At 30.2% G+C, this 58,691-nt stretch overlaps 5 protein-coding genes, 1 non-coding gene and 1 pseudogene across 6 annotated transcripts; 6 read left to right on the plus strand and 1 right to left on the minus strand.

The window, feature by feature from the left end:
• The first annotated feature begins 11,179 nt into the window (after nucleotides 1–11,179).
• On the plus strand, nucleotides 11,180–14,705 carry LOC150024836 (seed linoleate 9S-lipoxygenase-like). The gene is made up of 9 exons (XM_090296243.1): nucleotides 11,180–11,427; nucleotides 11,503–11,804; nucleotides 11,888–12,137; nucleotides 12,238–12,507; nucleotides 12,597–12,682; nucleotides 12,764–12,874; nucleotides 13,015–13,319; nucleotides 13,408–13,671; nucleotides 13,796–14,705. The coding sequence occupies exons 1-9, from the start codon at nucleotides 11,247–11,249 to the stop codon at nucleotides 14,544–14,546; spliced, it is 2,520 nt and encodes an 839-aa protein (XP_090152369.1). The 5' UTR covers nucleotides 11,180–11,246; the 3' UTR covers nucleotides 14,547–14,705.
• Nucleotides 14,706–18,436: 3,731 nt separating this feature from the next.
• LOC137818079 (seed linoleate 9S-lipoxygenase-like) lies at nucleotides 18,437–24,123 on the plus strand. The gene is made up of 9 exons (XM_090296241.1): nucleotides 18,437–18,795; nucleotides 20,241–20,524; nucleotides 20,605–20,839; nucleotides 21,264–21,584; nucleotides 21,681–21,766; nucleotides 21,848–21,955; nucleotides 22,139–22,446; nucleotides 22,547–22,810; nucleotides 23,130–24,123. Exons 1-9 carry the CDS (start codon nucleotides 18,561–18,563, stop codon nucleotides 23,881–23,883), a joined length of 2,595 nt encoding a protein of 864 aa, XP_090152367.1. The 5' UTR covers nucleotides 18,437–18,560; the 3' UTR covers nucleotides 23,884–24,123.
• A 2,231-nt stretch (nucleotides 24,124–26,354) lies between these two features.
• LOC137819040 (seed linoleate 9S-lipoxygenase) lies at nucleotides 26,355–31,956 on the plus strand. Its single transcript, XM_068622754.2, has 9 exons — nucleotides 26,355–26,684; nucleotides 27,838–28,124; nucleotides 28,211–28,445; nucleotides 28,781–29,101; nucleotides 29,196–29,281; nucleotides 29,639–29,746; nucleotides 29,903–30,210; nucleotides 30,304–30,567; nucleotides 31,054–31,956. Exons 1-9 carry the CDS (start codon nucleotides 26,450–26,452, stop codon nucleotides 31,805–31,807), a joined length of 2,598 nt encoding a protein of 865 aa, XP_068478855.2. The 5' UTR covers nucleotides 26,355–26,449; the 3' UTR covers nucleotides 31,808–31,956.
• An 8,550-nt stretch (nucleotides 31,957–40,506) lies between these two features.
• Nucleotides 40,507–44,082, plus strand: LOC137819039 (linoleate 9S-lipoxygenase). The gene is made up of 9 exons (XM_068622753.2): nucleotides 40,507–40,798; nucleotides 41,172–41,458; nucleotides 41,564–41,801; nucleotides 41,933–42,253; nucleotides 42,335–42,420; nucleotides 42,523–42,630; nucleotides 42,784–43,088; nucleotides 43,176–43,439; nucleotides 43,953–44,082. Exons 1-8 carry the CDS (start codon nucleotides 40,561–40,563, stop codon nucleotides 43,351–43,353), a joined length of 1,761 nt encoding a protein of 586 aa, XP_068478854.2. The 5' UTR covers nucleotides 40,507–40,560; the 3' UTR covers nucleotides 43,354–43,439; nucleotides 43,953–44,082.
• Nucleotides 44,073–44,842, plus strand: LOC150024837 (linoleate 9S-lipoxygenase-4 pseudogene; annotated as a pseudogene).
• Nucleotides 44,843–47,905: 3,063 nt separating this feature from the next.
• TRNAQ-UUG (transfer RNA glutamine (anticodon UUG)) lies at nucleotides 47,906–47,977 on the minus strand. Its single transcript has one exon. It is a non-coding gene; the product is annotated as a tRNA-Gln (tRNA).
• Nucleotides 47,978–52,538: 4,561 nt separating this feature from the next.
• LOC137819017 (telomere repeat-binding factor 5) lies at nucleotides 52,539–55,826 on the plus strand. Its single transcript, XM_068622714.2, has 6 exons — nucleotides 52,539–52,899; nucleotides 52,989–53,209; nucleotides 53,432–53,516; nucleotides 54,092–54,175; nucleotides 55,173–55,476; nucleotides 55,577–55,826. The coding sequence occupies exons 1-6, from the start codon at nucleotides 52,750–52,752 to the stop codon at nucleotides 55,606–55,608; spliced, it is 876 nt and encodes a 291-aa protein (XP_068478815.2). The 5' UTR covers nucleotides 52,539–52,749; the 3' UTR covers nucleotides 55,609–55,826.
• The last annotated feature ends 2,865 nt before the right edge of the window (nucleotides 55,827–58,691 follow it).

The following is a 58,691-nucleotide window of genomic DNA, read 5'->3' on the forward strand; positions in this document are numbered from 1 at the left end:
CACCATTTACTTTCATTGAGAAACAAAAAAAAAAATGAGTTTTATTATTAATACAAAGATACTTATTATCATATCATATCATGATTATAAATATCACATAGTTTGACTCTATAAATACTTGAGATTACAGTTTTATTTATTATAAAAAATAAAATAAAAACATTTCAAAATACTACAAGAAAACAATCAAATAGAAACCAATTTTTAGAGATCAAGTTGCAATAGTAATCAAATTAGAGACCATTCTAGAAACTAAACAAAAATTGGTTTCTAAATTAGTTTATATTATTGTTAAATAGTTTCTAAATTGGTATCTAATTAGCTACTAATTATTTAGATTCTAAATTTGGTAGCAAAAATCTTGGTTGCTAATTAGATATCAATTTAGAAACTATTTAACAATAATATAAACTAATTTAGAAACCAAAAAAAATTTTAGTCCCAAAATGGTCTCTAATTTAGTCACTATAGCAACTAATTATTTTTTGTTAATAAAATTGATTTCTATTTTATGATTTTCTTGAAAGTATTATATGAGAAGATTTTAAAATCTTTTTATCAATAAAAAAACACGAATGAATAAATAAAAGATATTTCAGAAATATCTTAACTCTTATACAAAATATCAATCTAAGTTTGTTTCCCTACAACCTCATTACAAAAACATAAACCTTAAATATAATCTCTTAAACAATAATTGATAAAGCAATAAACCTAACACCACTCCTCTATTCATCAACTAAATCTACTATTAAATTTTAGAGACTTCGTAAAAATTAATAACTGAAGACACCAATCAGAAAAGAAGAAATATACTTCACCGACTTTGGACTGCAATCTAAAACTTATTATCATATGCATGCTAGCAAAACCAGCAAACAACAGGACCACAACACTAGAAACCAAGTCTTCCTGTATAATTATGCAGCAAATGAGTGCCTAGGCAACCTACATATGCAACAGCCACTGCATAAATCCAGGTGACTGATATTACAACCTTAGCTTTCTCACAACTCAGTAGTCTGAAATATCTGAGATTCATAAGAAATTATCATTGCTATAGCAACGAGTTTAATAGTGGAGAAGGGGAAGGTGGTGTTGATTCGGAAGACTCTGGTTGAAACCCTAACCGATGAAACCCTAACCAACCCTAAGGCTCTCAGTGGCACTGGCCTCAAGCTAATTAACTCTTTTGTCGATAATATCACTAAATCTGTGTTTTTCAAGTTCACTACAAGAAAATCATGAAATAGAAACCAATTTGTAAAGACCAAAATAATTAGTTGTAATAGTAACTAAATTAGAGACAATTTTAGAAACTAAACAAAATTTTGGTTTTTAAATTAGTTTCTATTATTGCTAAATAGTTTCTAAATTGGTATCTAATTAGCAACCAAGCTTTTAGAAACTAAATAATTGGTAGTTAAAACCTTGGTTGCTAATTAGATACCAATTTAAAAACTATTTAACAATGATAGAAAGTAATTTAGAAACCAATTTTTTATTTAGTTTCTAAAATGGTCTCTAATTTAGTTACTATTGTAACTAATTATTTTAGTTTCTAAAAATTGGTTTCTATTTGATGATTTTCTTGTAGTGAATATTATGTTTTTACTTATTTATGATGTTTCTATTATTATGTAAGTGAATGGTATCTGTTATAGGAATAAATAAAGAAAATTTGAGTTTATTTTGTGTTTTGCTCAGGTTTTATTTGTCTGGGCCGTCTAGTAGATGAAGTAAGACCATCTACTATTGTAGATAAGGAGTTCAATATAGAGTTGGATGAATTGGTAAGAAGAGAGGATTGAGCATAAAGCATAATTCAGTAATATTTCATATAAAAATATAGACACTTATGAATTTTAATTGATAAAATATTTATAATTCAACCCCTAATTTAGGGATTTGAACATTTTTACATATTTTTGGATTATAAGATGAATGTGAACGATTTATTTCCAAATTTATATTAATTTTAGGATTCTAGAGACAAATGGAGATAAAAGAGCTAAAGGGGAATAGACAAGTTAAAGACAAAGTTAGAAGATTGAAAACTCGTTCAAACTTTTCCAAGGCTCGCTTAAGCAAGTTTGACAACAAAGTTTGTTTTTTTATTCTCCAGAGGAACTCCAAGACTCATTTAAGAGAATTCACTCTAGTGAAATTCGGCATTTTCTCATAAAACTCGCTTAAGTGAGATCTCACTTAACCCAAACCCAATTAGGTTAAATAGAAGACATGAGACATAACCCTAGACATCATTGGCAAAATAGAAAGAGATAGAAAACCCTAGAGGAGGTAGTCGACAAGGAGAAACATCATAAATCTTCTTTTCTTACTTTGAGTTGAGTCATTTGTGGCTCCCACTCTCAAGAGCATAAAAGGGAGTTGTGCAGATCCTACAACATCAGAGGATGTCATTGGCCAGATAAGCCAATGTGAGTTACTTCTAGTGGACGACATCATTCCTCGGGTGGTGGCCATCAAAAAAGTCTTTGAAGGGGACACTACCTTACATAACGTGCATTTCCCCCTTATGTGGTGAAGTGACGATGGACAAAGTACGAGTTGATGTTTGTGTTCATCTACCTACAAATGAGGTAACTACTATGGTCGAGGTAATTCATACCCTGGCTCAGACACCTCCTTCGAGTTATTCCAGAACCCCCGCTAAGAATTTAATTTGATTATATTATTTATATTTCTGTATTATACTTAATTTAATACAAATGCTTTTTATTTTGTAGAAACCTCGTCGAAAATCAAGTCCACAAAAGAAGCTTCTGATTACCATTGACAATCCTATAGCTTCTTTATTATCAGTTGCTAAGGCTGTAGGTATAAACCCACTAGAGGTTTCGTGGGATGACACTTTATTTTGGAAGAAACACTGACATTCCTTTATACATATACATGTCATAAGTGTTAGAGTTTGCATCTCGAAACATGGAGCTCAATATAATTATCGTTCAAATTTTTATGATGTAAGTATCTTTCACCTATATTTCAATTTACTTTATGTTAAATTATTGATTATGCTTTAACTAATAACATGTAGGTATTTTTCTAGAGTTTTTATTAATGACGGGAATCAAGATGTCTATGGATTCTTGGATCCCTATTTCATTAACCCAATTGGAGAAAAGAAAGCTAAAATTCAGTCATACATCACCAATATTTTGATTGAAGAGGGAAAACACATATATCTTTGTCCTTATATTAATGAGTAAGTTCAATTATAAGTAGTCAATTATTAGTATTTCATGTTTTAAATATTTACTAATTGTTTTCATGGATGATGCAAGGATTACTGACAGTTACTTGTGTTATTTGTAGTTAATAACGTTGTTGTATGATTTTGTTCACACGAGAAGCCATCCACACATCTCAAGAAAATAATTGAAGCATAATTACATTATGAACCTACTTGCGTACAATACTTAAACGTCTACTAACAAGGTTTCTTCTATTAGTCAAGGCATGACGTGGATATAACATACTCAGAGGTTGATCCAGTGCAAATTATCAAAAGCTAACATGATTGAACCTAAAGTTTGTAATTTTTGTCTTCCTCTTTTCATTGTTTATCAAAATATCAATATTAACTTTTAGTTTCTATTGAATTGTAGTGTAATAAACGACCGAGAGGCTATGAGTGTGACTACTACGTTATGCAATGGATGGTTACCATTATAAGAGTAGGCATTCGAAAAGATTGAGAGCAGGTAATAATATTTAAATTATTCTTTATAATAAAAAGTATATGTATCTTAACACTAATTTGAACTTATTTTGTAATGCAACTTTTACGAATGAGAACCTACTACCTTTGGAAGTACTAGATTATGTGAGAAAGATAAAGTTGGGTGGAGAAGCTTGAGAGAGGAAGGTAAAGTTGGTAGGGGCTCTCTTTGGTGGAAAGATTTGAAGGAGGTGTGGGCTTCAGAGGGTTGGGGAAGAAGTTTTGAAGATGGGTTTGAGTGGGAAGTTGGTAAGGGGAGGGCTATCCTTTTTTGGGAGGACAGTTGGTTGAGTTGTGGAGCGTTGAATAGCGTTTTCCCGAGAATTTTCTCTCTTAGTGTGACAAAAGGTGCAAAGGTGGCTGAACTAGGGAATTGGATTGATGGTGTTTGGGTGTGGCACTTTGTATGGTGTATACCCTTTTTCGAATGGGAGAAACCTCTGGTGGAGCAGTTCTTTCAGTTACTACAAGGGGCGAAGTTGGAATCAGGGAAGGCAGATTGTTGGATTTGGAAGGCAGGGGGTTTCATACTTTTACGGTTAACTCAGCCTATTTTCAGGTTAGGAATGATAGAGTTGGGGAGGTTTCTCCAGTTTACAGTAAGTTGTGGAGGTGCAAAGCTTTGCCTTCCGCTTTGGTCACTGCTTGAAGGGTGATGGAGAATAAGATTGCTACTAGGGTAAATTTGGAAAGGCGAGGGGTGGTGGTAGAGAATCTGGTGTGTGGTTTGTGTGGGAAGGTGGAAGAGTCGTCCTGTCATCTATTTTCCGTCTGCGAGTTTACCTGGCGGGTGTGGTGCCTTTGTTTTGAGTGGCTTGGAGTGTCGTTTGTTATTCACAAGAACCCTTTGGTAAACTTCCAACAATTCAGGTTGTGTTCGGCTTCTGATGTGGTTAATGACGTTTGGGGGGCGATTTGGGTTGGTGTTGTGAGTGGAATTTGGAGACATAGGAACTCGGTGACCTTCGACAGGGGCGTGGTAGATGCGCTCGAGGTATTTGCACTAGTACAGGTAAATGTTTGGTCTTGGATTTTTGCAAAGTCCTGTTGTAATTCATTTACGTACCCCAACTGGGTTTTGAACCCAGTGGATTGTATGAGGCTGGTTGTTTAATGCTTTCTTGAGTTGCTTTGGTTGTTCCTTTTAAGTTGGAAGGTGTTCCTTGGTTGGAGGTTGGTAAGACGCTAGCTCTTTATGTATAAGGGTTGGACCACCCCTGAAGTGGTTCCCATTTATTTATTTTTTATTGCTGATAAAAAAAAAAGATTATGTGAGAAATGTTTGGACCACATATTTCGTTAATTACTATAACTCTAGAATAGCTAATGAATAGTATAGGTTCTAATGTATAGGAATTAGATAGATAGGAATATGTATTAGTGTTTGTAATATATTTAGCAATACATATAATTTGATTATTTGAAAGAATGTGTCTGAATTTATGTATTTGGTTGGATTTTTAAATAAACAGGTTAATTAAGAGGAGAAAATACATAAAACAGAATTAAGTAAAAACAAAGTTCCATAATAGACAGTGATTGCTACAAAAAACGCCTTAAAAAATATAGTATAGACTACAGTTTTAGCCAAAATCGTTGTCTATATCTCAATCATGTGAACTAAAAAAAGGTCCCAGGAAAAGATATAGACAGCAGTTTTACACCAAAACCATCGTCTAGATGTGTCTTATAAATGATGATTTGAAACCTCTATCTATATTATTTTAAAATATAGACTATGTACTGATAGATTACGATTACAAAATCGATGTCTAAAAACTCGAAAAACCGGTGTTTAATGACTTCTATGCACTATGCACTAGTGCTAAAATTCTAATTATAGTTATTAATTCTCTGCATAGGATAATTTTTCTATCCATGCCTTTTCTAGAGAATGCGTGATAAAAGATATAGAATAAAATTCGAAGTCTTAGTTAATTACAAGATTTTTTCAAGCAATTTAATAATATTTTCTTATATTTCTAGTAAAAATAATTTAAAAAAAAAGGTTATATTCAAACATATCTTTAATAAGATTGTTTTCTAGAACAGAAAAGTAGATGTCGAAGAAATCCTCACCCTTGGATAATTGAAGGTGTGTGTTTGGATTAAATTTAGTGGTTTGTGTAAAAACAACCATATACAGTCCAATGAAGCCAGGGAAAAGATTTTAACTCAGGAAAATTATATTCTCGCTATTATATTAAAAAAATACATTAGATATTTTTAGCTGATTAATATTTATTTTAACGTAACACAGTATTTTATTAAGCTCTAATATTATATTTTTACTTATTTACGATGTTTCTATTGTTATGTAAGTAAATGAAGGTACCAGTTAAGGAATAAAAAAGAATTTTTTTATTAAATGCAGGTGCACATCGAAAGTTTGGTCATGTACATCAAACGACTAAGATCACACGTTGCCTAGAGATTAGAGCATTTTTTAGTATATAAGTCGGTGTAAACCTCACCTCATTGAACCGATTTTATGGGATTGAATTAGACTTAAAGTTCACTTTGTAATAAATTTTATTAATAAAAAACTATTTTGATATTTTAAATAAGGTTCTAAATTATGGTTGTCGTTTTTCTTGTAATATTGATTATATAGTACAAATTTAAAATTGTCTGTATATATGAATTAAAAACATGGGAACCACGTCCTTCTCTATGTGGGGTGTGTTTTGTTTGTGTTAGGATTCATTTCATGTTCTCTATGCAATGTATCCTGCAGTTTTCTGCAGTTTTTTTTTAATCCGTTAGTAAGTTTTGGATTATAAACTATGACGATTGCGACATTTCTGAAATATGCTGCTGTTTTGTTTTAATCCGTCAGGAAGTTTTGGCTTATATACTGTAGGATTGCGACATTTCTGAAATTTTGTCTGAAATGTTCTCTTAACTTGAAAAAAATTGGTTTGCTAAACATAATGTATTAAAAAAAGTGAACTTTAAGTCTAATTAGGTGGTGGTATGATAAACTCAACAAATACTCGTTAGGATATGATCGAAATGGTTCTGATATCATATTAAGAAAGTGGACTTTAAGCCTAACTTAATTCCATAAAACCGGCTCATAAGGGTGAGGATTGCACCCACTTATATACAATGTCCTTATCTCTAGTTGATGTGGATCTCTATCATAATGTATAAATGATTTATGTAGTCCGAGTTCTGTATGTATATACTCATGTAGTCTCTCACAGATATAATAATAGATATAATAATAGAGCCTGATACCTTGACACTGCACACAGTAAAAGCACACTCTTCACAACATGGTTTTATTAATACAAAGATATTTGTTATCATATTAGATCAAAGATTATACTATAATTAATAGAAGCATCACATAGTATGGTTTATAAATAGCTGAGATTACAGGCTTAGCTTCCTCACAACTCAGTAGTCTGAAATATCTGAGATTCATAAGAAATTATCCTTGCTATAGGAATGAGTTCAATAAGAAATTACCCTTGCTATAGGAATGAGTTCAATAGTGGTGAAAGTTGGTGAAGGGGAGGGTGGTGTTGGTTCAGAATAGACTGGTTCAAGCCCTAACCAGCGCCAATGATCTCATTGGCACTGACATCAAGCTAATTGACAATTCAATCGAACATAATATGATTCTAATTTACCTTTAGTAAAAACATTTTAATGTTAATCGTGAAGTCTAGGTAAAACTATTCTCGGATCACATCACTTATAGTACTCACTAGAAGACAAACTATCGCGTCAACATTATTATCTTATGAGATGGACTCATTTTCTTGATGCTCTCAAAGCTCATATGAAAACTAGATCAACATCCATCATTTCATCACTAGCATGCAACACAACTTCATTTAACTTCCACGAGATCACCAGCACCATGATAAGATACAGACACACCGTGACAAGATGCAATGTCATCGAGATAAAATGCAGGTTTTCTAAGAGCAAATCGCCATAAAACTTAGATTCCATTGTCTTAAAATAAATCAACCAACAAAGATTATAAAAGAAAATATGTTTTGATTATTGTTTTGGAGTGGGTTTTTTTGGTAGACTCAGTATAATGGACTCAAGCCAATTTAATGGTTGCCCCGATATGTTATAAAGTTCATGATTCCACTTCCCTTAATTAAATTCTTAATATTAGAGTTTGGAGAGAATAATTAATACTTATCGATGGAGATATTAAGAGGCTATGAATGGGATTTAGTTATTAATTTTGAAAATAAAATAAAAAAAGAATAAAAGACATTTGAACCCTTAAAAAAAACAAAATCAATCCTTAAATGATTTAATGCATCTCTTTCACAGGAGTAATAAACGACCATATACAGCCCAATTCACTAAAGTTTGCTTACAATTTATTTTCGAAGATTAAGGCTCTTCATCCAGCTCACGTCACAATCTGAAGGGTGATTGAAAACAAGATTATTTCTGAGGTCAATTTAGAAAGATGAGGGGTTGAGGTCGAGAGCTACCTTTATTTCTTGTGCAGGGTGTCATAGGAGTCGACAAGTCATGTTCTTCAGCTCAAAGTTGTTTGGCTAGTTTGAAATCTTTGTTACGCTTAGTTAAGAGTGAGTTCGATAGATTTTCTTACCACTGCTTCACATTTCGAGCAGTTTAAATTATTTGACGCATCTACCTTTGTTAATCTAATTTTGGATAATTTTTGGATCGCGTTGGTAAACGAGATTTGGAGACATACGAATAATTGCTTATTTAATGGAGGGGTGGTTGATCTTTCTAAAGTTTTCTCCTTAGTACAGGTAAATGTTTGGTCTTGGATTTCCTTAAAAGTACTATCAGTGAGTTTTTCATTCTCTAACTAATGATTAGAACCTTCTGTAGGTATGCATTCACTTAAACGTTGCTTTTAGGAAGGTGGGGTTGGTCTTTGTTTTTTTATGTTGTTTCTAGTTGGTGTTGTCTTGAAGGTACTTTTGTGTTTTTATTTTTGTATGGGAGACGTGGGTTATATTTAATGATTCAACAAAATATGACATTTTTATTGTAATAAAATATTTTTTAACGCAGGAAAATTATATTCTCTCTATTATATTACAAAAAAGAATACATTAGATATTTTTACCTGATTAATATTTATTTTAACATAATACAGTATTTTATTAAACTCTAATATTATATTTTTACTTATTTATGATGTTTCTATTATTATGTAAGTAAACGAAGGTACCTGTTAAGGAATAAATAAAGAAATGATTATTAAAGATAATGATGGGTGCATTGAAAGTTTGGTCAAGTACATCGAAACGACTTTTATTAATAAAAATCCCTTTTGATATTTTAAATAAGGTTCTAAATTATGGTTATTGTTTTTCTTGTAGTATTGATTATATAGTACAAAATTTAAAACTGTTTGTATGAATTAAAAAAACGGGAAGAACGTGCTTTTCTAGGCATAACATAATAATTTTAGTGCACTGTATCTCACAAAACACTATTTTCGTGTCTGTAAGTCCTAATCCATACTTCATTTAGTGTTCGACATCTTAATGGAATATTCAATTAATTATGTAAACTATATAGAAGCAACTTGTTATAAAAAAAAAACATTTCCAAATTTCATGAAAATATTCTGTTCAACACCATTTACTTTCATTAATTGACAACCAAGAAATAAATAACTTTTAGGCTTTATTATTAATACAAAGATATTTATTATCATACTAGATCTACTGTTATAATATAATAGAAGCATTACATAGTTTGCCGTATAAATACATGAGATTATAGTTTTTTTTATTAGAAAAAAGCAAAAGGTGACAGTAAAACATTGATATTTGTGCGATTTGAGAAATCGGTCTTTTTTTTATTGCTTTACCGCTTCACTGATATTTATCATCTTAAACAGTAAGAAATGTTTAAACAGTAACAAAAGTTTGTCTGCCTTAAATTATTGGACTTTGTTTGTTTGGTTCAACTTTCCTTGTGTGTTTCAGTTAGGTCTTAATTTTTTTTTATATATATACCATGTATTTTACTCTCTAATATACAAGTGAATAAAAGTTTCTTTTATATTTATTTTTCTCTACAACTAGGGTTCATCAAAACCTCTCTTTCTTCATTACGATTACGTGCGATTACGTACGCTACATTAAAGCATCACATCAGACAAAGAATATTCATCTTCATTTACTGTAATATGGTATCAGAGCCATTTCGAGCCTATCCTAGCGAGTATTTGTTGGGCTTATCAGGTCACTCGCTATCATGCCGCTATCGGACCACCCATAATATATAGTCTCACGCACGAGTTGGCAGTCTCAGCGTGAGGGGTGTGTTGGAGATCCCACATCGACTAGAGATTAAAGTCTTTCATTGTATATAAGTGGGTGCAAACCTCAACCTCATGAACCGGTTTTATGGGGTTGAGTTAGGCTTAAAGTCCACTTCGTAATAGATGCCAAATTTACCCAATCATAGCACTTCGACCATATAAGTCAAGCAACTCTACATGGGCAAAAAATGTGACGTTGTTTCCTTTTCCTCCATGCACATACTACAAGTAATTCCAACCAAACTAATGCCCCTCCTTTCGAGATTCACTTTAGATGCAATCTTATTTATCAAAGAACCCTCCAAGTTATTATTGAGCAGATGGTTGTGCTTTGATCCTCCGGAACCTCTCATACATATAAGTTGAAGTGTTATCTTTTTAAATCCATTGATCTCCTTATCCACAATTATGCACTTCCCACCCATGAGGGAAACCAGACGTTTTTTGAAAATTGTTTGTATGAATTAAAAAAAAAAATGGGAACAGTGTGCTTTTCTAGGCACTATACATATTTAGTGCACTGTATCTCACAAAACATTATTTTCGTGTCTGTACGTCCTAATCCATATTTCATTTCATGTTCGACATGTTTTTGGAATATTCAATTTATGTAAACTATATAGAAGCAACTTGTTAAAAAAACATTATTCAATTTCATAAAAGTCTTCTGTTCACACCATTTACTTTCATTAATTGACAGCCAAAAAATAAATAAAATTAGGTTTATGTGGGTGTGATTTGTTTGTGCTAGGATTCATGTCATGGTTCTCTATGCAATGTATAATGCTGTTTTGTTTTAATCCCTTAGGAAGTCTTGGCTGATATATTATGAGGACTGTGACATTTCTGAAATGTTGTCTTTATTTTTTATTTTTTATTGAAAAAAATAGGTTTGTTAAACATAATGTATAACTGTATGTATAAATGATTTATGTAGTCTCTCACAGATATAATAATAGAGCCTGATACCTTGACACTGCACACACAGTAAAAACACACTCTTCACGACACACATATACTCTTCACAACATGGTTTTATTAATACAAAGATATTTATTATCATATTAGATCAACATTATACTATAATTAATAGAAGCATCACATAGTTTGGTGTATAAATAGCTGAGATTACAGGCTTAGCTTCCTCACAACTCAGTAGTCTGAAATATCTGAGATTCATAAGAAATTATCGTTTCTATAGCAATGAGTTCAATAGGGTTGGTGAAGGGGAGAGTGGTGTTGATTCAGAATAGACTGGTTGAAGCCCTAACCAGTGCCAAGGATCTCATTAGCACTGGCATCAAGCTAATTGACAATTCACTCCAATATGATATCACTAAATCTGTGTCTTTCAAGTTGATTAGTCGTACCAACTCACAGAATCGTTAGTCTTCTCTCTTTCTCTTTCTTATCACTATAAAACTTTTCTCATTATTTTTGGATTTTGTTCATCTTGCAGCAAAAAATGTGGCTGGGAAAGTTGGAAAGGAAAGCTATTTGGAGAATAAGGCTTCTGTGTTACGAAGCTTGGGGGGCAGAGAGGAGGAATTCGACATTTATTTTGAATGGGATGATAATGAAATGGGAATTCCAGGAGCATTCTACGTAACAAACCGAATGAATGATGAGTTCTTACTTGTCAGTGTCACTCTTGAATATCCAACAACTCAACACGACCAAAACAATATTCACTTTGTGTGTAACTCGTGGGTTTACAACCATAAGTGTTACAAAACGGATCGCATTTTCTTTGCCAACATTGTAAGTCAAACCACGAGCATTGTTATTTTAATTCTTAATGTAAATGAGAAAACTATATCTTTGTGAAAAACTATGTATTGCAGCCATATCTTCCTGGTGAAGGGACACCAGTGGCATTACGAAGGTACAGAGAAGAGGAGTTGAAGAGTTTAAGGGGAAATGGAAATGGAAAGCTTGAGAAATGGGATAGGATTTATGAATATGAAGTGTATAATGATCTGGGCTTTCTAGACAGCGATGGACCACAGGAACACCCAGTTCTTGGAGGCCATAAGTATCCCTATCCTCGTAGGACTAGAACTGGGGGAAAACTCATCCGCAATTACAAGAATGGTGAGTAAAATTTTATCATGTTTTACTTACATTGTCTAAAAGTTAAGTTTGAATTCTTGATGATAAAAACTGTGTCTGTGCTTAATTTATGTCTTGACAGGTGAGGAATACGAGGAACCAGCCAAGGTTAGTTATATTCCAAGAGATGAACATTTCAGTCACGAGAAGGCTAAAGAATTCCTTGAATTCGGGAAAAAAACTTTTGAAAGAGTCCAACCCTTGCTCCTGTCTTTATATCTAAAGACCACAACAAACGAATTTAATGGCTTCGAAGAAGTGCAGAGACTGTATGAAGGTGGCCTTAATCTGCCTATATCTATCACTCGCAATCCAAATGTCCTTGAGTTCCCACAACCTTATCTAATCCAAGGTAACTTAGTCTCTTCCCACTCCAACGTAACTACTTCCACACATTACACCATTTGTTAGTTTTATTTTCTTTCTTATAATTTTATATAGAAAGCAAGTTTGCATGGATGACGGATGAAGAATTTGCAAGAGAGATGATTGCGGGTGTAAACCCTGTTGTAATTCGCCGTTTTAAAGTAAGTGCAAATATCTCATGTTGAATTATTCTATTGTCTTGCCCTTTCTTTCTGATTATTGGACATATTTATTAATGGCAGCTGGAAGATATCATCATATCGCCATATAAGCTACTTTGCAACTGTATTCAACCCAGTACACTAACAAAAGAACAGTTGGAGATCAACATGAATAAGGTCAAAGTAGATGAGGTGATAATATAAACGTACTAAATGAAAAAATTTGATATCTTTAAATACTTTGATTTGGAAATATTCTTTTATATTATGGATGTGATTAAGAGGTATATGAAATTAACAAAGTGATCACTGAAATTAAATTTGTGGAACAGGCAATGGCCTATGAGAGATTGTTCATATTAGATTACAGTGACGCATTCATGTCGTATTTGACCAAGATAAACGAGCTTCCTTCTGCAAAGGCTTATGCCACCAGGACATTCTTGTTCTTGAAAGATGATGGAACATTGAAACCACTTGCTATTGAATTAAGCAAGCCACATCAATGTGGAGATCGTTATTTGGGGAGCTTTACGGTGTTGCCTGCAGACAGAGGTGTTGAAAGTACAATTTGGCAATTGGCCAAAGCTCATGTTGTTGTAAATGACACCAACTATCATGAACTCGTAAGCCACTGGTAAGAACTCCATCTGCTAGCAACATACATATGCAAACATGTTTACTCTATAAATTTAATGTTGTAACATTCCTGGTGTCTGTCACAGGTTAAATACTCATGCAGTGATTGAGCCATTTGTCATAGCAACACACAGAAACCTCAGTGTACTTCACCCCATTTATAAACTTCTTTTTCCTCACTTTCGTGACACCATAAATATCAATACACTTGCTAGGAAATCCCTAATTAATGCAGGTGGCATTATAGAGCAAACTTTTTTGCCTGGACCGTATTCTATGGAGATGTCTTCAGCTGTATACAAGAATTGGGTTTTCACCGACCAAGCATTACCAAACGATCTCATCAAAAGGTAAATTAAACGTATTAAATTAGAAACATGTGTCCAATTATGGTAAAAATGTCATGATGATGGCAAAAATTGAGGTAGCCTTGTTATCAAAATAACTTTTTTTTTTTACTTTTGACTAATTTAGAGGAATGGCGGTTAAGGATAACTCTGCCCCTCATGGGCTTAGACTTTTGATAAAGGACTATCCTTATGCCGTTGATGGACTAGAAATATGGAATGCTATTGAGTTGTGGGTACAAAAGTACGTCTCTCTGTATTATTCAGATGATGGTGCAGTTCAACAAGATACTGAATTGCAAACATGGTGGAAGGAAGTTAAGGAGAAAGGTCACCCTGACTTAGAAGCTGCACAATGGCCAAAAATGCAGACTTCTGAAGAGCTGGTTGAAACTCTGACTACCATTATATGGATTGGTTCAGCTCTTCATGCTGCTGTTAATTTTGGACAGTATCCTTATGGAGGTTATATGCTGAACCGTCCTACACAAAGCCGAAGATGGATCCCGGAACGAGGAACTCGAGAGTATGATGAGATTGGCAAGAATCCTCAAGAAGCTTTTCTGGAAACAATTACTCCAAAGTACCAGACAGTTATTGATCTTTCGGTGTTGGAGTTATTATCAACGCATTATTCAGACGAGGTATATCTTGGACAAAGGGACACTTTGGACTGGACTGCTGATGAAGATGCAAAAGACTTGTTCAAAACATTTACAGAACAGCTAAAAGAGATTGAGAGTGAGATCTCTGAAAGAAACCATAACAAAGAACTTAAAAACCGAACTGGACCAATAAAATTGCCCTACACTTTGCTTCTTCCTACCAGTAAACCAGGGATGACTTTCAGAGGAATCCCTAACAGTGTTTCTATCTAAACGCATCGTGGTTTTCCTTTTTCGTTATGTTTTTTGTTTTCAATAACGTACGCATATAACATGTCTCGCATGTTATCTGCATGCCTCGATGTGTGTTATTGTTTAAGTCACATTTGTTTTCGTCTATCTTTTGTACCCTCATAAATAAGCTTATTAGCAGATTTTGTTTTATGAATGGGACCTTGTTATTTGACCTTTCAGTTGTATTATTCAAGAGTTATTATCATGTATAATATTACATTCTATCTAACTCATTCTTATTCCTTCTATTTTCTTTTTATTTTTTTTATAAAAAAAACATATAATTTTGTACTCAATTTTAAAGATAGTTTAAAAACTCTTACTGTCCTTAATCTTTACCATGACATTACTTTTACCAGATTAACCGCAAATTTTAATAAATAATATATATAATTTTAAATTAAAAAAATAATTAGAATATTATTGTTTTGAGTTTTCAAATTAATATTTTTATCTCTTTTATGATATGACTCATCCTTAAAAGAACCAAAAATTTTCTCACGTCATTGATAGGTTAATTCTTTTTTCGTGTTCTATTTTTAACACAGTAAAACTCAATAATTGAGTAATATTTGCCTTCTTTATAGTAATCCGTATTTAAATAATATAAGAGGAAGAGGAGAGAGAGAGGGAGTTATTTTGGAAAATTTATTTTAGAAACTTTATTTTAAAAAATTTATTTTGATATAATAATTAAGTATTTTGATATTTTCAATTAGTTTCTATTTCACAATATTTTTTTTTAGTGTTGCAAACATGTTCATGTATGATCCACAGTCTCATGTTCATCTAAGTGATTTTTTTTTAATGTCATCAATAATATGTAAAGGCAAAAGTAAAGTTAATTTAGTGATTCTTTAACTTCAATAATTGAATTTATTTAGTTTTATTCTTCTGTAGTTTTTTGTAAATAAGTCCAAATATAACTTTGTAAAGTGAGAGAAAAATATGGATGTGAAGAAAATATGGTGCAGGGAGAAATTTGTTCGGGGTGCAGAAAGAAACATCCATATATTATTATGTTATTAATTTATTTTTTAGAATACTTTTTTTGATAGACTCAATGTAATGGGCTCGCCCCCATATGTTATAAAGTCCATTCTTCCATATTCTCCTAATTAAATTCTTAATATTGAGTTTGGAGAGAATGATTAATACTAATTGATGGAAATATTAAGAGAAAATTCCCCCACCACCTCCTCCATATAAATCTATATCTTTTAGTATTAATTGTTAAAAGTTGGTTTTAAATTTTTTAAAAATTTAAATAATTCTAAATGAAATATAATTTTTTAAATAATTTCAGTTGCATCTTCTCACTCCTATTTATCCACCGCTACATTTCATTGGTCAACAATGAAAACATTTGAAAGAGTAATTTCAAATTTCATCATTTGAGATGAGAAGATTGGAGGGAAAATTTGTTGTATACAACATTTTTCATTATGAAAATAATTTTTTTCTTTTGTGTTTTGTATTTTATTTTTGCATCTCACTTGTTTTTTTCTCCTAAACTTTGTGGTTTTAAAAAAAATGAGAAAAAAAATAAACAAAAACACAATCATCATGAATAAAAACATCATAAAACATTCACCACTTGAAAATGAAGAAAAAAATATCATACTTTCCACTATACTTTTAACAATATTGGTGAAAATAAAAAATATGAAGGTGGAAGGAGAAGGTGTAGAGCTGTTAAAAAAATCCAAAAATGAATCATTCAATTATTCAATGCATCTTTTTCACATGAGGAATAAACAAGCATATATAGTCCAATGATATAAAAGAAGCCACGAAAAAGACTATTGGACCATTCTATGCCTAATATAAATAGATATGAAATGTAAAAAAAAATATTTGTTTGTGTTCTTAAAACTTCACCAAGTGGCAATTTTTTATTATCACAAATCTTAATTCATTTTATATTTAATGATTAAAAAATATGATATTTTTATTATAATAAAATATTTTTAACTCGAGAAAATTATATTCTCACTATTATATTAAAAAAAAGATTAGATATTTTTACGTGAATAAGATTATTTTAACATAATGTAATATTTTATTAAACTCTAATATTATATTTTTACTTATTTATGATGTTTCTATTATTACATAGGTAAATGAAGGAATAAATAAAGATTTTTTTTTATTAAAAATAATGATGCAGAATTGAAAGTTTGGTCATGTACATCAAAACGACTTTTATTAATAAAAATCCCTTTTGATATTTTAAATAAGGTCCTAAATTATGGTTATGGTTTTTCTTGTAATATTGATTATATAGTACAAATTTAAAATTGTTTGTATATGAATTAAAAACATGGGAACCACGTGCTTTTCTTGGCACTATACACAATAATTTCCTTTCTCCGCGTCCTATTGTTCCATATTTCATTTAGTAATCGACAAGTTTTTGGAATATTCAATTTACGTAAACTTTATTATGTAGATAGTAAAATCAATATCAGTTGAAAATCTTGCATTAATTAGTATAGTTTTACTTGCACTTTCAAATTTTAATCAAAGTTTTTGTTACCGTAATTATAAATAAATTTATTATTTTAATTATTATTTATCTAATTGAATTTATAAGAACTTAAATTGTTATTTCGGTAAATTTTGTGTTTTTTAACGGTAATAGAAGATTTAATATTTGATTTGACTAGACAGTTGACAAAACGGTATGATTAGACAAAAATGTCTAGTTAGTCGGTTTGATTCAATGATATGACTAGACAATTTGATTTAATGATATGACTAGACAATTTAACTAGACGATCAAGTGATTATATAAAATAGACGGTCTAATGATACATGTGTCTCAACTAATAAAGAAACACCTTAGAAACAAAAAGTGTAACGAAGACAAAAAGTGTAGTAAAAGTCTTATGTGAATAACATAGACTAGACAATCTCATATGAGCTCCTGATAGACGGTTTCCAGGAAAGTTTATATCGTTGTGAGTGGATTCGATCAAGCAAAAGTTCAATTTGTTTCTCTAAATCAAAACCGAAAACAAAATCTGAGTAGAAGAAAAAGAAAATAAAATTTACAAAATCAAAAAAATAGAATTGGAAATGAATCATATGCAAAAATACGAAGAAAAAGAGTTCGCGATAAAATTGAAAAATAGATTGAGAATTCTAGAAAGTTGAAAACTAAAAAACTACATAATATATTTTCGAGATCCTTGGAGCAAAAAAACTTATAAAAGGATACAAACTTCAAAAGAACTAAGGAAGTCTACACAACAAAATATGTTGGAAAAACATAGCATCTTAGTTTTCCTAATTTTCTTCATTGTAATTCTTTCACAATAAATTTTGAGGTTCTGTGTAATTAAAGTTTTGTTCTTCAATATCAAACGGTCTGATATTTTTGAGTTTTTATTTCCGTTTTAGAATTGTTGTTGAACATGTTGATGATTCAATCTATCTTTAGTTTGCATTATTTCAAACCATCTCTTTGAACTCATTATTCAATAGGTTAAAGATTAAAAACCTCATCAGTATATGCATCGAGTGAAATGGGTCTTTAGGCCAAAGATCCTATCTTTGAGTTTTGAATGAAATGGGTGGTTGTATCCATAATAATTTTACTTACATCTCAGAAGATTCTTTACAATAAAAAAGATCCTGTGATTTGTTTAGAAAGTGAGTATTTTGTATTTGAATTCGAAAATTGCTTTTAGAAATATCTCACAGTGAATATTTGACGACCACAAGTATAAAAAACCAGAAAAATAATAGAAGAAATATGAATGGATAATGTGAGTTCTAAGAAAACGACGAGGTAAAATAATGCAAAAAAGTAACTTGTTGATGGAGTGTTGTGGATAATAGTACATATCACGTGTTACATATGCAGTTTAGGTAAGCATAGGTTCTCCTTCTCTATAAGTACCTTTCTTTGCTTTCTATCACCACACAAGCTTCAATAATCTTCTTCTTCTTCTTCTCCTTCATCTCTGAAAAACAATAAGAAGAAAAATGCTGGGTGGGATCTTGAACAAGAAACATAAGATAAAGGGGACTGTGGTGTTGATGCCCAAGAATGTCTTGGACTTCAACGCCATCACCTCCATTCGTGACGGCGGCATTGGCGGAGCAGTGGGTGGTATCGTCGGCGGCGTCGCCAATGTAATTGGCGGAGTAGTGGATGCTGCCACCGCCTTCTTAGGACGAAACGTTTCCCTGCAATTGATCAGTGCTACTCAGACTCATGGTTCGTTCGTTAAACACTCATTTTTAATCTCTTTTCTAACTACACTAACTTTTTTCTTTTTATCGTCCAAAAATTAATAAACTAAAATGTACTTACAAAAAATCAGAATCATTTACCAAGAGTATATAATTGCTATAAGAAAAAGTCTACAAAACCAAACCAAAAGATAAAAATTTAAATCCTAAATTTTAAATTCTAAATTTTTTTAATTTTTATAATAATGTTTATTATAGGTATAATTATTTTACTCTTTTTTTTATGTTCATGTAATATGTATACGATCAATGTGTTTTTTTGAGATAAAAAAAATATGTAGACAAGCATTCACCTTTAATAATATCATAGTTTCTGGAATGTGTGCTAAATATTTATTGAATAAATTTTCGTAAACTTAGATTATAATTTTGGTGTTCATTGTAAAAAAATGTTGTAAAGATAAAAAAATGGAAGTCAACTTTACAACGAAGATAAAACTAAATAATTAACTTCACAATTTATACAATTATAATATATTATATTATCCAGAAAAGTGTAGTGTACCGTTGAAAAGAGTATGAAATATGGAAAAAAAATAAATAATAGATGTGATAAAGAATGTAATAAAAAAAAAGAAAAAAATAAGGTAAAAAGAGATATTGATTTTTATTATTTGAAGTGACAACCTGGTTGTTCAAGTTGCATACGTAATCTGAAAATTTTTATTTTAAAAAATAGAAACAAATGAAAAAAAAATATAATAATATGATTATCATAGTAAAATTTTAAAAATAATAAAATAAAAGCATTATCAATTTTAATCTTATTCAATATACATTAAACATTACATATAAAATTATTATTATTATTTTATTTATATAATAATAACAAAAATATTTGTTGAGTCAAATTTTAAATCTAGTAAATTTGGATATTTTAAGTGAAGCTTTCAGTATTAAAAATATTAAATAAAAATAATTTTAAATACAAAAAATAATTAATTACTCTTTTAATTAAATTACGTACTATTTTATAAACTAAAAAATTATTTATATTATTAATAAATAATTTTTAAATTAATTTTTAATTAAGTACATAAATTTTAACTACTAATTATTAATATTTTAAAAATCTAAAACTTTTGTAGTTAATTAAATATTAATTTAAAAATTAATTATTAATAATATAAATTAATTTAAATATTAATAATTTTTAAAATAATATCTAATTTAATTAATATATAATAATTAATTTTTATTTAATAAGTTTTTTTATAATGTGTATTCTATTTAGTATGTAAAAGTTTTATATTTTTCAGTCTCATTTTTTCAATAATTAAGATAAGATGACAACTGCTACTTTTATGTTATTATTTTTACATGTAAAAATCAGTTGAAACAGTATCCCCATTATTGCTGGAACACGTGCCCATGTTTTTGGAACTATTTAACTTTGCATGTTTTTTTTAGGTGAAAAAGGAAAAGTTGGAAAAGAAGAATATCTGAATAGTCATCTTCCAACCTTACCAACACTGGGAGCAAGACAAGATGCATTCAGTATTTACTTTGAATGGGATGTTAATTTTGGAATTCCAGGAGCATTTTACATCAGAAACTTTAAGACTGATGAGTTTTTTCTAGTCAGTCTAACCCTTGAAGACATTCCAAACCATGGAACCATTCACTTTGTCTGCAACTCATGGGTTTATAACTTCAGAAACTACAAGAAGGATCGTATTTTCTTTGTCAACGATGTAAGTTATGTTCATCCAATGTGTACGAAATTTTATCTTTGTAATGCTTTTGATGACAAAATTGGTGAAATGTATGGCAGACATATCTTCCAAGTGCAACACCAGCTGCACTAGTTAAGTACAGAGAAGAAGAATTGGAGACTTTAAGAGGAGATGGAACAGGGAAACGCAGGGAATTTGAAAGAGTCTATGACTATGATGTGTATAATGATTTGGGCAACCCAGATGGTGGTGATTCTCGTCCTATCCTTGGTGGCTCTAGCAACTATCCATACCCTCGCAGGGTTAGAACTGGTAGAGACAGAACCAAGAAAGGTTAGACTTTTCTTTTGAATCAAACTAAAATTGGAGAAAAAGTCTGAGAAAAAGGATGTTGGAGATTCTAGATCGAATATTTATATAAACGATCTTACATCTTACATCATAAGTCTCTATTTTATAAGTTTATAAGATTGAATTAGGATTAAAGTTCATTTTAATATGGTATCAGAGTTATTTAATGATTATTCTACGAGTGTTTTGATGCGCTTATCCGACCATCCGATATCGTATCAGAGCATCCGATATCGAACTATTATCATACTATTCATAAATATATTGTCTCACGCAATAATTGACACTTCTTAATATGGTATCAGAGCATATGGTTTTATCTGTAAAATTTGTTTGTATGTTTGGTCTTGGTATTAATTTTTTGCTTTTCTTGATATTTATTTTACTCTGTGTTGATTTGTAACAGATCCCAAAAGTGAGACACCAGGCGAAGTTTATGTTCCAAGAGATGAAAATTTTGGTCATTTGAAGTCATCGGATTTTCTTATGTATGCACTCAAATCCTTATCTCAGAGTGTGATACCTTTGTTAAAGTCTGCAATTTTTGACTTTAAGGTCACATCAAGTGAGTTTAAGAGCTTCGACGATGTGCGTAGTCTCTATGAGGGTGGAATTAAGTTGCCAACAGATATATTGAGCCAAATTAGTCCCTTACCAGCCCTTAAGGAAATCTTCCGCACTGATGGTGAAAATACCCTTCAATTTCCACCACCTCATGTAATCAGAGGTACCTTTGATTATACATCTTGATCTAAACAACTTAAACATATTAGCATTTGTTGAATTAACAATTTGACAAATATATTTGTGATGCTTTGAACAGTTAGCAAGTCTGCATGGATGACTGATGATGAATTTGCAAGAGAGATGATTGCTGGTGTAAATCCTAATGTAATTCGTCGTCTGCAAGTAAGTTCCAAATGTTTTGTTATGAAGTTCTCTATCTGAGTATCTGTCTTCCTTCCTCATATCATTCTTTGATAATGGCAGGAATTTCCACCAAAAAGCACACTTGATCCCACAGTCTATGGTGATCACACTAGTACCATCACAAAAGAACAGTTGGAGATTAACATGGATGGTGTCACATTAGAAGAGGTAATGATATGCATTTTTCACTATTAAAAAGACATCATGAATTTTTCTATATTCTCTTATTTTAATAATCCTTCTGATACATGTTAAAAACAAACACACTTGGTAAACATGTAAAAAAGTCTACTTGGATTTGTAATTTGAAGTTAAGAAATAGAGTCATTTAAACTAAAATTTGTGGAACAGGCACTTGGTACAAACAGATTGTTCATACTAGATTACCATGATGCATTCATCCCTTACTTGAGGATGATAAACGACCTACCAACAGCAAAAGCTTATGCTACAAGGACAATCGTATTCCTGAAACATGATGGATCTTTGAAGCCACTTGTTATCGAATTAAGCAAGCCACATCCTGGTGGAGACAATTTAGGTGCTGTGAGTAAAGTCCTGCTGCCTGCAACAGAAGGTGTTGAAAGTACAATTTGGTTGTTGGCCAAAGCTCATGTAATTGTGAATGACTCTGGCTATCATCAGCTCATAAGTCATTGGTGAGACTTTTCTTTGCAATATTTAGTCCATGTGCATTGTATAGTGTATGTGTGTATGAATTTATTACTGATATGTTTTTTTTTCTTTTTGGGTTAACAGGCTATATACTCATGCTGTGATAGAGCCATTTTCCATAGCAACAAACAGACATCTCAGTGTGCTTCATCCCATTTATAAACTTCTCTATCCTCACTACCGTGACACCATAAATATCAATGGCCTTGCTAGGAAATCCCTTATCAATGCAGGTGGAATTATTGAGCAAGCATTTTTACCTGGAAAGTACTCTATGGAGATTTCCTCAGTTGTTTACAAGAATTGGGTTTTCACAGACCAAGCATTACCAGCTGATCTCCTCAAGAGGTAATATTCATAAAATGTACTTCACTGAAAAAAAGATATATGAAATTTTATTTATTAAGAAGTCATTCAAGATAGGGCTTATTTTTTATGTATTGTTAATGTAAAATAGAAATTGTACATGGGTGATTGGATAACTTTGTGATTGCATGAACTGTTCATTCTTAGCAGACATTGAGCTTTTAAATGTGTTTGTTAACAGAAACAATAATTCTTACAGTTCCTGGACTACAAAAACAAAAAAAAAAATACCCTTAATGATTGTAGAAATGGAGAGAGGTTAGTTTAATTTTTCAATAACATTTTTTGTTGATTGACTCAGGGGATTGGCAGTTGAGGATCCCTCTGCTCCTCATGGCCTTCGTCTTGTGATAGAGGACTACCCTTATGCTGCTGATGGACTAGAAATATGGGATGCTATTAAGACATGGGTCAAAGATTATGTCTCCTTATATTACCCTACAGATACATCACTAAAACAAGATACTGAACTACAAGCTTGGTGGAAGGAAGTTGTAGAAAAGGGTCATGGTGACTTAAAAGATAAGCCTTGGTGGCCTAAAATGCAAACTATTGAAGATCTCATTACATCTTGCTCTATTATCATATGGATAGCTTCTGCTCTTCATGCTGCTGTTAATTTTGGACAATATCCTTATGGAGGTTATATTGTGAACCGTCCAACTCTCAGCAGAAGGTTTATCCCAGAACCAGGAACTAAAGAATATGATGAGATGGTGAAGGATCCCCAAAAGGCTTATTTGCAAACAATCACACCTAAGTATGAGACCATTATTGACATTGCAGTGATAGAGATATTGTCAAGGCATGCTTCTGATGAGATCTACCTTGGGGAGAGGGATGATCCAAATTGGACAACCGATTCAAAGGCAATACAAGCTTTAAAAAAGTTTGGAAGCAAACTGACAGAAATTGAAGGAAGAATCACTGCAAGGAACAGTGATCCAAGTTTGAAAAGCCGACATTCGCCAGTTGACTTGCCATACACCTTACTCCTTCGTTCCAGTGAGGAAGGGTTGACTTTCAGAGGAATTCCCAACAGTATCTCTATCTAAAACGGATGTGTGATTTCCTTGTCCATTATCCTTTTGAATAAGAGACAATACAAGTCTCTGTGAAATTATTGTCTTTATGTATGTAGTGTGCTGCTCTTGTTCACTTAGAGTATGTTGTAACTTGTCAATTTTACTTATATGTGTTCTGCCATTCCTTTTATATATAGGAAGTGGCATGTGTGTAAAAGAGTGTGACTTTCATACTCTTCTCAGTTAATGAAGGTTTCTTATTCTGGTTCTTGTAGGTGTTTTCCTTCTGGTTCTTTCCTATTCTTCTTTGGTTCTTTCCATTTGTTACTTCTTCCCGGAATCCTCTGCAACCAATCTTACAACATGGATCTTGTTATTACTCCATCAAGCCCTTACTATATGCATTCTGTAGAAAATTCAGAAATGATTCTTGTTTCACCTCATCAACTCAGTGAAATCAACTACCACTCGATAGTAGAAACATGTATCCCACGAGATTGATCAAATAACTAATCACATGAATAAGATTGATAGCGATAGTATTATATCATCTGAGGCAAATGAAAAGATTGAAAAGTGTGTATTATTTTTAAAGAGGAAGAAAGAGAGCATGAGTTTGAAGAAGAGGAGGAAGAAGAAAAAGTGAAAAAGATTGAAAATAATATAGACTTAGATTTTAACACAATATTTAGAAACCAATACAAGATGTACTTGTTATTCTACTATGTGTGATATGAGAGACTCTCTTCCACAAAAGGTAATTACAGTGATAATGGATTAATTGTGTTAAGATGCTAGACTGTCCAGTATCCACTTGACGGTCTATCACCCATTAGATAGTCTTGTGATATGAGAGTCTATGAATTTTGATGATAACAAACATTATAAGATGTATAAGTATTCTAACAAAGCTCATTAGTGTGCAGAACGGGACAAACACATGTCAAATGGTTTATAAAGGCATAATTGATTAGACAATCCTATAGTATTAAAATTGTTAGACAGTCTCTCAGTGTTAAACTCATTAGACAAATCTATGAGTGTTTCTATGTTAATAGAAGAAAAATGAAGTGCAAAACACTGACTAACTAGACAATCCAACTTTGAATAGACGTGTTAGACGGTCTCATAGTGCATAAACATACTATCAATTTGATGTTATGAAAAATGTATTATAAACTCTTCAAGATATAATAAAACTTAGTATTTGACAAAGTTACCTAAGAACAAGATTTCTATCGATTGCAAATGGGTTTATAAAATTAAATAAAAATTGAATGGATCCATTAAAAGTTACAAGGCCTGCCTTGTTGCTAAAAGTTACACGCAAATAGAAGTCATAGATTACTTGGACGCCTTTTCACCAGTGGCTAAATTAACATTAGTGAGATTACTCTTGACTTTTGCTGCCACACAACAACTGCATTTACATGAGTGGGATGTTGATAATGCTTTCTTATATGGTCTCATAGAAGAAGCTTATATGGTTCCTCCCTCCAGCTCTTATTTTGCCTCAATCAAATCAAGATTGTAAACTAACTAAGTTCTTATATGGCTTAAAGCAAGTCAATCAACAATGGTTTGTCAAACTTTCATTCTTTCTTATTTCAATTGGCTTCATTTAATCTAAATTTAATCACTCCCTCTCTTTATTAAGAAAATAAGTTGTCACCATTTTGCCTCTCTATCGTGTCTTGACTATTACACTTGTGAATTGCAATGGGTAACCTACCTCCTTCAAGACCTTTGGAATCACTCCCTTCTCCATGGAATCTACTATAACCACGGCTTCTCATTTATAATTCATCTTCAAAGTTTCAAATAGTTCTTTGTACTAAAATAAAAAATAAAATAAAAAAACTTTCTTCAACACTTTGTAGAAGGCCAATTCTTTCAATTATGTAATTGTTGGTTGGGATTTCTCAAGTACTATCACAACATATAATTACCCAAGTGTAAAGTAGATTGTTCTTAAATAACTATGTCCTTGCTATTACACACTTAAAATAATAAATATGCTAAGATGTGCAATAATTAACAACAAACACCATACAATTTTCTCTAGATTAATTTTTTTCTAATATGAAATTCTCATCCAAAGGGTATAAAAAATTTCAGCATTTCTACATAACATGGATTTCCAATCCCAAAAGAATCAATATAATTGTAAGAAAAATATTGTTTTATACTAGTGGGCAAGTTAAAAAAGTATAATTAATGATTACACGATTTTCTTTCTTGTAATATACAATTATTTTTCTACTTTCTTGATTGTTGTAGATCATTTGCATGTGCAATTAAAAAGAAAAAGACAAGTAGGAACGTCCAAACTCAAATAATAAAGTGAATATAATAGAGAAATTAATTGAATGACATGAAAGAATATTAAATTAAAGAGAAGGAAGATAAAAATAATAGAACCAAATGTGGATAACGTGTTTCACATATGCTTCTCCCTTCTCACTTCCTCTCTATAAATAGCTTTTCTTGGCTTCCTCACAACACACAACTAAGCTTCAATCTTCTCTTCTTCTTCTTCTTCCTTTGCAGAAACAGTAACAACACTACACAGTGTTTGATATAGCAGGAAATTAAGATGTTAGGTGGGATCTTTGACAAGGGCCAGAAGATAAAGGGCACTGTGGTGTTGATGCCCAAGAATGTGTTGGACTTCAACGCCATAACTTCCATTGGTAAGAGCGGTGTTACTGGCACTGTCAAAGATGCCTTTGGCGTTGTCACCGACATAGCTGGTGGAGCACTTGATGCTGCAACTTCCTTCTTAGGCAGAAATGTTTCACTGCACTTGATCAGTGCTACTCAGGCTGATGGTTTGTTCTCATCTTACCAACCACTCTATTTTCTGTCATATCTTATTTTACAAATTACACTTCAACTTCTTTCTAATTAATTGGAAATGTAATTATATTAAATATTAAATTAAACTCTTATTTTTATTAGCAACGAATTAATTAATTTAGATGAAACACTTCAAAAGTGCGCTTAAGAGTCGAGACCAATGATAGTTTATATACTTCCTCCTTCCTCAACCTACCAAGGTGTCTTTTAAGGACAAAACCGTGATGGAGCACCGATCTCCAAAACGGATAATATTTCATATGCGGTGATTGACGCTACTTAGATCTTGACTGGAAGATTTGTTCCCGTACGCCAATATAGTGCCACATTGCTTAGGACAATGACAGTTTATATCCAGATATCGACAATCATAAGCAAAATAATGAGTACAAAACAAACAAAGAATCATTAACATAACCATCTTTCACAAGTCTTTGTTAAACTCTTATTAACCTTTAGTTTCTTTTTTAGGGTTTTTCTAATAAGTTTTTATCTCTTTTTTTTAGGTTTGTTTTTCTTCTTTTGATATGGATTTTAGTTTACTTTCTATATTTTTTTTAATAATATTTTTTCATGTAAAAAGAGATTATGTTTAACATTTTTGTTATAATTAATATATCCTTAACATTTAACATATGAACACATCTCATCTAGCTCTAGCTACTCTTAAAATTTTATATTATCCTTAGTCGTTTGACTGAACCTCAATAATGCAAGGAGTCACTTGTCTAACTTTTGTTTACATTGAAAATGAAATTTAATTAATATTTGCTCTAAACGTGTACCATTATTATATTTTTTATCATGTTTCTTGGATAAGTTAAAAACTCTTAGAAGTTAACTTTACAAGGATAGAAAAAAATAGAGGGACAAAATTCATTGTAAGAATCAATTCACTATTTTATGTTCTGACATACGAAAGTGGAACATATCATAGGGTTATTATTTTAAGTTATTTTAAACGATTGCACATTTTTTATTGCAGCTACAGCTATATATCAGTAAACTATTTGTGTGAAAAGATTCATGCTAAGATCACCCTTTTTTTTTAATATTATTGTTCAATTGCAATATAAAATACTCATTTTTTTTAATTATTGTAGTTTTATTTGTATTTGTTTGCAGCTAGTGGAAAAGGAAAAGTTGGAAAGATAACATATTTGGAGAAACGTCTTCCTACGTTACCAACACTGGGAGCAAGACAAGACGCATTCAGTATTTTCTTTGAATGGGATGCTAATTTTGGAATTCCTGGAGCATTTTACATCAGAAACTATACAACTGATGAATTTTTCCTCGTTAGTGTTGTTCTTGAGGACATTCCAAACCATGGAACCATTCACTTTGTCTGTAACTCATGGGTTTATAACTTCAAACAATACGAAAAGGATCGCATTTTCTTTGTGAATGATGTAAGCTTGTGTTTTTCTGATGCCCAAGTTTTGTTTTTAACTATAAATGGTCTTGATCATTTTTTGTTTTCATGAACATATTGCAGACATATCTTCCAAGTGCCACACCAGCTCCATTACTCAAGTACAGACAAGAAGAATTGGAGACTCTTAGAGGAGATGGAACTGGTAAACGCAAGGACAATGATAGAATCTATGACTATGATGTTTATAACGATTTGGGCAATCCAGATGGTGGAGATCCTCGTCCAATCCTTGGAGGATCTATCATCCACCCTTACCCTCGTAGGGTTAGAACTGGTAGAGAACGAACCAGGACAGGTTAGACTTTTTTTTGTTTAATTTGTGATATTTATCTTCAGTTATGTTTATATATGAGCATAGTTCTAATGGTATAACTATGATGAAGTTGTTTAACTCATCTAATCTAAGAATTTTAACAAGTTTTCTTTCTAACTACACTATACTAAAAGAACTTAAAATGATCCTACATTTTGCTTAAATATAGTTCTAGCTTTGGTAATGTTTTACAAAGCAACAAATTATATAGAGAAAAAAAAGGCATATAGGTTTTATAAGTGAAAAAAGTTGTAGAATTTGACAACATATGATTGAAAAGTAAGGATTTTAATGTTCTATTGGTTGCTTGATTACAGATCCCAACAGTGAGAAACCAGGAGAGATTTATGTTCCAAGAGATGAAAATTTTGGTCACTTGAAGTCATCAGATTTCCTTATGTATGGAATAAAATCTTTATCTCAGACCGTGCTACCTCTGTTAAAATCTGCAATTTTTGACTTAAAGGTCACATCAAGTGAGTTTAAGAGCTTCGACGATGTGCGTAGTTTGTATGAGGGTGGAATTAAGCTGCCAACAGATATATTGAGACAAATTAGCCCCTTACCAGCCCTCAAGGAAATCTTCCGCACTGATGGTGAAAATACTCTTCAATTTCCACCACCTCATGTAATTCAAGGTACTTAACAAAAAAAGCTTCAATATATTAACACTTGTGGAATTAAATAATATTTGGCTTGATTTCATAATGATTTTCTTTTTTATTTGTGCAGTTAAAAAATCTGAATGGATGACTGATGAAGAATTTGCAAGAGAAGTGATTGCTGGTGTCAATCCAAATGTAGTTCGTCGTCTTCAGGTTAATACTATGTCTCTAAAATGGTCAACTTTAATGATGTAAATGTTAATGCATCTTGTCACATTTTGCTGCATAATGTGAATGCACTCTGCTAAATATTTGTGGATGCATTTTGCTGCATAATTGTGAATGCACCTGCTGCATAATTTGCTATAAAAAATCAGTGCTAGTATGGGTGTGTAATAGAATTATAGAAGCATAGGCTCTTAGTTGCTTTATTTTGCTGCTTTTGGACTATTGTACAAGGGTCTTATGAAGTATCCCTTTTATTAATTTATTATTGCTGATAAAAAAAAATCTTGTCTTTGTTATTTTTGTCATCTTTCCTCATATAATAGCATCTTTTAATAATGGCAGGAATTCCCACCAAAAAGTTCGCTTGATCCCTCTCTCTATGGTGATCAAACCAGTACCATAACAAAAGAACAGTTGGAGATTAACATGGATGGGGTCACAGTAGATGAGGTAATGATATACAGTTTTCACTAAAATATCATCAGCTTTTGTTATATTCTTCTTTTTAATAATTATGTGTAGTATAGAGGCACTTGAAGTCATATTAGGTTTGTAATTTGAAGTTACGAAACAAATTGATCACTGAAATTAAACTTTGGAACACAGGCACTTGCTGCAAAGAGATTATTCATATTAGATTACCAAGATGCATTCTTTCCATATTTGACGAGGATAAACAGTCTACCTGTTGCAAGAGCTTATGCCACCAGAACAATCTTATTCCTGAAAGATGATGGCACTTTGAAGCCACTTGCTATTGAATTAAGCAAGCCACATCCAGGTGGAGATAATTTGGGTCCTGTGAGCAAAGTTGTGTTGCCTGCACTTGATGGTGTTGATAGCACAATTTGGCTATTGGCCAAGGCTCATGTAATTGTAAATGACTCTGGTTATCATCAGCTCATGAGTCATTGGTAAGAAATTCTTCTGCAATATTTAGCCCATATATATATATAATGTTTGCATATATGAATTTATTATTGATGTTTTTTCTTTTGATGTTGCAGGTTAAATACTCATGCAGTGATGGAGCCATTTGCCATAGCAACAAACAGACATCTCAGTGTGCTTCACCCCATTTACAAACTTCTCTATCCTCACTACCGTGATACCATAAATATCAATGGACTTGCTAGGCAATCTTTGATTAATGCAGGTGGCATTATAGAGCAATCATTTTTGCCCGGAAAGTACTCTATTGAGATGTCTTCAGCCGTTTACAAGAACTGGGTTTTTACTGATCAAGCACTGCCAGCAGATCTAGTCAAGAGGTATTTATAGTAAAAGCTAACCATTCTTTTAAATTATTGCTTTTATTTATATATAAAAAGTTTAAAATAGGTTCCATAAAAATCAACCAATTGATCATATATTATTATGTTGTCAGTTAATCTTATAGAAGATATTGAGGTTGAAATGTGTTCTTTTAATAGAAACATTAAGTTTTCTAGTTTGCAAACTAAACAACAAATTTGTCTATTCTCTGACACACCCTTATACAAGTGTCAAAAAATCCACACCACCTAACTACAATCCAATACATATACATAGCAACAACCACCTAACTACAATCCAAACCATAGCAACATTTATATGGCTAAGCTTTTTGGCACATCCTCTAGTGCTTTATATAGTTATGCAGCAAAATTCTGCATAATTTACAGCAGTAACAAATTTTTCTCTTTGATGATGGAAGAAAAGGAGAGATGCTTATTGAATTTGTATTAACATTTTCTTTTTATTATCACTTGATTCAGAGGAGTGGCAGTTGAGGATCCATCTTCTCCCCATGGACTTCGTCTCTTGATAGAGGACTACCCTTATGCTGTTGATGGACTAGAAATTTGGGATGCCATTAAGTCATGGGTCCAAGAGTATGTCTCATTGTATTACCCAACCGATGTAGCAGTTCAACGAGATACTGAACTCCAAGCATGGTGGAAGGAAGTTGTAGAGAAGGGTCATGCTGACTTAAAAGATAAGCCTTGGTGGCCTAAAATGCAGAGTATTGAAGCTCTCGTTAAATCTTGCTCTATTATTGTATGGACAGCTTCTGCTCTTCATGCAGCTGTTAATTTTGGACAATATCCTTATGGAGGTTACATAGTGAACCGTCCAACTCTCAGCAGAAGGTTTATTCCTGAACCAGGAACTCCAGAATATGATGAGATGGTGAGCAGTTATCAAAAGGCTTATTTGAAAACAATCACACCCAAGTTTGAGACCCTTATTGACCTTTCAGTGATAGAGATATTGTCAAGGCATGCTTCTGATGAAGTGTACCTTGGACAGAGGGATACTCCAAACTGGACCACTGATAATAAGGCCTTGGAAGCTTTCAAAAGGTTTGGAAGCAAACTTGGTGAGATTGAAGGGAAAATCAATGCAAGGAACAGTGATCCGAGTCTGAGAAACAGAAGAGGACCAGTTGAACTGCCATACACATTGCTCCATCGTTCAAGTGAGGAAGGGTTAACTTTCAAGGGAATTCCCAACAGCATCTCTATCTAAAAGGAGTGTGTGGTTTCCTTCTGTGTATTATTGTACTACTCAATAACATAGGTATATGCTTACCTGTGTGTAATTGCTGCATCTATGTCTGCACTTTATCTTTGGATGCTCTCAGTTTATATATAATAAATAAATCTTTTTCAATGTCACTTATTTTTTAATGTGCATACATAAAAAAAAATTATCAACAAAGAATAAAATTATTTAAAATGAAGTATTTCAGGAATACTCCAACTCTTTCACAAAAGTACCATATATAAGTCTTACAAATTAAGGATATACCATCTAAGCAAAGAGAAAGTGTTGCAAAACAGATTATAATTACTTTGTATTATCTCTACTTAGATATAAGTAAAAACATATCTAAACATTCCTACGGTTTATTACCTAGCCATTTATGTCTAAAGCAGCATCAAAAACGGTCTAAACAACTAATACTTCTTCTGCGCCAATCTGCTACACCTCAGCGAGTTATTCCTTGTCTTTGAGATATTTGTGCATAATGAACCACAACCAAAAAAAATCCTATTGTACTTAAACCTACCTAATAGATCTTCACCTTGGTGCAACACTTTATTCCTTTTAGTCTCCTCTACTCCCATGATAGAAATGTTCTACTCAGCATGATTTAGACCTGGTTTACTCAAATCAGAGTTCGAAAAGCATTCCTTTCCTCCAAAACTTCCTCCAATGATCCTGGTATCCTGCAACATAACCTCAACTGCCATATGTCTGGCATAATAGAACAAGAACCTTACAATTGTATTGTCTTTCAAATTTAACAATGCTAATATAGTTTGACAGTCACTACAAGAAAATCATGAAATAAAAACCAATTTTAGAGACCAAAATTAATTAGTGGTTATAGTGACTAAATTAGAAACCATTTTAGAGAGTAAAAAAAATTGGTTTCTAAACCAATTTTATTATTGTTAAATATTTTCTAATTAGATATCAATTTAGATAGGAAAAAAACATTAGTAACTAATTAGATACCAATTTAAAAATTATTTAATTTAGAAATCAAAAGTTTTTTTAGTTTCTAAAATGGTATCTAATTTAGTCACTATAGTAACTAATTATTTTTTGTCTCTAAAATTGGTTTGTATTTTATTATTTTTTTTAGTGAGTATTGTGAACTATTTTGGGTAACTTTTTGCGACCAGATAATTTTGCAGGACTATTTTGTGTAACTTTTTTTTATAAAGATGGAAGTATTTCTTAAGTACTTTTAGTAATTGATTTTTATTTATTGATAAAAAATATTAATAAATAGTGTAAAATAATTTATAACTTTGAGAGAGACTTATCAAATTTGAAAGTAAATAATATTTTTGAATGTAATTATGAACTTGAAATACTGACACAAATTAATAAATGTAATTTTGTCCTGATATAAACAATTACACAAAAAGTGGTCCCCTTAATCATATTTTAATTGAAAAAAAAAAGTAAGTACTGTTCAATTAACTTATTTTATGAAGAAAAAGAGAATCCTGGAAAACTTCTAAAGAAGAAAAGTGAAGTTGTATGAACCAAAAGAGCTAAGAACATGTGTTACTTTTCATTACTTTTCTCTCAACAAATCAAAATAATCACATTAGCATTTAACCCTATTTTTCATGAATAAGTAAGGTTAAAGCCAATAAAGAGAAAGAAGGTTAAAGTGTTTAACATCAACATTAAAAGAAAGTTACTTCTCAAACCCTAACCCTAATTAAAGTTGTTTCATCAACTCGTGACTCGCGTGTGATATATTTTGTATTTTTGTTTTGCAGATCAAGGAAACATGATAATATTAATTAATGACAGGTACAACAACTTCTTCTATCTTCACTTTCTTTAATACAAAATAATCATGAATTAAAAGCATAATTAATTATTGCAAAACCATTTCTCTAATATTTAATGTTCCGACCAAACCCAAGAAACCACGACGACGTGGTAGGGATAATCATAATAATTATTTTAAAGATCAAATATCCTTTTTATTTACTTTGTAAATTTTTTTTTCTTAATTCACAAAAATATTATAAAGTACTTTTTAAATTATTTTAAGATGACTCGGGTTAATGAGGTTGTTAATTAAATAAGGTTAGGTGTGGGTAGTAGTAAGTGAATTATGAAGACATAAAAATCAGAAAATTTTTAAAAATAGAAGAATAGATTGTATAGAAATCTTCACTATAGTGCAATTGAAGATATAGTTGTGGATTTCTTCAAAAGTTCGCATAGTTAATTTTGTTTACTTTAATTGGTGTTTAGAATCGCTTATTTATATGAAATCTATTAAAAAGTATTAGATGAGATATCGATAGCTTCGAATTATTGTTTTGTTGAGATATCGATAGCTTCGAATTATTGTTTTGCTTTGAATCTCTGCATAGTAACTTTAGATTAACATGCTTGTATAAAGGTTGAGATATCCATGAAATACCTCTATTATTTATTATTTTTTCTGATAAAAAATATTATAATACAATTTATGTTAAAAATTTATTTATTATATTAAAAGATATTAATAAAAAGTTATTGTATTAATTTTTTATTATAAGTATCGATAAGGTTATAAAGTTTAGAGTAATAATAAAATTCAATTTTGTGACGAAAAATATATTTAAATTTATTATTTATATCTTTTACATCCCACTAAAGATGTAGACAATATAATGAAGGAAACACTTTCGTTTCTACTAAAGAAATAGCATAATTTGACATGTTCCATGCAGAGATATGTAATTTTCATGTTGTGAGAGACTGTGACAGAAAGAAAAAAAGAGACTGTGACTGAAAGGAAAAGAAAATAAAAGGTAGCTTATATGAGATGGTTTTTGTTGTCTCTTTCTGATCTTAGTGTATTATTTTTTTCAGATATTTATATTATAAAAGTAAAAGAAAAAGGTAGAGATAATCATGGAAGAAATTACAGAAAATTATTTAAATTAGAAATATTTTTAAAACTATTTTTTTTAATTTCTAAATTAATTTATATTATTGTTAAACAATTTTTAAATTAATATTAAATTAGCTATCAAGATTTTAATTATTAATTATTAAATTTTAAATTTAATCAATATAACAATTAATTAAGAGAATATTTATTAAAAAAAATCCAAAGCAATCTCGATCAATGTATGAGCACGTGTCAAACTGTGTTTTCTTCAACAATATTTTGAAAATAATTAAATATATTTTTGTCTCATATTATAAGTATTTGAATGAATTAAAATTTAGATCATAAAATTATAATAGAAAAAAAAAACATATTTATGATCATAACTATAAGTAATAATTTTTGTTACAATAAATAACCAATTGAATGAAAATATCTTATATATTTTACCTCAACTAAAAATATAATTAAATTATAATATACATAAACACTGGAAAAAAATATACTATTTTTTTTAATTTATCATAAGAAATAGATTGGATAAAATATTCATTATTAGGCCTCATGAGTTGATCTATATTAAAATGAGAATTATGATAGGAAATATTATTTTTGTATTGAACTCTTCTAGAAGAATATGTATGACACATATTTTTATAACATATTCAGTTCTTATGGATAAGATATGCAAATTTTCTTGCTAACAAAACGACAAAGACAACGTGGCCACGTATGACAAATGTCTCCAAAAACAAACAGAACACAGTGCCTCGTATTCCAAATAATACAGTGTACATGAAAACTACGATTTTAAAACCTTGAAAATATAATTGTTATTTATTATAGAAAATAGAAAATTATATAATATTATAAATATATTTTTTTAGACATCAAATCATTTTCCACCATCAGAATTATCGCATTTAATATATATGATTGTTTTCGTCTTTCAAGATTTTATCGCACATAAAAATATTTTTAATTAAAAAATATTAAAAAATAAATTTTAAATTTAACTCTCAACTCTATAAAATTATATATTTTTAAATGTATTTTTCTAGTCATGTGATATAAAAAAAATATTTATAAAGTACTATTATCACTAAAAAAATCACTAAATTTAAATCAATTTTAGATAAAAAAATAATAATTAATTGTTATAGTGATTAAATTAGATATTATTTTAAATACTAAAAAAATTATTAATTTCTAAATTAGTTTTTATTATTGATAAATAATTTTTAAATTAATATCTAATTTAAATTTTAAATTTAGTAACAAACACTTTCGTAGTTCATATCAATTTAAAATTATTTATTAATAATAGAAACTAATTTAAAAATTAATAATTTTTTTTAATTTCTAAACTAATCTCTAATTTAATCACTATAATAATTAATTATATTTTTATCTTTAAAATTTACTTTTATTTAATAATCTCTTGTGTTTCAAAGTATGCTCTTCATCGTACTTTAATTCTACTGAAATATTTTTTACTAATAAAATTATTTTAAATTTTTAAATTAGAAATTATATGGCATCTAAAACATGACTTTCTTGTAACAAAATTTTCTTTTTTATACATTAATTATTAATATGTAGTAATAGTAACACGATTTTAGTTCAAATATATTCAAATTGTGTTATTTTAATTTTTTTTTATAACAAAGTTATTAATACGACTTATTATTTTAATAGAGTTTTAAATTTTTATTTATTTCAATAATTAATGTATAAAATTATATTATTAATAAAAGAACCAGAAAATGAAGGTGAAACAAAAAAAGAAGAATAGGTGTGCATGTAATAACGTGAGGTTGAAAGATAGAATAAAGTAATATTCAATTCTTGTATACACTGTTTTTACCCTACATGCTTAGTAACTATCACTTTTTTTTCCATCACGTTAACGATTTTTCTCATAAAACCATGTTATGATTGGCTTGTTCAAAGATTTTTGTTCTCCCTCAAAGTAAAGTTACTTTTAACAACCAACAATTACTTTGGCATGTCTGATAAAAATGCTAGTATAGTATGATTTTGTATTTTTAGTATAATAATTACTTTCATTTTAGTCAATATGTAATAATAATTTCAATAAAATTATTTGGTTTTAATTATAGGAGATGGTAACAGACTGACAATGGAGTTTCAATTTAGAATTTCATACAAATTGTTAAAGTTATCAATGATAATGGAGTTTCTAATGTTCTTTGTATCATTAAAATAATAATTTTTTTTTTCTTTATACTATAGTATGAAATTGATTTTTATTTTTTAATTTAATTTTAGACTTTTTAAATAGTAAAAATGTCTAGAAACTTTAAATAACAAATATTTTAGTATAGATTAAATAAAATATTTTAATAATTATACACAAACAAGAAAGATCATTGGTGGTCCTGATAAGCAAAGACAAAGCTTATAAATGTCGTTTTTAAGTCATTGCTGGTCCCTCACTAACCTTTATCTCTTTGTACCAAAAAAATTACAAAAGGATTTTATTTTATTTTCTTACATTGTTTTTATATTCTCTTATTTATTTATGAAAGTGTAATTTTGTGACCCTCTTTAATTAATGAGGTGGACATAAATCTAGAAAATAATAATAATATCATATAGGGGAATGCACAATTAAAACCTTGGTATCTCAAATAATAACAAATTTCAATACTCAAAATATTTGACGAATATAATTTTTTATTTCTTGTGTTAAGACAATTTTCTCACACAATTGTATATAATAGACTTATTATTGACAACAGCAATAGAATGATATATATATATATATATATATTATAAATTAAAATATCATATATCTATTATTTATAATATTATTTTTAATTAGATATTAATTTCAAAATCATTTCACAATAATAGAAATTAATTTAGAAATTAAAATTTTTGTAATCTTTAAAATGATATTTAATTTAGTCAACAGTTAATTATTTTTTTATCTAAATTTAATTTTTTATTTTATGATTTTTTTTTATAGTGAACTCTGTCTAAACATAAAGTGATATATGAATTTCCATTGTTATCACATAAAACAAAAAAACTAGAAGTAACATAAACTTATAGATTAAGTTATCAATTGAAAACAAATTAAGTTACTATTTTAACTTATAATGATCATTAGATTTTGAGAATCTGGCCTAAACTATCTTAACTTGTGAGCTTATTATTGAACTTAAAGTGTGAAAAATAAGGTTTTTTATTTTTTTCAATCTATAGTTTAAAGTGTTTGAACTCTTTTTTGCTGTTGAGTATGTGTCTGGTTAAATGGAAACAAATTATTTATAGGTGAGAGAACCGTTATTTTTTAGTTTTTTTTAATTATTTTGTTAAATATTTTTTGTGTGATTTATTTGTAGTTTCCTACTGAGTTATGAGGTTTTATTAATAAAAAAATTATTTTTTTTTAAAAAGTGGTGAGAGAACTGTTTTTTTTTTCTTCAAAATATGAGTAACCTTGCAGTACTGAACAGGAAAAAAATGGAGGAAGACATAGGTTAAAAAATATTGATCGTTAATTAATATTTTTATTTTATACTAGTGTAAAATTAAATTCATATATTATACTTCCTTCTTATTATTTGTTTCTTTCTACAAAACTGTCAGTTTTTTTTTAGTCCACCACTAATTTTTATTTTATGTCCTTCTAATTTTTCTAATTTAGCTTTTATATTTTATATTTTTAGTTCTTTTGTTATCATGCTATGATATTATTATTGACAGTCTTGCTGATAAAACATGACATATCATACTTTATGATATGGTAAGTGATCATATCAATGTCATCTTAACATTTTTTATAACAGATTTTGGTAAAGAGATAAAAAAATAAAACGTTTGAAAATATTAAATACTATAATGAAAATTTTATTGTACAAGATCAAAATCTAGATTATATGATTAAAATATTATATATATATATATATATATATATATATATATATATATATATATATATATATATATATATATATATATATATATATATAGTGTTGGGCTAGAGATTCGATGTTTGCTCCATTGAGATTGTATTTCAGCCCACCATATTCTTTGTGATGAGAGTTAATACTTTATTTTCTAAAATAGTTTTTTTTTCTCTTAGAATTCATTTTTTTATCACATTGTTTAATTTTTAATACTAAGTTAAGATGTAATGTTTATATTTATATTTTTTAAATAAAATATGTATGGCCTTCTTAAAAAGTAAACTGTGCATTTTTTATTAAATATAATAATTTTTCTCTTATTAATATGAATTTCATTCTCTCTCTTTTTTTCAGTTTTTTTTTACGTTGGTGGTTATCATTATCTTGAGTTTTATGTCATACGTACTCTACAATGTTAGAATAGTGAAATACACATTAGATAGTTAGCATCAAAAGACAAGTATACTAAAAAGTGGAGAATCTCCGTTTCGTAAACCTGGTTTAAAATGTGTGTTTGGGTCTAATTTCGTACACTCCTCTTAAATGATATCGGACATCGACACTCGTATGACATCTGTAGAACACATATCCGTAAAGTGTCCAATTAAAAAAGTATTTGTTAGATTTCTGACAATTCTAGTACGTTTTTAACACAATTTTAAAAAGAAAAAATGTATTAATTTTCTCAAAATTCAAACTTTATTGTATAAATTATTATTATGATTGTAAAAATAAGAAACAAATCATTGTGAACTAGTCATGAAAAACATCTTTCTACTCTAAAAAATAATCTGGAACATACTTGTGCACGTAAATCTTTATTGTCAATTTATATAATTCATAATTATATAATATATAAATTCGTGTCCCTGTGTCCTACATTTTAGAAATTTTACGTATCCCCGTACTTGTGTCTGTGTCATATCAGTGTTCGTGTCAGTGTCTGTGTCATATTAGTGTTCGTGTCAGTGTCTGTGCTACATAGGTTTGTGTCGTATCAGTGTCCGTGCTAAGGTTTGTGTCGAATACATTGGATATCTATATATCAATGAAATATCTAATTAAAAAAAATTTGTTAAATTTTTTATAATTCTAAAATGATTTTAACACATTTTAAAAAGAAGAAATTCATTAATTTTTCAAAAACTTAAATTTATTATATAAATTTTTATAGAAACATCTTTATGCTACAAAAAGAAATTGAAACATATTTGTACATAAATTTTTTATTGTCAATTTATATAATTCATGATTATATATATCCTACATTTTAGAGATGATACGTTTATCTGTGTCCATGTCGATCGGTGTCTGTGTTACATAGCAAATAATAATAATAAACCAAAAATAATTATTAAAACAAATAAAATTAATTTCACTTCCTAGTAATTTTTTTGATTATTTTTATACATGCAAAATTATAACTTTATACTTTATTTCTATAATACATTTTACAGTTTTTCTTAAAAAAAATTTAAACTTGTTGTACCTTTTAACATAAAAGCAAAAGGGTATTCAAAAGAAGGATTAGATTATTAAAGGAGAATTAGAGCGTAGAAACATGTTGGATATAGTGTTACAAAAACAAGGTTTATTTTAAACTGAACTTAAGCATAATCCTTGTTTTATTAGTATATTTAAACAAAAGAGTATGAAAGACTTCTCACAACCTTATATATATATATTAATTAAAAAATAAAATTTATATAAAAAAAATATTATTTCAACATGTAATCAAATTTTCTAAGTAGTAATCGAACACATAATTAATATTTTAAAAGATGATGAAAGCTTAAGAACTCTCTCTTCTCACCATCCTTATAAATACTCGTCACCTTCCTCGTCTTTCTCACAACCCACTTTCTCTACCAGACAAAAACAAAGTGTAACGTTGTTGTTGTTGTTCAAGATTTCCAAAGATGTTTTCAGGTGTGACTGGTTTCATCAAGAGGGGGCAGAGGCTGAAGGGAACAGTGGTGTTGATGCGTAAGAATGTGCTGGACATCAATGCCCTCACTTCTGCTCAAAGTCCCACCGGCATCATCGGTGGAGCACTCGGTTTTGTGGGTGGTGTCATTGGCAGCACCGTTGACACTCTCACTTCCTTTCTCGGACGATCTGTGGCTCTCAGGTTGATCAGTGCCACCGCTGCTGATGGTAACCAACTTCATTAACGACACATGGAAAAAACTGTTATTATGGTACTTCATAGTTAAAATGTTGAATGTGGTTATACAATTTGTTTCTGTCTTTATTCAGTCCAACCAAAAAGGAACACTTCACTGTCACTCTAATGGTGTCTGTGACTCATGAACCAGATACTAAAGAGTTATTTGATAACCGAAGGATCATAGTAAACAGTTTAATAATAAAGCAACCAAGAAGAGGAAACGAAGAAAAATCATGATTTAGCTAAAGAAATGTATTTTACATAGCTTTCACATTCTTTTAATATGATCTTAAACAAGATGGTAAATGGTGAGTTTGTTAGTTCTTTTTGCTGTAAGATGTGTTTCTTTCATATGTGCAGCATCTGGAAAAGGAAAGGTGGGAAAACAAACATTTTTGGAAGGTATTATTACTTCCATAGCAACCTTGGGAGCTGGCCAATCTGCATTCGACGTTCATTTTGAATGGGACAGTGACATGGGAATTCCTGGAGCATTTTACATCGAAAATTTCATGCAAGTTGAATTCTTTCTTGTGAGTTTGATTCTTGAAGATCTTCCTAACCAAGGAACCATTCACTTTGTTTGCAACTCATGGATTTACAATGACAAGAAGTACAAATCTGACCGCATTTTCTTTGCCAACAAGGTAAACCCCTCTCAGCTACTAAACTAGTCAATTTAAATTCTATTTTCCAATCTTGGTATCATCCATGAATGTGAAAATCAATCTGTTAAATATAAACAAATATAGGCATATCTTCCGAGTGAAACACCAGGTCCACTGGTGAAGTATAGAGAAGAAGAATTGAAGACTTTAAGAGGAGATGGAACAGGAGAGCGCAAAGAACATGAAAGGATCTATGACTATGATGTCTACAATGATTTGGGTAATCCTGACTCCAATGCCAGATTGGCTCGTCCAGTTCTTGGAGGATCCACATTGCCTTATCCTCGCAGGGGAAGAACTGGTAGAAAACCAACTAGGAAAGGTAAGACTTTGTGCTGAGATGCTGGGAAACACAAACATACAGTGACTTTTGCTGATATAAAATACAAAAACTTATTATTGTACTAGTTCTAGAATTACTGTTGTTAATTCTGCTATTGCATATCTTAACAGATCCTAAAAGTGAGAGTCGCAGTGACTCTGTTTATCTTCCCAGGGATGAATCATTTGGCCACTTGAAGTCATCAGATTTCCTTGTTTATATACTTAAATCTGCATCTCAAAATGTGATACCTCAATTGCAATCTGCACTCAGATTACAATTCAATCAACCTGAGTTTACTAGCTTTGATGACGTGCGTGGACTCTATGATGGTGGAATTAAGTTGCCTACTGATGCACTTAGCAAGCTTAGTCCAATACCATTGTTCACTGAACTCTTCCGTACTGATGGGGAGCAGGTCCTTAAGTTTCCACCACCTAAAGTAATTCAAGGTAGTGCATTACAAACAATATTTATATTCATAAACATATCATAAGCTGATATATCATTCAAAATGCTTTTATTTGGAGTAGTGAACCAGTCTGCATGGATGACTGATGAAGAGTTTGCAAGAGAGATGATAGCTGGTGTGAATCCTCATATCATCAAAAGACTTCAGGTAAATTTACTACTTCACTGTTAAGAAAGTACATTTTTTATTCGGATTGGTGTTATAAGTTTTTATAAGTTTGATAATGTCAAATTTTTTTTTTTTTTGTAGGAGTTTCCACCTAAGAGCAAGCTAGATAGCCAACTCTATGGTGATAATACTAGTACAATTACCAGAGAACACTTGGAGCCTAACTTGGGTGGACTCACTGTAGAACAGGTAAATTCACATTCTTTTTTCTTTCATCATAGAGTAACATTAAAGAAATTTTCCCTCCCATCCATCTCTAACTTCACAAAAATAAAGCATAAAAGAATTTTTTTATATGATTGAAATGAATTACAAGGACTAAAATATTTTTTGGTTGAACAGGCTATCCAAAACAACAGACTCTTCATACTAGATCACCATGACACACTTATTCCATATTTGAGACGAATCAACGCAACACAGACAAAGGCCTATGCTACTAGAACCATCATTTTCTTACAAGATAATGGAACATTAAAGCCATTGGCCATTGAGCTAAGCAAACCACATCCTGAGGGTGATAATTTTGGTCCTATTAGCAATGTTTATCTTCCGGCAAACCAAGGAGTTGAAACTTTCATTTGGCTACTTGCAAAGGCTTATGTGATCGTAAATGACTCGTGTTATCATCAACTTGTCAGCCATTGGTATAAATTTTGCAAATGACATTTATATGCTCAAACTTAGTTTTTCTATTTATAAATTATTCGTTAATAGCTTTACATGTATGACAGGTTAAACACTCATGCAGTTGTTGAGCCATTCGTCATAGCAACAAACAGACATCTCAGTGTGGTTCACCCTATTCACAAACTTCTTCTTCCACATTATCGTGACACAATGAACATCAATGCACTTGCAAGGAATGTCTTGGTCAATGCAGAAGGTATTATAGAATCAACTTTCTTGTAGGGACGCTATTCATTAGAAATGTCTGCAGTTGTATACAAGGATTGGGTTTTCCCTGAGCAAGCACTGCCTGCTGATCTTATTAAGAGGTAATACTTACAAGTTATTAGCACATCTCTTTTAGTTTCTATGTATTCATTACTTAAGATACAAATAAAAAATTATCTGAAAAGAAGAACTTTATCACGATGTTATAAGGATCCGACACGCCTCTTAAATGGTGCGTCTGTGCCGGACATACGTATCGAACACCGACACTCGTATGATACATATGAGCGAAGTATCCAATTCAATAAATATTTGTTGGATTTATGACAATCTTAACATGATTCTAATACAATTTTAAAAAGGAAAAATACATTAATTTTCTAAAAATTCAAATTTATTGTATAAATTTTTATTATAATTGAAAAAAAAGGAACAAATCCTTTTGAACCATCCATGAAAAACATTGTTCTGCTAAAAAAAATTGAAACATACTTGTACACATAATATATAAATCTATAACCCCGTATTCCCGTATCCTATATTTTAGAGACTATATCAGTGTGAATATAAGTATCAGTGTCTATCCTAATGTTATTTTCTTTTTTGTTATGTAGAGGTGTGGCTGTTGAGGATTCATCTTCTCCACACGGCCTTCGTCTACTGATAGAGGACTATCCTTATGCTGCTGATGGACTAGAGATATGGGCCACCATCAAATCATGGGTGCAAGAATATGTGTTTTTCTACTACAAGTCAGATGCTGCTATTACACAAGATACTGAACTCCAAGCCTTTTGGAAAGAACTTGTTCAGGTTGGTCATGGTGACAAGAAAAATGAACCATGGTGGGTACAAATGCAAACTCGTGAAGAGTTGATTGAATCCTGCACCACACTCATATGGACTGCTTCAGCCCTTCATGCAGCAGTGAATTTCGGACAGTATCCATATGGTGGCTACATCCTTAACCGACCAACTCTTAGTAGGCAATTCATGCCTGAGATTGGATCTCCTGAGTATGATGAGCTTGCTAAGAACCCTCAGAAGGTGTACTTGAAAACCATTACAGGGAAGAGTGATGCCCTTAAAGACCTCACTATAATAGAAGTCTTGTCAAGGCATGCTTCTGATGAGTTGTATCTTGGAGAAAGAGATGGTGGTGAGTTTTGGACTTTTGATAAAGAGCCATTAGAGGCCTTCAAGAGATTTGGAAAGAGATTGGCAGAAATTGAGCAAAAGCTCATCCAAAGAAATAGTGATGAGACACTGAGGAACCGTTATGGTCCAGTGAAGATGCCCTACACATTGCTCTATCCTTCAAGTAAGGAAGGCTTGACTTGCAGAGGTATTCCTAACAGTATCTCCATCTAAAGAGTTATATGCTTGTGTTGCAGTCTAAATAAAAAGAAAATAAACAGTTTAAGTCCTTAGTCTTGCCAAGAGTATGAGTTGTATTGCGTATGCTTGATGTTCTGGATTTTTATAAAATTCTATATTTCTACTCTATGTAATACAAACAATGTAATACAAACATGACATTGATATGATGCGGATATGGATTGATACGATATAAACACGGAGATTGATATGATTGATATGATGCGGACATGGATTGATATGATATAAACACGGAGATTGATATGATGACATGGATTGATACGATATAAATACGGAGATAGTATTCCATCTAAAGAGGTCTATGGTTGTGTTGCAGTCTAAATAAAAAGAAAAGAGTTTAATTCCTTCGTCTTCCCGAGAGTATGATTTGTATTGCGTTTGTTTGGTGTTCTGCATTAATAAAATTCTATATTTCTACTGTTTATACCATGTTAGATTTACATTATTATGTAGAGCAACTTTCATGTTTGGAAATAGTAATTCAAACACCAAAGTTTGTTCCAAGACTAACCATGAAATTGAATTATAAAGGAATTTAAATAAGAAAATGATGATAGTTTGATAATTTTCGGAGTTACCATCCTTATTAATATGATGAATTTAAATAAATATATACAATAAAAAATAAATTTATAATTAAATAATATGGAAAAATATTAAAATAATAATAGGAATAGTAGTAATAATAATTGTAGGAGGAGGATGGCTAATAGTAGTGGTAAGGTTAGTAGCAGTAGTTGTTACGGTGGTGGTAGTGATAATACTTACGGTGGTGTTAGCAGTAGTGGTCGTAGCAGCGATGGTGGTAACGGGGTAGCGTTAGTAGTAGTGTAGTCATTGTGATAGTAGTAATTGTGGTAGTGGTAATAAGATTAGTGAGAGTAAAAATAGTGGTTATGTAATATAAAAAATTTATTAAATAGAAATCAATTTTAAATATTAAAATAATTAAGCATTATATTGATTAAATTAGAGATAATTTTATAAATTAATAAAATTATTGGTATTAAAGTAGTTTATGTGGTAGTGATAATGATAGTATTTTTAAAATTAAAATAAAGTTTATATTATATTTATGATATGTATTTTTTAAATATTTTTACAAATTTATTGCATCTTCTTTGTTATAAATATTATATTATATCTATACCTAAATAGTATATCACTTTTTTTTTTGTGTGTATATGTTTGTTTTTTCATTTTATTCTTATATCAATATTTTATTTTATTATTTTATAAATATATAATAAGAGGCTTTTTGTCATTTTATTATTATCTTAGACATTCTGTCATTTCTTATTTTGGGTATTTATTCTCATTTTTTCTAATTTTATAATATGAAAATCAAACTTAACTTTCTTAATAAATTCTCACTTCCTTATTCAAAAAGTAAAAAACTTTCCATTTTTCTCTCTCTTACTTGTCCTTAAATTGATCAGTTACAATATTAATGTATCTGAAATTTCACTCCCTTCTCTCACATCCTTTTCTCTTTGAGACAAACGCATTCTCACATTTCTTTTCTTTTTTGTAAATAAGTACTTATTCTCATCCTCATTTTTTTTTGTCTATTTTTTCTGGTTTTGTTCTACGTGTTCCATCTTCTTTATTCCATTCCCAGTTTCGATGTTAATAGGAGTGAGACTTCGACTTTTTCCGACGCCAACAAAAAATATCCTTATATTTGGGTTATTCCTAGTGTCTTATTGTTAACTATGGTTACTTTTTTCGCTTGATTTGTCTATTCATCAAATCCAGAATAGTTCAATTTTTCAATATGTATGGTCTTGGACCATAAATAATGATATTTCTTTAGAGTTTGGGTACTTGATCGATTCACTTACTTCTATTATGTCAATATTAATTACTACAAGACATTCTCGTTCTTATTTATTGGGTTTTCTTAGTTTTTTTTCTTCTTTGTAATTCTTTTGCCTTTGCATGGAAAGTTAAACCTTTTGGTTGATTCCTTTGTGATTCCCCATTGAGTTCTGAGGTTTTAATCAATAAAAGTTTATTTTTCAATTCTTTATAGTAGTTGTTTTTATTGTCTAATCTCCTGGAAAAACTAGTTTTTGTGAGAGGTTGTACTTGAACGCATGATTGAGAGTTTTCCTTATCTTAAATTTTGGTTTCTTAGTTAGTTTGTATTGTTCTAATTAATTTCTTGGGCGCATGATTCAAGAGAGAGGAGATAAACATTCTCATGGAGTATACACATGGAACAAAGTGGATATTGATTAAACCAGTAGACGCATGTTTTACTGGTGAGTTTCAGTTGAATCAGATCAACATATGTTCAATTTGATTTAGCTCTGTTGGAGGAATGAGAAAGGAATAATCTTTAGATAACCTATGAGGAATTCATTGGTGGAAGAACTTGTGAGTCAATATGCATTCTTTATTGATTTAAACCATGATTTATATTTTCTTGCAGATAGGTTTTGAATTCTATTCCCTGGAATCACTATTAGATTTATTGGGAGACACTTGGGATGATCTGACCACTTCTATACTATCATCTATCTAGCGTTAGACAAGTCAATGTTGGAATTATATTTAATTTGAGTGCTAAACGACAACTATCAATGACTCTTTTTAATATTTCAATGTTGGGATTAGTTACTAGTTCAAATTTGATACAAAATTTTTTTTTGGAATTAATAGGAATGTGTTCTTATTTATAAATAGGCCTTTGCTTTACCAGTCCTATTATGACAAATGTTTGTCAAAAAGCATTTGTAACTAATCGTGTTGGGAATTTTGGATTATTATTGGAAATTTTAGGTATTAATTGGATAATGGGTAGTTTTGGAATTTCGACATATATTTCAAATTATAAATAATTTGATTTCTAAAAATGAAATGAATATTTTTTTTTTTACTTTGTTTGCCCTATTACTATATTTTGTGGTTCAGTTGCCAAATTGGTCCAATTTTCTCTTCATGTATTGCTACATGATGCTTTTCTCTCGACTTCTTCCTCTTTTCGTAGTTCTACCCAAAATAATGAACACAATAGTTTTTGTAGGTCTAATAAAAGTAATATTAGGGGCTAATTTAGCTACTACTCAAAAAGATATTAAGAAAAAATTGGTCTAGGTTTAGAGTGTGTTGTGCCACGATCCAACAAACTCGTCTGGACAGAAAAGAATTTTGATAAAAAGAGAGGTCCTACCGGGAGTCGAACCCAGGTCGCTGGATTCAAAGTCCAGAGTGCTAACCACTACACCATAGAACCAATACAATTTACATCCATTATTCATTCAATGGAATGAAGAACCATAACATAACATTACTATGGTTAAAAATAGTTTGAAGTTTAGACGCAATGTAGTACTCTTTCTACCACTATGTTAATACAGAAAGGAAATAGTTTCAATGAAATTCTTAGATTTTTTTTTTATATAAAACACTCATGTCGATAAAATGTCTTGAATCCTATTTACGGTGAGAAATGAAAAACGGGTGAATTTAAATCTCCCCCTTGTACAATGCGTAATCGATGGATGACCTATGTATAAATTTAAAATAAGTCTTTGGATTCGAATAAAAAAAAAACAACTTTGTTGAGATATATTTGTTTGGTCAAAAGAGTCATTCGAATATTTTGGTCTTATATTGATAATTGATTTCACTTAGAATAGAGAAGAGAGGATAGGCTCATTACCAAAAAAATTGGTAAATTTCCAATAAGTAATTGAGTGTGAGAGTCAAATGAATCGAAAGATTCATGTTTGGTTCGGGAAGAGATCATAAACATTTTGAAATGGATGGAAAGAGAGTCTATTTTTATTAAGTGATTTATTAGATAATTGAAAACGGAAAATTATGGAGAACTATTCGAAACTTAGAAGAATTACATGCAGGTTTTGTTCCAATTGTTCTATCTTCTTTACATGTACTGTGTGTTTTTATATATAGTTTTTGTATTTGTTTACAGTTGTTGTCATCCAACAGATGAAGTTTGGTCTCTTGGTTGAATTAAGATGAGTGACTCTTTGTCCAACGCGCTCTCTTCTCCACTTCCCATCATTTACTCTGTTTCCTCCACTTTCAAATGAGTAAGTTTCTCAATTTCTTTTGTAAGACACTACAACTGTAAAACTAACCATGTTTTGTTTTCAGCGTTTCAGATATCCACATGACATTTGTTGCTTATTTCTTCATTGTTTCCCCCCTAAATCCTTTTTCTTTTTTTCTTTTTATTAAAGACTCAAATGTTCTTTCTTTTTTTCTTATCAGGAGCACTAAAATGATTGTTTTATAAACATTAATCATTCACTACTTCTTTTTTGTCTTCAAAGATGATTTTTTAAAGCCTTTTAAACTAAAAAGAGATAAATGTTTAATTAAGCTTACTTACGTGTTTCTATTTTGTTTTAAAGCTTATTGGATAAGAAGGTGTAAAAGTCATTATTCCATAGGGGTAAAGAAGACTCCGAGGAGGAAGCACAAAGATAAAGATGAAAACAAGAGAGCTTATTTATTTATTATTATTCTCATTGGCGCTTTTAATGTAAATGAGAGAAATGGTTACAGGAAGATGATGCAATCATTTATTTGTATTGTATTTCTTCTAATGTAACATGATTAGTGACATTAAAGTTATTAAAATATTCTTTCTTATTTGTATATTTAATTGATGGATTTAGTTTTAATAAATCTTATTAAATATATAATAGATACATATAACTTCTTTCATTCAATTTTGAATATTAAACATAATTATATATAAATAATAAAATAAAAAATGCAGATACTTGATCGATTCACTTACTTTTATTATGTCAATATTAATTACTACAATTGACATTCTCGTTCTTATTTATAGTGATAACTATATGTCTCATGATCAAGGAAATTTGAGATTTTTTGCTTATATGACTCTTTTTAATATTTCAATGTTGGGATTGGTTACTAGTTCAAATTTGATACATTTTTTTTTTAGAATTAATAGGAATGTGTTCTTATTTATTAATAGGCTTTTGGTTCACCCGTCGTATTACGAAAAATGCATGTCAAAAAGAATTTGTAACTAATTGTGTAGGGAATTTTGGATTATTATTGAAAATTTTAGGTATTTATTGGATAACGGATAGTTTAAAATTTCGGCATTTGTTTCAAATTATAAATAATTTGATTTCTAAAAGTGAAATGAATTTTGACAAAAAAGGTACTACCGGGAGTCGAACGCTGGATTCAAAGTCCAGAGTGCTAACCACTACACCATAGAACCACTACAATGGAAGCTTTTGTCGGATATTCTTCAGCTAAAAGTCAAAATATGGTTTTATGGGTGGTTTAACAAAACATGTACCAATTACAAAAACTTTTTTTTTAGTGGGTACACTCTCTCTGGTATTCTACCCTTTGCTTGTTTTTTTATCTAAGGATGAGATTCTTAATGAGATCTCTAGTGTCTCTTTATTAGCTTTAGTTGTGTTGGAGTTTTTTTTTACTAAGTTAGAATTTTCAAATAATTTTTTTAAAGTGTTAGAACTAGATAGATTTTGCAATTGAAAAAAAAGAATGAGTATCTAATTCTAAGAAGTATCATTCTTTTAGGGAATCTTCCAATTGATATCAATATATCAAATTCTAGAATTATATATTTAAATTAGATTATTATATATCTAATAGGAATCTTGGAAAGAGAATTAGTCTATTCATAAGAGGAGATGAGATCATATAAAAAATATAATTGATTCTTTTCTTTGTTTGGGCTCCTAGTCATTTACTGGAAGTTTCGTGTTTAATATCGATATTTTAAAAACAAATCCAATAAATATTAGTGTAGTGTTATGTGTACTTTTTTTTTTTTTGGAAAAGGAGTGTGAGTCCAAGTTGTTTATTTCAAAGAATAAATTGGATTCAACCACTATGTCCCGCGAATTACTTCTGAATTCATTTTCTTTTTTTGAATAATTTAGAAAAAGCTTAAAGAACCATAGCATTTTGCGCTTCATTGGTAATCAACTTTGATTCTCTGTTAATCAAGAATTTGGGACTATTACTATGGTTAAAAATAGTTTGAAGTGTAGTGCTCTTTCTACCACTATGTTAATATAGAAAGGAAAACGGTTTCAATAAAATTCTTAGATTTTTTTTTCAATATAAAACACCCATGTCGATAAAATGTATTGAATTCTATTTAAGGTGAGATATGAAAAACGGGTGAATTTAAACCTCCCCTTTGTACATTGCGTAATCGATGGATGACTTATGTATAAATTAAAAATAAGTCTTTGGATTTGAATAAAAAAACAATTTTGTTGACATATATTTGTTTGGTCAAAAGAGTCATCTGAATATTTTGGTCTTATATTGATAATTGATTTCAATTAGAATAGAGAAGAGAGGATAGGCTCATTATAAAAAAATGGTAAATTTCGAATAAGTAATTGAGTGTGAGAGCCAAATGAATCGAAAGATTTATGTTTGGTTCAGGAAGAGATCATAGATATTTTGAAATGGATGGAAAGAGAATCTACTTTCATTAAGTGATTTATTAGATAATCGAAGACAGAAAATGTGGAGAACTATTCGAAACTAACTTAGAAGAATTACATACATGTTTTGTTTCAATTGTTCCATCTTCTTTACATGTAATGTGTGTTTTTTTATAGAGGATTTTCTATATTGTTTTTGTATTGGTTTATATTTGTCGTCATCAAGCGCATGAAATTTGGTCGGTTGAATTAAGATGATTGACTCTTTGTCCAACGCGCTCTCTTCTCCACTTTCCCTCACTTACTCTGTTTCCTACATTCTCAAATGAGTAAGTTTCTCAATTTCTTATCAAGAGCACTAAAATGATTGTTTTATAAACATTAATCATTCACTACTTCTTTTCTATCTTCAAAGATAATTTTTTTAAACCTTTAAAACTAGAAAGAGATAAATGTTTTATTAAGCTTATTTACATGTTTCTGTTTTGTTTTCTAGTTTCTTGGATATGAAGGTGTAAAGTCATTAGTCCAAAGAGGTAAAGAAGACCTGAGGAGAAAGTAAAAAAAAAAAATAGATGAAAACTTTATTTATTTATTTCCATTTACACTTTTTAACGTAAAGAAAACAGATTAAATGATAATGTAATTATATATTTCTTCATTATTAGTAACATTAAAGTTATTAAAATATTATTTTTTATTTATATATTTAGTTGATGAATTTAATTTTAATAAATTTTATTAAATATATAATAAAAACAGGTAAATTTTTTATTTAATTTTAAATATTAAACATAAGTATATATAAATAATAAAATAAAAAATGTCAAGTTAAAAATTATTATATATATTTAACAGATCTTAAAAGAGATATTTAATTATTTTAAAATTAAAACAATTACTCAATTATTTATTTTATTAAATAAATAAATAAATTATTTTTTAAGAGATGAATAATTACACTTTTTTTTGAAAAAATATTATTATTATTATTATTATAACTATTAAAATAAAATTATATTATTAAATTATAAAATATTTTTATTAAAAATTATTGTAATTTTTTTTCTAATTTTGTTGAATACATTTTTTTATTGTGTAAGTTGTTTTTTATTGAAAAAAATTATTTGAATTTATAAAAATTAGTTATATTTAAAGGATAAAATTGTAAAAAAAATTGGATTTTTTTTTTCTAAAATTTAAATTTCTCTAGATTTTTAAAATTCAAAATTTCAATTTTGAATAAATAATTGTTTATTTTTAATATTCTAATAAAATATAAAAATTGAAAAAAAAGGAATTCCCCTAAATATTGTTATATATTATATAATTACTTTCTTGTTATCTTTTGTATCAAAAGTTACCATTTTCTTCTTTTTGTCTCTTGTGTTTGTTGATATTGCATGTTAACACGTGAGCAAGCATCAACCTGAAAGAGAAAATAACGTTTGGCAACAAGGAAAACAAAAACCAGACACTTGAAAGCGAAGAAGCAGTGAAGAAGGAAAGGGAGAATGTGAGTGTGAATTTGAGTTGAATTTGAATTTGAATTTGAATGTGAATGGGGAATCAGAAGCAGAAGTGGACGCAGGACGAAGAAGACGCGCTCATCGCCGGAGTTGAAAAGCACGGTCCCGGAAAGTGGAAGAACATTCTCAAAGATCCCCAATTCGCCCCTTTTCTCACTTCCCGTTCCAACATCGACCTCAAGGTAAACCCTTTAACCCCTAACACCTTTTCTTTTCTTCAATTATTACAATTGGGATTAGGGTTAGGGTTCTTACAATCCCCCTCTTCCAGGACAAATGGCGGAATTTGAGCGTCAGTAACGGTTCTCAAGGCTCTAAGGACAAACCTAGGATTCCTAAGCTCAAGGCTCTTCCCGCTCCTCCTTCTGCTACCACCTCCTCCACCACAACCGCCACCTCTCAAAACGCCGCTCCTGCTACTCAAAACCGGCCTTCTGATGTCGCTGTCCCTGATTCTTCTCCGAATGACCAAGATGTCAAAAACCCTCCGAGGTATGACGATAGAACTGTATATGTACTGTGCTCTTTATTAATTTGCACCAATTAACAGTTGTCTGATGCTGTATTTGCAGTCATTGTTGTTCACATTCATTGAATCCCAATTAGAAATTCGAATTCTTTTGTTATAAATGTGAAAACATTACAGGCTATGTGTTCTTCTGCCAATTAAGATCATATTCTGAGGGGCTCTTGGTATTTTTGTTCTTTTATCAGGTATAATGCAATGGTTTTTGAAGCTCTATCAGCACTAAAAGATAATAATGGATCGGACCTAAATGCCATTGTTACTTTCATCGAGGTCAGATGAAGATCTTTATTACCAATGTTTCCATATATATATATATATATATTTATTGTAAAGTGGTTTAGAATTCTTATTTCTGAGATTATATATGATAGGGGTTTTACATTTCAAAACCTAGAATGGGAATGCATATCAATTTCAAGATGTAATTCTGTGATCATACTCTTTATAGATCTGAGTTTTTGAGTTGCACTGTTCTTTAAGTTTTCTCACTTACCAGGGCAGTCCTATTGGAGAGTATAAACATTTTTTTTGTCCGTCAAAGTATAAATATTTCCGGTGGTAACAACTGACTTGCAATATTGTAATTTATGCCTTTGCCGTCTTCACATAAATTGGAGTATTAAGATCAATTCTTGAACTCCCAGACCCTAATAATGATTTTGTTATGATCTTTTAGAAGTAGTATGTTTAGGCCCTGCTTTTTTTTTTTTTTTTTTATGGGGGAGAGGGGAGTTGGAAATTAATTTAACACGGTATGTGTATTGTGCGTGCTCTTCTTTACTTTGTATTATAATTTATTTGAGAATTTTTTATGTAACTAACAACCGCTACACATAATACTGCAGCAAAAACATCAGGTTCCTCAAAATTTTAGAAGGGCATTAAGTACAAGGTTGAGGAGGCTTGTTAGTCAAGGGAAACTTGAAAAGGTAATTTAGTTTCTACTTGGTGAATTGGTGACTTGACTGATGTATTGCATATTATAGTTGAGTGTGAGCCTTGGGACAATGGGAGGTTGTTTCTTACTGTTTCAAATTCTCGAAACAACCTCTCTGCTTGGTAGAGGAAAACTATGTATGGGACTCTCATGCATTGGACTTCTTTTTCGTATATTTTACTAATTTATTCATTTCTATTATTTCAACTTGTAGATATCATGCTCAGTTTTATCATTGAAGCATGTTACTTGGTTGACATAGCTTTTTAATGTCTGTGTAATTAGTTACTGAATCATTGTTCTTTTTTTCCCTATTATCTGCCTCCTCCTATGTTCCTAAATTTTGTGCTCTTATTTCGAAGTTGCTAAACTTGGTTAATATATTATTGTTCTTTACTACATATTTGTATTCAAGTTTCTAATTGGAGTTCCTTGAAGGGAAATTATAGATTTTGTTACTTGTTCGTAGTAATTCTAATATGGGTGGGGGAAAGATATGCAATTATGCTTATTTGTTATGACTACAGCCTATTTTTTTCTGTAAAGTTTGATCATTTTAGACTTTTTATATGTATATGCAGTACTGAACCATTAGTTTTTTTTTCTATACACATTTAATTGTGCATTTGTGCTTTTTTTGTACGCACAAATATTGCACGCATGCATGGACACAAACATATATGTGAACACTTTTGAAATTGTTAATAATCTTTATTGACTATTGATAATGTATTATAAAGTAATTAGTAATGTGATCTAAATATTTGCACATTTTATGTAGTTTTACAAAATCAAAATCATCATACCTCTGTTGTAGTACAGTGTATATATGCGTTTCAATTTAGGACTCTTTCTGTTCCTCTTCTTCCAATAGGGGCCCACCTTCTTATCGGGACTTTCCATACAAACAGAAATTTCATATTTAAGTTTAATGGTCTTCAAGCTTGTTTTCATTCTTGTAGGATTTATCTACTTTTTACCATCTACAGGTACAAAATTGTTACAAAATAAAAAAGGATGTCCCCTCCGGAACAAAATCACCTTTACCAAGACCAAAGGATGTCCGACCAGCACCGTCACAACCACAACCACAATGGCAATCCTCAGCTTCTGTCTTTACAACATCTAATGAGACAGTAAAGGAAGCTGCAGATACTGCAGCCTACAGAATTGCCGATGCTGAAAGTAAATCATATCTGGCTGCGGAAGCAGTAAAGGAGGCAGAAAAAATATCATTGCTGGTTGAACATAGTGATTCAATGTTGCAGCTAGCAAAAGACATATATGAACAATGTACTATAGATAAGATAACTTTCCTGCCTATAATTTATGATTGTTTTGAATCGTATTGATTATCTATAACTATCATTGATCTTGTGATCTATTCATGCAGGTTCTCGTGGTGAAATTATCCTTTTGGCTTAAGATGGTCAACGAAAGGTCTATAAATAGATTCATCCTGATGTTGGTTTCTAAATGTAAAATTGTGTATCAAATGAGATACTCTTTTAACATTTTTTTGGGTGTATTTTATCAACACTCCAAAAGCATGTTACATAAAGTAGTCTTCTGCGGATGTGGGGGTGAGAGATATTTCCATTGTTTTAGAGAATCGGGAGAGTGATGGTTTCAACTTTCAAGAAGTGTTTGGCCCTAATTCAGTCCATATACAATAATCATCATAGCGAAATGTAAAAATTTAGAAGCGAACCAAAAAGGGTATGAAAACTAACTCGACTTGAAAGAATTACTATTCGGGTTACTACTGTATATAACATAATTAAAAATATATTCATGATTCATAAAATAGTTCAAATACATAACATAATTAAACATAGATTCATATAATTCATAAAATGGTCCAAATACATAATATATAATATAATTAAAAGTAGATTTGGCATTGCACGAGAATAGAGGCGTGAGTGGTGGTGAATCGTGTGCGCGAGCGACAACGTGAGTAGTGGTGTGGCGACGCAAACGGAGGCATGAGCGGTAGTGAGAACGGAGTTGCAAGTTGTAAAGGGTTGTGAAATTAGGGTTTCTTGTTTTATTTGGATTGGATTTTCAGTTTTTTTAATGGGCCGAGTCATTGATCGGAGAGGCCCAGAGATCATCGGATCACTCTGAACGAGACCAATTTCAATCCACCTCACAATTCGACTTGTTTTCTTCTTAAAAGATCTAGATCGCGATCTTGACAACACTGGTGATGAGAGATGACTACAAGAAAGATGCATGATCATCCATTAGTCCTAAGACTAGGAAACCTAATATAATAGTGCAATTTTAGCAAGTATATTTCTACATATTGTAAGGCATAAATAGTCTTAATCCAATCGAAATCAACATTAAAATAAATAAATTCTAGTCCAACTTAGTTAATTTCCATAAAATGTTGAATTTTTCATTATTTGTCAAATAATGTTTGTCCTTTGGTTAGTACGATTTCCTTTTAACTTTTGTCTTGTGATATCTGTATATTTTATGGTGAAAAATTAAGTGCCTCTCAAAACCAACATACCTATTTTATGGTGAAAAATTAAGTGCCTCTCAAAACCAACATACTCAAGGTATTGTTAATTTTGAAGTTCAGAGTTTTATAATGGTTCTGTTCTTGAAAGACACCTTAAAGGGTCAAGGGAGGAAGACATATTTAAATTGTTCACGGCAAGTGATTATTGATTGTACTTGAACAAGCTCTCAGAGTTGCAGTGTTGGACAAAGTGAGTTAGTTTTTGTAATTACTTTTCTATTCCTCCTAATAAGGACTAAGAGAATGGAGTTTATCTTTGAAATCACTTTTTCATTCTCATATATGTCATCAATTTTTTGACCTCAAACTTATTGAAATAACATTGTTAAGATCTATCACTACATCTGATATATTGTTTGTTTTGGAATTCGAAATTTTATCATAGTTTTATCTTTAAAGGCATATTGAGGAGTTAAAGGAGAAATGTCTATTTAAATTACATTTTAACCTCAATTTCTAAATTATGTGAGATTATTGAATATATAAAAAAAAATTAGGTTATGTTGTCAAAAATTTTGTATTTTAATAAGAATGTATTTCAATAGAATCTCTTTCTTCTTTATTATCATGTTATTTCTATCCTTACTTAAGTTGAAGTTGTCACTTGTTATGATAAATCTCATTTCTAAATAATTTATTGCTATCTCTTTTGGTGGGTTCTATAAATTATTTGCTCACCTATAAGCAAAGAATTATATGTATTCTACAAATATAATGACAATATGCGAAAACAAAAATAGGTTGGAGATAGGAACACTACATACATTTTTATTTTTAAGTATGGTTAAATAATAATATTCTCTTCAAATTGTGGACATTTTAATATTTCATGTTAAGATATAAAATGTATAACATTATACTATTTAATTTTTCTACGTAATATATATAAATTTTGTCCATGTTTAGCATTTATATCAATACCTATATTATTGTATAGTGTATACACTTTTAGGTAAAATAATAATTTTTTGTGTTATGTTATCCGTTTTCTACGCAAAAACACATTTATCTACAAAATGAATCATTAAAAGACAAATCTCAAACATACAAAAACATTAGGTTCAAAACATTAATATTGGTGCATATTAATGTTAAGTCACAGGGCATTCAGGTGCTAGCTTCCAATGCTAGGTCAAATTTTTAAACTTCTTTTGGTACATATATTTTCTGAACATTAGATTTTTTTTTCATTAAAAAAAGGAAATTTAATTTCCTTTGTTGATCCAATATGTTAGTTATAATTTGTTTGTCATTACACATATAATTATTACAATTTATTTGAATTGAGGTAAGAAAATTTTGTGTACAAATTCTCTATTAATCTCTATATCTTTTTCCTACACTTTTATACTCTTTTTTTAAAATTTCAATAATATCTCTTTAATTATGGTGGGAATGTGATGTCTCTCTTTTAATTTTTAATAATTGGTTTATGGTGAACTTTGGTGGTTGAGGTAAGTTTTGATGATTGTATTTTCGTTCAATTTTTTTAAGTCACAAAATAGAGAAAATGGAGTCCAAAATTAAAATAAAATTATCTTAGTACCAGTTTATCTCGAATCGAATCTTCTCGTCAACTCTCTCACATAAATGTTACAACTGAACAAAAACGAAAGTGTTACAACCAGAATGAAGAGATGCTACTTTTATATATATATATATATATATATATATATATATATATATATATATATATATATATATATGGTTTGGTGCCCATTTGAGTGTAATAATGTATCGTTTCCACCAATTGGTTGTGAAAGCTTTGTCCCTTAAATCTTAGATGATGTTCAGTTTTGGTTGTAAATGCTATACGATATTGTGTTGGTATAAAGTGAAATTTCTTTTCCATTTTAAATGCTTGTATAGCTTTAATGGTGATGCCTTTGGAAAATGATTGAGGATGAAACTGAATATATAAGAACAAGAAGAAGATGTGATTTGGGCATTCTAAATATGTTAAATGCTGTTC

This window comes from Phaseolus vulgaris, chromosome 10, assembly GCF_051622355.1.
Source record: "Phaseolus vulgaris cultivar YP4 chromosome 10, ASM5162235v1, whole genome shotgun sequence".
In the NCBI taxonomy this organism is placed as follows: Eukaryota; Viridiplantae; Streptophyta; class Magnoliopsida; order Fabales; family Fabaceae; genus Phaseolus; species Phaseolus vulgaris.

Excerpts from the sequence above, each read along its gene's own strand:
- LOC150024836 (XM_090296243.1), top strand. The coding sequence starts at position 11,247 with ATGAGTTCAATAGGGTTGGTGAAGGGGAGAGTGGTGTTGATTCAGAAT. Across the intron at positions 11,805-11,887 it reads GCATTTTCTTTGCCAACATT|CCATATCTTCCTGGTGAAGG; the intron begins GTAAGTCAAACC and ends TATGTATTGCAG. Across the intron at positions 13,320-13,407 it reads CATGAACTCGTAAGCCACTG|GTTAAATACTCATGCAGTGA; the intron begins GTAAGAACTCCA and ends TGTCTGTCACAG.
- LOC137818079 (XM_090296241.1), top strand. The coding sequence starts at position 18,561 with ATGCTGGGTGGGATCTTGAACAAGAAACATAAGATAAAGGGGACTGTG. Across the intron at positions 21,767-21,847 it reads ATGTAATTCGTCGTCTGCAA|GAATTTCCACCAAAAAGCAC; the intron begins GTAAGTTCCAAA and ends TGATAATGGCAG. Across the intron at positions 21,956-22,138 it reads ATGGTGTCACATTAGAAGAG|GCACTTGGTACAAACAGATT; the intron begins GTAATGATATGC and ends TTTGTGGAACAG.
- LOC137819040 (XM_068622754.2), top strand. The coding sequence starts at position 26,450 with ATGTTAGGTGGGATCTTTGACAAGGGCCAGAAGATAAAGGGCACTGTG. Across the intron at positions 26,685-27,837 it reads CAGTGCTACTCAGGCTGATG|CTAGTGGAAAAGGAAAAGTT; the intron begins GTTTGTTCTCAT and ends ATTTGTTTGCAG. Across the intron at positions 30,568-31,053 it reads CCAGCAGATCTAGTCAAGAG|AGGAGTGGCAGTTGAGGATC; the intron begins GTATTTATAGTA and ends CACTTGATTCAG.
- LOC137819039 (XM_068622753.2), top strand. The coding sequence starts at position 40,561 with ATGTTTTCAGGTGTGACTGGTTTCATCAAGAGGGGGCAGAGGCTGAAG. Across the intron at positions 41,802-41,932 it reads TAGAAAACCAACTAGGAAAG|ATCCTAAAAGTGAGAGTCGC; the intron begins GTAAGACTTTGT and ends ATATCTTAACAG. Across the intron at positions 43,089-43,175 it reads CATCAACTTGTCAGCCATTG|GTTAAACACTCATGCAGTTG; the intron begins GTATAAATTTTG and ends CATGTATGACAG.
- LOC137819017 (XM_068622714.2), top strand. The coding sequence starts at position 52,750 with ATGGGGAATCAGAAGCAGAAGTGGACGCAGGACGAAGAAGACGCGCTC. Across the intron at positions 53,210-53,431 it reads GATGTCAAAAACCCTCCGAG|GTATAATGCAATGGTTTTTG; the intron begins GTATGACGATAG and ends TTCTTTTATCAG. Across the intron at positions 54,176-55,172 it reads GTCAAGGGAAACTTGAAAAG|GTACAAAATTGTTACAAAAT; the intron begins GTAATTTAGTTT and ends TACCATCTACAG.